The 69445-nt window shown below is 48.2% G+C and overlaps 3 protein-coding genes across 13 annotated transcripts; 2 read left to right on the plus strand and 1 right to left on the minus strand.

Annotated features, from left to right (window-relative positions):
- Positions 1-5721: 5721 nt before the first annotated feature.
- On the minus strand, positions 5722-10105 carry GDF5 (growth differentiation factor 5). Its single transcript, XM_088174954.1, has 2 exons — positions 9054-10105; positions 5722-7487 (listed from the first exon to the last, which is right to left on the minus strand). Exons 1-2 carry the CDS (start codon positions 9685-9687, stop codon positions 6619-6621), a joined length of 1503 nt encoding a protein of 500 aa, XP_088031080.1. The 5' UTR covers positions 9688-10105; the 3' UTR covers positions 5722-6618.
- Positions 10106-11123: 1018 nt separating this feature from the next.
- CEP250 (centrosomal protein 250) lies at positions 11124-48414 on the plus strand. Of its 11 annotated transcripts, none has more exons than XM_088174943.1 (32): positions 11124-14034; positions 14600-14656; positions 15345-15427; positions 16000-16165; positions 16818-16924; positions 18698-18925; positions 19508-19604; positions 20080-20178; positions 20943-21101; positions 21407-21585; positions 22036-22218; positions 22340-22484; positions 22763-22909; positions 23087-23317; positions 24718-24911; positions 25271-25398; positions 25572-25741; positions 26452-26631; positions 27246-27380; positions 27656-27799; positions 28256-28536; positions 31589-31748; positions 32317-32629; positions 33038-33165; positions 33429-33549; positions 34164-34297; positions 35222-37732; positions 39335-39517; positions 39884-39997; positions 40162-40212; positions 41217-41503; positions 46264-46507. In XM_088174943.1, the coding sequence occupies exons 1-32, from the start codon at positions 13915-13917 to the stop codon at positions 46364-46366; spliced, it is 7338 nt and encodes a 2445-aa protein (XP_088031069.1). In that variant the 5' UTR covers positions 11124-13914; the 3' UTR covers positions 46367-46507. The 11 variants fall into 11 exon arrangements, with proteins under 11 accessions (XP_088031069.1, XP_088031070.1, XP_088031072.1 ...); XM_088174944.1 differs by having other exon boundaries at positions 40165-40212; XM_088174946.1 differs by having other exon boundaries at positions 39362-39517.
- Positions 48415-50421: 2007 nt separating this feature from the next.
- On the plus strand, positions 50422-53334 carry LOC148221767 (uncharacterized). The gene is made up of 4 exons (XM_088175180.1): positions 50422-50555; positions 51310-51523; positions 51867-51956; positions 52240-53334. Exons 1-4 carry the CDS (start codon positions 50422-50424, stop codon positions 53332-53334), a joined length of 1533 nt encoding a protein of 510 aa, XP_088031306.1.
- The last annotated feature ends 16111 nt before the right edge of the window (positions 53335-69445 follow it).

A 69445-nucleotide genomic window follows, 5' to 3' on the forward strand; every position in this document is an offset into this window, starting at 1 on the left:
TGGAGCTGGGGGAAGGTCTGGAGCACAGGTGTGATGAGAAGAAGCTGAGAGAGCTGGGCAGTTTCAGCCTGGAGAAAAAGGAGATTGGGAGGGAAGGAAATTGTAGCCAGATAGGGGTTGGTCTCTTCACACAGTTAACAAGTGACAGGACAAGAGTAAATGGCCTCAAGTTATGCCAGGAGAGCTTTAGGTTGGATATTGAGGTCAATTTTTTCATGGAAAGAGTGGTCAGTCATTGAACAGGCTGCCCATGACAGTGGTGGAGCCACCATCCCTGGAGGTGTTCAAAACTATGTGGATGTGGCACCTGGGGACATGGCTTAGTGGTAAACCTGGCAATGTTGGGTTAACGGTTGGACTCCATGATCTTGGAGGTCTTCTCCAGCCTTAACGATTGTGTGATTCCATGATCCAGCAGCCTGCTCTTGCTCTAAGCCTTCAGCAGCTTCTGGGCTAGACTCTTAGGAAAGCCCTGGAAGCCACTAGCATGGGAAGGACAGGCAAGTGCTAAGAAAGAATTACTTGCACCAAGCCCTTGGAATAAGGTGGCTTTTTTTCCTGGTAGGCACATAGAGAGAATCATAGAATCATTTAGGTTGAAAAAGACCTCTGAGTTCATTGAGTCCAATAGTTGACTGATCACTACCTTATCAACTAAACCATAGCACTGAGTGCCACATCCCGTTTTTCCTTCAACATCTCCAGGGATGATGATTCCACCATCTCCCTGGGCAGCCTATGCCAGTGCTTGACAACTCGTTCTGTGAAGAAATTCTTCCTGATGGCCAGCCTGAACTTCCCGTGGTGCACCTTGAGTCTGTGTCCTCTTGTCCTGGTGTTTGTTAGCTGGGATGTGTCTGTTCCCCCAGCAGCACTACCACCCACCCAGCTCATGTACACTTGGAGGTACATCCACTCTACAGTTGCTCCTGCATTTGCTCCACCTTATTATTCAGTCTTTCACTCAGTCTCAGCCCCTGATGTCTTCCCCTGCTGTGAGCACTGCCTGTCTGTGTCCCCCTCAAGAGCCACTTGTCCCCAGGTCCTCTTCCAAGCCACATTCCTTACAGCACCTCCTCCTCCTTCTCCCCTCTCTGCCTTTAGCCCTTTAATCCTCCCTAGCTGGGTTCCTGTAACTTGATCACTAACCCTATAAGTTAATGACTTCTTTGCCATCTGAAGTTTATGAGTCTTGTTTCGCCTTTGCAGAAAAGAGAGCTATGGGGAAGATATCTATCCCCTTCTCTCAGCGAGGGGAGGACCCAAGTTGTGTTTGTCTTCTAAAATTTCTGGAGAACGATTAATGTTTTGAAGGCATTTACATGAGCAAACTGAAATGTCTCTGTTTTTATCAGTTAAAGCCTTATTTCTGATTTTATGCCACAATTAATGGCATTGTGTAAAAACTGGATGTGCAGAAGGAATACTTTCATTTTAATTCAATTTAATTAGTTTAATGGCATTTCTCTGGCAGTATGTTGGGCAGAGACTGCTCAGCCTGGATTCCAAAATGGCAAAGTATGGCTTAAGATATTATATCAAAGAGATTCTAAGAGAAAAAACAGCAAAAAGAACATTTTCTGTCCCCTAGCAGAGAGTCAGACAATTAATTCCTGTTATTGTTGACTAAGTAATTTTTTCTTGACAGTTGTGCCCTTCAAAATGACATCAGGGGAAACTGAATCCATTTGTATTGCTTCAGCTCGCCAAATCACTGCAGAAAGTTGAAACTAGTTCTGAAAAAGAAACAACAAGGAAAACAGGGACATCAGTGATCTCAGAATGACAGAATAAATGGGCTACTCTGAGCACTCAGCAAAGTGCATGTACTGTTTTGTATTTACTGTTTTTCAAAAAATGTTAAGATTATTGTTTATGAAATTTGTTGAAAAGCAATTAAATCTCCTGCAATTTTATTTTTAAATGCCATTTTACTACCCAACAGCAATAGTAAATCCATAAAATAACACGATTGACCAGGACTATGGAGTAAAAAAAATATTGTTTGCTTTGTACATTCTTATTAGTCTTGGCTAAGATGTTATAAAAGCAGTATCTTTTAACACCTTTTATTATACAAGGGTCAAGGGGTTTTTATGTTTCTTAAAGAAAGCTTCAAATAGCCCACATAGCGGGTGCCTGCATCTTTCATATGGCTGCTGTATAAACAAGCCCATTTTACACAGGAAATGACATAACCATGTAAAAGTGTACACGGAGTTTAGGCACATATTCAAACACTAATGGGAATGCATTGTTTTCAATGGCATACTTTTATGTTTACTTATTGAGCTTAGTACCCATATTTTAGCCAAATACAACAAAAATTATCCACACATACCTGTCTTATAGTGTACTGTTTATTTGAAATTTGGACCTTCACAAAGACTCTCTCGGGACAGATAATGACCCTAAAAAGTAAATACAAATGAGGCATTCTCAGAGAGAGAGTGAAACCTGCCATCTTAAAGGTGGAAAGCTAAACTTTTAACCTGTATTGCTTTACAGCTCAGGTTTCTGCCATCCAGTTGCTCACACTAACTCACCCAAGGGAAGAAAACCGTAACAATAATTTAGGGTATCTTTCTTTGCACATTATATAATGACCTGGCTAAAGAAAGCAATGCCAAACTCCTGCAGTCATAGAATCACAGAATCACTCAGATTGGAAAAGACTTCCACTAAACCACATCATCAAATGTCACATCTGCTTGTTTTCTGAGCACTTCCAGGGATGGTGCCTCCACCACTTCCTTGGCCAATGTCAAAGTTCTGTGTTTCTCTCCAGTTTCTGTGCTGAGTCTCAACTCCAGGGTGTGCCTTATTCCTAAACTCCTGTATTTGGAGGGGAATGAAGACTAAGTGAGCCCTGCCTGTGTCTTTCTTTTGTTCTCACCCGTGCCATTTTTCAATGTCTGTTTCTGTTCACATGCCAGGTAAGTGAAACTGCAGATTGCAGGCCTAACAAGATTGACAGCAATTTGTGAGAAGACAGAAGTTTGTGCCAGGGGATTCCCAATGTCTCCAACAATGTACCAATAAAGCACCTGTAGGCAAGTACTCATTTACACCATGGGGAAAGTCAGTAGAGCATTCCAGAATAAAATAATGTTGAACCGCAATTCTCACACTTATCAAACTATTTCACAATGTAAACACAAAAGGACACTCTGGACATCACAATACTGGTTTATAACTAATGATATAAACCATGAATATTCAATTTGAGACCTAAAAGTGAAAAAACACTACCCTATTCCTATGCCCATGATTATAAACTCACTTCCAGCTGAACCAAATTTGAGCAGAGCCAGGGCTGTCCTTTCTGGATGTCATCATATTTGAGAGACCAGCCAAGCAAACTGAATGCCATGCTACCTCCTAACCTGGACACTTGGGATTAAACTGCTTCTGTTTTGGCCAAACCCATTATTGAAGCAAGAATAATCCATTCCAGCATTTTTCTGTCTGTAGTTTCAAATGTGTTTCAAGTGATATTACAGACCTACTGGTGGTTTGGGTTTTTATTTTCCTTTCTAGGTATAACTCCTACCAAGCAGAATGTAGGCTTTTGAATGATTACCAAAGGGTGGTTTTTAAGACTTTAGTTTGACAGTATTTATTTAAATTTTTCCTCACATTATACTGCTTGCAAAACCTTGGCCTATTTTTCCATTTAGATGCTGATACATACTCAATTTAAATACCATTTACCTGAGTCTTTATCTTGCTTTATTCATGCATTGAAAAAGTCATACAAGGACAGCAAGAAAGAACCCCAAAGAGGTTTATATCTACTAGGTTTTAGAAACTTTCTATTGTGACCAGCCTCACCAGAACTCTCAGCTGGTCACCAACTCTGCAGTGTGAACTGAACAGGAATTTTCCTCCTCAGACTTCCAAACTATCATGCCTTGTGTGTAACACCAGTACTTCCATCCACTACAGTTGTTATAGCACCTGATGAATCCAGGTGGTACTGAAGCAAACTGCTCCGTGCAGGCAGTCCAAATCCCAGGAGTTAACTTGTCTTAACTTAGATTTGCTTCAAGTGTATTTAAATAGGCAGTATTTGCTATTTTAAGCTGATCACCCTGAGCCATCAAGGAACGTGCCTGTGTGGTTAATAACTGGCATGGCACAGCTATGTCTCATATGTCAGAGAAGAGATTTCCTTGGGAATGTGCAAACAGCATTCCCAGAGTGGGAGCAGCACTTGCCTAAGGAAGAAAGGAGATGACCCTTTGTCATGGTCCTCTAGCAAACCTCTCCAGGAGATAGCTGGAGGCAGTGCTATAGGAAGCTGCAAACACACCTGAGAACAGCCAGGAGCAGGAAAAGAGCTGCTTGAACAGATTGGGGAAAGACAACCCGAGCTGCCCTCCTGGCTTTGGACTTGGCAGGAGAATGTTTTCCCTCCTACTGTAGCAATGGTAAAAATCATTAGTATCTAAATCAGCTTTTAGTAAAGCTTAGACTTGTAGTTTTTGAAAGAGTGGCTGGCGATAAGCAGTTAATGCTGGGATCAGTAACTGCTGTGCCCGCCCTAAGGCTCCATTAGGATGAGGAAGAGCAGGACCTGGGAAGTGCACATTGAGAGTCTGGAAGGGAGATGGAGAATCCCTGCGGGCAGCCCTGACCCACCAAAAAGACCCACAATATGCCCGAATTTCTCACACACTTGTTACAAAGTAGCTTCAAGTGCTCATTATTCTGTGCCTGCTGTCCTGCACTGTGGGGATTCTCTGTCTGGGCAAGGGCAGCTTTCTGGTGTCCCGATTTGCAGCAGGCAGACAGTCCCTGCAGGAGGAAAACCAGGCAGTGTTAGCCCCTGTAAACCAGGCAGTGTCCGTCTCTGCAGGCAGGAATGACGGCACTGAGCAAATCCCACAGACCAAATTTCCCTGCAGGGCTGTTCTGCACCCCTGAGCTGCAGGAGAGAGCACAGAGCTGGTCACCTGCACCGGGGTTCCCCAGGTGTCTAGCAGCAAGGCTGCTTATCCAGGTTAGGCTGGTTAAAGGTGGAGCTGCCCAGAGAGTGCAGGAGGAAGGGCAGAGCTTTATGTCACTGTTTATGGCCATTGACCAGGAATTGAGGATGGTTTGCTGCTGGTGTGAGCTTGAGCACGTCCAGACTGGGGTACTGAGCAGAAGGACCTTGGGGACTGTACTCGGTTCCGTGTCTCTACCCACATCAGTGACGGTGTGCAGAGCCAGGAAATCTTATGACTCAATGGTTTAAGCAATATCAAACCTTAGCATTTATATTTTGTACTATTGATAAACTCTTTCAGCAATTTCTGATGGTTCATAGGACCTTTCTGATCTACAGTTGAACATTTGGTACCTACTTTTGTGGGTGGAAACACACAGGGGCAATCTCATTTATAATCCATGTCTGTAATAGAAAAAGGGGATATACAAGCACACAGCCCTTGGAGGGTGGAATAAAAGGATACCAAAGCTCTTTTGCAACCATCTGCATAACTCATTTTTACCCCAAACACATCAAGTCATAGTGTCATTCCCCACCAGATCAAGCCAGGTCTTCCTTTCAGATCTTTCTTTCAGTGTTTCCACAGTTTCTCTCTGTGGCAGCAAAATATACAGACATGTTTTGCATACCCCTGGTATTCTGCTGCATGGAAAAGTCCCTTGTATTTATTGTACAAAAACATAAAACAATTTCTTAATTGCGTTATAATTATGCAGAGTTGGACATCTAGGCACAATGCAGCACTGTGTCAATAATTTATTACATCTTATGCCGTAATTGAACACTTTTACTATGAGCATTTGAAAACAACTTGGACCTTATACAGCATAATATATTTTGCTACATAATAATGGAAAGGTGGATACTTAAGAAAGATATGTAGCTTGGAGGAAAATGTACATGGAAGCAAATACCTTCTGCATCAGCTATCTTCATGTAAAATTTAAAACTAAACCAACATATTATATTTAATGACCCCTTTTATATATGCGTAGTTTCAAGAGCTAATCAGAAAGAATTCATATTACAGTGCAACTATTTACACCAAGATGGGGGCACACCAGAACACAACTCTTCTCAACACTGGGACTCTTCTCACATTTATGAATGGACAAAGCACAGGGGAATCAGACAGAAATTCAGTCTCAAGAACAATATTCAAGGAACAAACAGGTCATATCCACAGCTCACTGATACCATCTCTATCCACTGCCTCGAAGCTAAAAGCAGGAGATCTCAAGGTGTAGAGGTATCACAATATTCAAGGAACAAACAGGTCATATCCACAGCTCACTGATATCATCTCTATCCACTGCCTCGAAGCTAAAAGCAGGAGATCTCAAGGTGTAGAGGTATCATCTTCTCTGTCATGGACTTCACTTAAGAGTCAGTCCTGTGTTGCCACAGTGACATGAGGCCTTAAATCCAAGCTGTCTGACAGCATCCAAATGCTACTGAAATATTTCCATGGAGAGACATATAGAAACACTGGATTTATTGCTACATCCTTGTAAACATACTTACCCTAGGGGTAAGAAATCTAGTTAGCCTTGTTTGAGGAGAAGTTATGTCCAATGTGTCATACTACATTTCATAACATATTCACACGAACAACTGTTCTGCTACCTACAACCACATGACTCCACCACCATGTCCTCGTACTGCTTGTAGACCACGTTGTTTGCAGAGTCAATGAATAGGATGCTGATGGGGCTCAGCCGGGTTGGCACGCAGCAAGTTGGGGGGGTGGATTCGGGGTCCATCGAGTTCATTAATGTCTGGATAACTGCATGGTTGGTGGGCTCCAGGTGGGATCGGAGGGGGAATTCACAGAGCCCTTCGCAGTGATACGCCTCATATTCCAGAGGGGCTATTATCCAGTCATCCCAGCCCATATCCTTAAAATTCACATGAAGGGCTTTTCTGCTACACCTCGCCTTCAGATTCTTGGTGGGCCTCTTCCCTTGCCGTGTTGCTAGAGGAGCTCTTCTCTTCCGCCTCTGGTTGAATAAGTACTCATAAACAGTTTTGTCATCTTGGCCGGATCTAGCTTTTATTTCATTGAAGAATAAGTCTCTTTTTTGGGTCCTCCCAAATACCAAGAACAGAGCCTTTTCATTGACCTGTCTTCCTGTTCTATTAAATCCCACACTCCTGAGATCAACAGCTCTCCCCCTGTCAAAAGTTTCCAGTTCAAAACACAAGTTAACCAAGTTTTTAAAGTTTCTGAAAAGTTTCCAAATGTCAAACACTTCCCACTTGGGTGTATCGGTGATACTGACAGTCCGAGAGTCCAAGAGTGTTGAGGCTTGTCTATTTGTAGAGCAACTAAACAATTTTACTTGGGAAGTTTTTCCAGAAGAATGAGACTTCCATGTATCAGAAGGTTTTTTCCTCAATATTCGAAGCTCTGCTCCCAGCAAACCATCTTTTTCTAATGCACTGATGTCAAAAATATATTTTTGTTTTCTTATAGTTGGTGCTCGCTCATCTAAAAAAAGCACACAGATTTTAAAATGTATATCAAGCACAGACCTTATTCACTGTCACTTATTCAGTTCTTAATGGTTTTCCTCAGTTTTGCTCATAAGCCTTGAATTTAGCCCACTGAACAGAAAGAGCAATTTTTGTCGAAGGGATCAGCTCCAGGCAGGAACTCAGAAGAACTCAGGGACTCACCAGAGAAATGAGTTTCTGATTCTGCCCTGTAGAAATCTCATTTCTTTCACCAGTGGGCATTTCCTACCTTCAAAGTTGTGATTACCCAGTTGAAAAAATAATACTTTTTCAGGGCTGAGCATTCACAGGACTTATTCATCACTTATATCCTACTTAAATTACTGAAACAGCTTCAGTGGTGGCCAGGCCTTATGCTGGCTCCAAACATGAGCAAATTTACCCTTAGATGATACAATAGTGAATTAGTCCTTTAAAATCAGCATCTCCAGGAACTGCCAGACACAAGGATAATTGCCTAATTAACTAAACCCCCACGTGAGTCACAATTTTTCAAACTGGGGAGAAGAGCATTCCTCCCTTTATCCTGACTTTACATTTGCTTGCTTCAGCTGGTGAGGAATATGGCTGAGCCAGCCTTCCAGTGACGTGACATTAACAGTGCATTCCAGTAGCAAGCTGGGAACCTGAAGGCAGCACTTGTGAGCAGTGTATCCCCCCTTCCCAGCAGCCAAGTTGTTAATGTAGAGATGGCAAAAAAATCCAGTTCTGGTGAGTCTTTCATCACAATTCCTTCACCAGGTGTGTTGCTTCCTTGAGAATGTGAGAAAACTTGTACAAATGTCACTGGAAGCAACATGGGGTTCCCAAAGCAGGGTGATGAGGTAAACATCATTCATTGGGAGGCTGGTTATTTCTCCTATAAAAGCAGACACTAGCCCAAATTTCAAAAAGTGTTTGGAACAGAAATGCTGAGCTGCAAGTTCTAGAGTCCCGGATGTTATTACCCTTGGTAGCCTGTGCTGAGCTGTGGGCTCCTTGGTGGTACTTGAAAGTTTTAAGCTAGTACAGATACACCCATCCCACAGAGTAATGACTCCTGGGTCTGCAGTGTAGTTCCTCACAATTCTATCTTGAAAAGAACAGACTGGCCCTTTCATACTGAAACTTGTGGGTTTTTTTTCACAGAATAGCTCTGTTCTTAACATATTATATGTTTTTAGGCACACTACAATCTAACGTTAGCTGTTTCCATGAGCTAGTTTCTAGCTAGCTAGAAAGAAAATAAGACAAAAATGCAAAAGGTTTTTAAACACCTAAGCATGTAAAGACCGATTGATTTTCAACAAATATGCATCTAAAATGCTTCCTAAATGTTTTCTTTGGCTGCCACACAACCATCTAGTTCTGCCTGTAAAAGAGTTTTCCAAGATAAAGCAGGAGGACAAAATCTGCAGCAAAGTTATGTGATTTCATTGACATTAAAAAGAGCTATTTTACTTTACAAATGATGATTATTTTCCAATACTCTCTGCATTTATAAGCACAGTCAGACATCTCTCTCTCTCTGTCCACACTCACACACAAGCTCCTTTCTTACCTTGTCCTTTGTCTATAAAACTAGTTATTGTATTGGCAAGTCCAGCCTCCAGTTTTACACTTCCATTAACACCCTTTCTTTCTGCATCTGAGAGAGTCCTGTACAAAGAGAGCATGTATTCATGTGGCGTTATCGGGGGATGTCGGAAAGTTTCCTTAGCTTCCCTCTGGGTTACAGGCTCTTTAGTCTTTTTGGTTTTGAAAGAATCACTGTCAGTACTGCTTGTGCCAGTTTTTTTCAAAGCCACCTTGCTGCTAAGATTTTGAACCTTTGGAGTCACTGTCCTTACTCCAGAAGATCTGCTGGGGAGATGTCCTACCTTGCCCTCTGTGGCTGCTGTTCTTGAGGGAACCTTCTTTGAGTCATCGTTCTTGGGCAGCAGAGCTCCATCCTGAACAGCACTGCTTTTAGTCCTGGCCTTTGAGGTCCCAGCACTGTATCCATGGCTTGCAGTCCTCAGTGTATCTGCCCGTGCAGAGGGATTCCTCTCCTTTCCTTCTGCTTTCAAAAAACCTAGTTTAGATCCTGGATTACCCTGGCCTGCTTCAGAATTACTCAGCGCTCCAGGAACTAGATCCAGAGACAGCCAAGTCAAATGCCAAAGCAGTAAAGTGAGAAAATGCAGGATTTTCATCCTCTGGTCTTCCTCTGAATGCCACTAAAGAAAAAATCAGAAAAGGTTCGTCCAGTTTGGCAGAAGAAAGCATGAAAGAAATTAAAAGCCAAAGTTAGCAAAAATGGTTTTCGTTTGAGATTAAAACATTTCAAATATTGTTGTTCAATACTTGTATCCAGTCCCATAGTGGAAATGCTCATGTACTCAGATACGATCTCCCCTGACTTCAGTTAGCAGCTATAAAGAACTTGTTCTTGAAAAGAGAAAGTTTACCACCTCGTTTTCTTCTGTAAAACTGTCTGAAAACTTGAAGGAGTCTTGTTTAAATCCAAGGGTTTTTTTTTTTTCTTTTCCGAGAAGGAAGAATGGCGTAATGCTGCCTCTGTGTTAAAAGGTTTTTTTAAAGTTTTGAGTTTTGAATCCTTTCCAGTGAAAATATTTCACACACAGAGACCTGCAGGTGCTCAGAAATCTTTTACAAACCTGAACTCTGGAATTGGAAACGGAATTCCAACAAACCTATTTAATTACTCTCTGATGTCATGCTGTCTAAACTAATTTAACTGCGATATATTTCTTTAAAAAAATCTTCTTTACCCTTTTCATTAGCATGAGTCATACTCCGCCTCATGTGAAACAGCTCCACAGGCTCAAAACTCCAGAGGATGCCTTTTCAAGTGGCAGTATGACCTCTGCCTCAGCCCTCGATGAACTTCATGCATAGACAGGACAAACTGCAAGATCAACAACTGAGACCTGTCACACAGTCCACTGGACACATACATAAACTAATTTAGAAATAATTCATGTAGCTCTTTTTCCAGAGAATGTAACAGTGGCTTCACTTCGTCCCCTTGTGACTGAAGGGCTGCGCTGTAACGCAGGCGCTTAATGAGGGTAACATTTAATTTTACACAAACACAATAGAGCTGTGCCTGCATTCAGTGTATTTTGGCTTATTTATTGCTGTGCTTAAAAAAAACAGTGTCAGCCCAGCTGGAGAAGCAGCTCCTGCCGAAGGGGATGCCCCGCGGGGCGGGGGCGGTGCAGCGGGGCAGCAGTGCACCCTGCAGGCAGCCATCCTCCTCCTCCTTCTCCAGAGCCACTCGGGAGCTGGAGACAGGCCGAACCCCGTCTCTCCTCCCGAGACTGCTCAACACCGGCCCTCGTTTTAATTTTAAACGCGAAATGTCCAAGAGCTGCTGACTCCGGGGCCCCAAGAAGGCTGCAGGTCAAAAATAGCACTCTTCATGGTCAGGGCTGTCCTGCAGCTTTCAGCTATCCAGAAGAGAGTGCAGAGCAAGTGTGTCTTTCATAAGCTGCAAAAATTGAACTGTTATTCTAAATGAGCCTTCGGGAAAAGAGGCACTGGGCTGGACTCAGCAGGGATTTCTGGGACCCATTTCTCATCTTGCACTGATGCTAAGCCCAGTCCTTCTCCTGCAGGTTTTTTTTTTTTTTTTTTTTTTTTTAGTTAAGACGAAAGGGAAAAGATACACCACATTTTAGCTTGCTCTATGTGTGCTGTAGCATTCCCCACCCACCCTGACTAGTGTCAGAAACACTGAACTGCTTTCATAAATAATAAGCTGCATGACATGAGGAGCTCTGAATGCTTTGCTTGTTTTGATGGAGGAACTGAAGGATAGAAAAGTTCAGTGATTTTACGAATGTCACAAATAAGGTAGACTAATATCATGATCCTCCTGATTTTGATCTAATGGCCCTTCCTCTGATGTCAGTTGTGCTTTTGATATTTCCCTACCAAAAAAAGCAGCTTTTCCTGGGAGTTACCTCTGGGGAAACCATTCCCCATCAGTCACTCCACACCATCCCATGGCCTTCCCAGCCATGCCATCACTTCATCATTCCCATATTTCCCACCTTTTTGCTGTGTAGTGTGCTATGTTTGGTTCCGCACCGTATTGATCAGCTTGCCAGTAAGCCCCAAAAGTAGCTAAATGTTGAGTTTCCACTTTTAATTTATCCAGCTTCCAGTTTTCACAATGCTTGTAAGAATTTAATATCTTTAAAAGGTCGCTTGCTCTATCAAACTTGGCTGAAGATTTGCAAAGAGATTTATAAATGATTTAAGAGATGCACGTAAAAGAGCAGGAGGTTGGAATATGTGATTACGTGGGCCTTGTCTTAGTAAATCAGATGAAAGCATGATCATTCATATATTCAAAGAATATTTACATGTCTGAGATTAAAATGTCTTAGTGGGCTGGACAGAGCTAGACAGAAAGAAAAAGGAAAAGCAAGCAAAACAAGGTGTGCAAACTAATCTCTCTCTTTAAAAGAGGCTCTCTTGAAGCAAACTCCATCTCAGTGCTCAGAATCACAGGAGCACAGATACTGTAGAGTGCACTGAGCCCAAAGATTCCAGAGTGGAATGCTGACCTTGAACAAAACCCACAGACTGGGGGGTTCCTATGAACCCTACACCAAAGTGGAGTTACTCCAACTGGCTAAACTCAAACTCCACTGGTATCTTCAATATGTAGCTAGAAACCCTCCTGCTGGTGAGGCTTTGGATACAGGACACAGTGGAAGCGGTTCGAGCCTCTCACTGCTCACCACCAGCCCAATCTCCGTGCACTCTCGGGTGGCTGAGCTCCTGTACCCCACCTGTCCTTCTCGGCCTGTTCTGTGACAGCAGCTCCTCCCTCACATGGTGTGTGCAGGGATTTGAAAAGGGAGGGCCTTTACCCTGCTCCCTGGAAATGCATTGCCTCCTGTTCTCCAGATCCTGAGATTATGCCTACATGAGCTGTGATGACTTCTCAGACAATCTCAACGAGCCCTTCTGAATGCCCAGCACGGTCTAGAGGGAGGGATCACTCTGGGGAGCCAGAGGAATATTTCATAGTGCTGAAAACATTGCAGTTCCCTGAGGATGAACGGCTCCGTTGGATATGCGATGCCGAGTTAAAATTTTTGTCTGCTGCAAAGTTGCAGTCAAAGCTGTATGTGCAAGTCTTTATTCTAGTGATCTATCAGGAATTCCATTGTCCTTTCCCAAGTGGATTAATTTCTAGAAAGAATTTACAGGATTGAGTTCACTCCATATATTAGGCCATTTGCTGTCACATTGTTTTGCTTATTGAAACTAATTATCATTCTGTTTCTGTGAGGATATATAGACCTCTGCACCATGGCTGTCGGGTTTTTTAAAAGTATGAAGTTGTAATTTTAGGAAGGAACTTAACAGCTCTGTGTTTTTAAAAGGAAAGAATTACACAAAACTTACAGATGTTATAATTAAAACTTACTTGTCTTGGGCCAGAGCAAAACAAATATAATGATGTTTCCATTTCCAGGTGAAGGTGGCATAATTTTAAAACACTGTGCTACAATGTTGTGAGGTTAAATAAAAGATTGGAAGTCCAAAGAAATAATCATGTCATTGGTTATCAAGAAACTTGGCTACATCTGCAAAGAGTAGTGAAATACAAAGCACAGAATCATAGAAACATGGAATATCCTGAGTGGGAGTGTTGTTTTTGCTTCTTGATTCCATAGATTCCCCCAACCCTGAATTAAGTGGAAATTAATTTTTTTCCTAATTTTTGGTACCTCTGCCTGTTACGAGTTAGAAAAATTCAGGTTTTGTTTCAAGCTTCTTCAAACCTATTCACTAACAGTCCCTCTATTTGGTATACAATGTTAATTGGCCTGAGGTGCAGTTGACACGTATTGTTCATCTTTGCAATAGAAGCACGTTTAGATGATTCAAGATTTGAGAGAGTATCAGAGATCCCAAATAGCTTAACTGACTACAGACAATTTTGGTGGCAATTCATTTATTCTACAACAAAACAAAACAAAACAAAACAAAACAGAATGTCAGTGATGAAGCATTCAGACTCACGGGGAAAAGGGTCAGAAAAGCCAGTGTTATTGAGCAGCCAAATACAAAATGAAACGTATTATTTGCAATGAGGTCAACTAACTCCCAGAACAATTCCCAATGAAATGCAGAGAGTTCACGATCACTGTTCTGATTAGATTCCCTGCAGCCGCGGCGGAGCGGAAGCGCCGACAGCGGCCAGCGCCGGCCCCGCCGCGGGAAGGAAGGCCTCGCCGCGGGAAGGAAGGCCTCGCCGCGGGAAGGAAGGCCCCGCCGCCCCTCACGAAGCCTGCGCTGCCCTCGGGCGGGCCCGGGCGCGCGGGGAAGCCGCTCCGCCCCCGGCCGGCGGGGCGGGACCCTCGGGGCGGGCTGGGCTGGGCTGAGCCCCGGCCATGGCCATGGCCATGGCGGGCAGCGCGGAGCGCAGCCCGCGCTCGCTGCGGCAGCTACTGCGGAGCGCGGAGGAGGCGCAGCAGCGCCAGGCGGGGCTGGTGCGGCAGCTGCAGGACGAGGTGAGGAGCAGGCGGTGCCGCCCACGCTGCCTAGTGGGGCTCGGCGGGAGCCCGTGGGGCCTCCCCGGGCGGGCGGCGCTGAGCTCGGGGCTCGGAGGCCCTGGGAGCGCCTGTCCCGCCGCTCTCTCGCTGCCGAGCCCCTCGTGAGTTCCGTGCCTACAGGATCGCTGCTATTCGGCCCCGTTAGCGGGGTTTGTCCCGCAGCAGTCGGGCCGGTTTGCTTGCAGAGCAAGTTTAAAAACTCATTTCGGTTCCTTCAAAGACCCGCTTGAACAGCCAAACGTTGGCTCGGGGTACTTGGGGGCCGTAGGTCAGGTAGAGCTGCACGCACCTGTCCCATCGTTCTGCTTGCTGCCGCTCTGTCAGGTGAGCAGACACTGCTAAGTGTGAAAGAAGCTCCGCCCCAATCTCTGTCATATTAAAGTGAAGCCTCCCTATGTTGCAGTGACTTCTTAGTTGAGTGTATCACCATCATTGTGCTTGGGCTAGACAGACTCGGAGAAAAGTTAATGTGGGGTGAGCATACAAGCTGCTTCTCTCATCTTCATTCTCTGTATCCATTCAGGTACTGCAGTACCACACCTGGTGTCGAGAGTTGGAGCAGCAAGTGAAAGCTGGAGGGGTGAGTGTGCAGGTTGTGAACTAAAAAGGGTGTATCTAATGTTCCCAATGCAGACCAATAAAACCCCTCCACAAACTAACGGCAGGAAAGCAGATTTTTACTGTCTGAGGGTTTAGAGAAGTGCTGTGAGTTTTCCCATCAATGTTTTGTCCAGTTGCCATTCTTAGAGCAGTCAATAGTTCCAGAAATGCCAGTCCAGAAAACCCAGTTGAGGATTTTAATTTTGTGAAAGAATGCATCATTTGAGTTACATTTGCCCTGAGTGTCAGGAGAGGATTGTGCTGCATGTAACATAATACAGATGTCCTGGAGAAAGAACCAGTTGAAACAGCTTTTTGAAGTCAGGCAGGCTCGTGGTCAACATTCAGAACTGCTCTGTGCTTTTCTTTCTGCTTCATGGCTAAAGTAAACCTAGAAGCCAAAGGGTGGAAGAATAGGAGGGCATTCCCAGGCTTAAAGTCCAAGTCAGCACTTGAGGTCATGAGCTGAGGACACATAGCAGTGGGAGAGTGAGGAGAGCTACTCACACTAGCACCGTTCCCCTCCCTTCCTCCCTGTAGTCACAACACTGTTACACCTGGAAGAAGCTTTGAGCTCCTGAGATACCCAATAAATGGGAAAATGGTGGATGCTGACAGTGGTGAAAGAAACTCCATCATTGGAGTAAACATTTCCTTTCTTCTTAAAGGGATCCCTTCCAGGCAGGTGGGAAGCCACAGCAGACCACAGCCTGGAGAACGCACTGCTTCAAGTGGAAGAAAAGCAACAAAGGTACAAGGAAGAAGCATTTCTTTGTACTTGGTATCCTGGATACTCATGGAAGTGAGGGAAAACCTGTTGGTGCTACCTGGTCTCCCCAAGGGAAGTGGTTGGGCAAGCTGCTTTGACAGGAGAAAGGTCCACAGTCTGCTTTCTGTGATGCAGTAATAGTGCTGTGTGCTGAATGGCTCTGCTTTGACTGGGGAAGTGGTGTGTGTATTATGGGTGAAGACTGAAAGGTCCCTTTCCAGACTGAATTATTCTGTGGTTCAGTAGATTAACAACTCTGGACAGTGCCAGAGAAAGGTGATACATCCCGTGACCATCAGCATGGAGGGGGGAAAGTTGTTACCTGTGGACATTGTCAAGGTTGAAGGGGAAACCAGAATCATGGATGGAAATTGAAGGCTCAAAGCACAGAGAAGCAAATGAGGTTTTCATCACAGAGAGCTCTTAGTTAACCTTGTAAAGTGCTTTTACTGCCTCTCAGACAACAAAGTCAGTGTTGAGGGAGCTGGAAAATCACAGGAATGCTTGAGAGCTGTTGTTCAGTGGCCTCATTATTGTTTCTCTCTCTTTCCAAGATGTGAGAATCTGGCAGAAGTAAACACTTTCCTGCGGGAGCACCTTGATAAAGCCAGTGAGGTTAATTCCGCCCTCAAAGAAGATGTTGGAAAACTGACAGTGGATTGGATGAGGGCCCGGGAGGAGCTGAAGTTGAAGGAGAGTGAATGGCGCAGTGAACGTGAGGTGAGGATATGGAAATGCCAACCATTATGCCAGAGGGGAATGGAAGTGTGTTTTGTTCCTGGCACGGAGAACTTGCTGTGTGGAAGCTGTGGCTCTGCTGACGATGTACTGGTGCTGGACAGGGGTGTGGGAGGGAGGAGTGTCAGCAGAGGGTGCTGGGGGAAGATGCCCACCTTCTTGGGCGTGCTTGGACATGAAGACAGAGGGCACTGTAGGGCAGTTACAGGAACACTTGTCTGTTTAATAGTTCCTAAATCCTTGTTTTGAGCAATGGAGACCCAGAGAGGTCTGTGTGCATTCAGATTCAGATTGGCCAACACAGGAACAAGACAGGCCTCCTGTACTGACTGTCTGTTGTGAGCCAACCTGGCTCTGGGCTTGGAGGGGTTTGTGTTTGTTTTACTCTGCTGAGACTTTGAGGTGATGAGTCCCGATCAGCTTGCTTTTCTGCTACCCACTGCTACAGAAGAAGTGATGTTTCCTTCTTGACAGGTGCTGTGGGCCTCTGTGGTACCTCTTCAGTCCTTGATACCCCTGGTGCAGTAGTTACTAAAGGGCACCTGTTAATGGTGATTTATTCTCTCCTGTCTGAGAGATGTTACAGTGACAGTGAAGGCTGAATTGGCATTTCTTTTTGTCTTTGCCTGTTTAGCTTTATGACAAGTACTTAAGGGGGGAACATAACCGTCTGCTCAGCCTCTGGCGGCAGGTGGTGACCTTCCGCCGCCATTTCCTGGAAATGAAGACTGCCACAGATCGGTGAGTGGAAGATCTCAAAGTGGTGGGGCGAGATCTGCAGAAAAAGTGTGGCTGGCTTTTTGAACGTCAGTGTTCCATTAGTTAACAGCAGAGATAGGATTTCTCTTCCGGCAGTCAGAAGTAATGCCATTCAGCATGCTTTGGGCTGTTCTCAGAAGAGTTGTTTGCTGTTGGTCTTCAGCTAAGGCTTGGGCCATGAGGACTGCAGAGGCTCTGAGCAGGTGATGACTATGGTGATGGGTGGGCATGTGAACACAGGCACAGAAACGCATGGACACCTGGGAGAGACTCACTGAAGCTGTTCATGCAGCATATAGAGTGGTCCCTTTTATGAGATTATAAACCTGTATACTGGTTTGAAAGCAAAACCAGTGAGAGACTTCAAGTCAAAAATACAATTTAATAGGAAAAAAAAAAGAAAAATAAAATACATGCAATAGTAGAAAAGAAAACCACTGACAGAGTCAAAATACAACCTGACACCCCGCTAGTTACGGAGGTGGTAGCAGTCCAGATGAAGTGGTCTTGTTGAAGTAGTGATCCTGTAGAAAGGTTTAGTAGCTCTTGTCCTCTAGAAACCAGGGAATAAGGGCTGTTTGTTCTGTCCCAAACCCCAGATTATATCTAGGTGGGGATGCTTGGCTCCTCCCCCCTGGGCGGAGCATCTCACAACGGGCTGTGTCATTCTGTGAGTCATGTGGTGGGTCCTTGATTGCCCATGAAACAGAAATAACTCCCACAGGGGATTATCTGTGAGTCATGTAGTAAGGTGTTGGTGAGCCCATTAACAGGAGATACCTCTCCCGGAGATGAAGATCACTGCTCCACCTGGTTTCAACAGATGGCGATAGAATACATACTTTTGGGCACATCTTTACGTTGTAACCTAGGACAACCTGCCTTGAAAAAATCTTACCAGGTCTCTTTTTCCACTGCTCTTAAAAGGAAGATGATTAATGCATATTTTTTTCATTTTTAGCATACATTTATTCTGGTCAGTTTGTATTCACTTACTCATCTTTCAGCATTGCTAAGAGAAAGAACAGCATCTCTCCTCTGTTACTACATTTTTCCAATTTATTTTGCTTAGTTTGATACCTATTTTTATGATTGTTTCCTTTTTCTTGGGCTCTCTGAGATTCTTTTCTCTCAACAAAAATAGCGTAGCCATAATAGTGCCTTCTGGTGTCACCATGCACTTTCAAACTCTGGGTTACTGAAAGCCATTTGTGTTATTTGATTATAAGTCTTCGCTATTGTGTAGAGTCTGCCTGACCTGCTATTTAGTCCTTATATTGTCTGTGCTTTTATGTTACCGCATTTCAGGCTAATTCTTACACTACCTTTCTGAAATGTTTTATTATATAGGTATAGTTTTGAGCCTCTTAGTAGTCCAAATGGGCATGATAACAGAGCACTTAAGAGCACAGTGTATAAAAGCTGGGGATCTTGGTAAAATTCCTGATGTCTATTAATAATAATTAGAATATGGTAATAAGAGTAATTAGAGGTGCTCGAGGCCTTCTGGCCTGTGTCATAGCTTACTTCTTATATCTGAGGAGAAAACAGACTCCACACTTGGCTACCTGGTAAAGTCATTGTTCATCTGTTAGGATGTGTCCTGGTCCCCAAGTGTCAGATGAATGACTTGTCCTCAACGAAGATGTCACCTTGCTTGCCAGCTCTTCCTGGTGCATGATTGCATGCTTCAGAAGAGAGTCAGCTGATAAAGATGGTGGAGTGAACATTGGCTCTTTCTTGGTTCCTCTTCAGAGATTTGTCAGAGCTGAAGGCAGAACAAATGAGGCTTTCTGGATCTATTCTTGTGAACTTCTCCCGCCTGAACTCCTGTGTGCAGCTCAGAGAGTCCATACCTCTGGGTAATCTTGTCCTGAAGGATCAGGCAGAGCAGCAAGTGGAACCAAAAATAAACCAGACAACTCAGGAAGTGATAGCCTTACAAGTCAGGTGGGACATGGAGAAGAAAGAGCTTCAGGAGAGGTAAAGGAGTTTTAACTTCGCTATTACCAACATTATCTTTTGTGGCAGCTTCTTGGGTTCAAGGATGGGCTGTGGTCACATTTAGAACAGCGTTGCACAGCCCTTTGTCTGTCCTTAGTCAAACTCTTGCCTTCAACAGAAAGGATGGAAAAAGTATCTGCCTGACAGAAATTCTTCCAAGTAAGACAAGACTGGAAAAGACATGGCCTCTGATAGTGCTTTTACTGTTAACTGATTCTTGGTGAAAAACTGAATTCAGCATAAACAGAGCTGTGTTTCTTCTACAGCCCTTTTACTGCTTAGGACTGTGCTGAAGGAGTTGGGAAGATTTTGCCCAGGGCCATCATAAGCACTGCAGCACCTCTGTGCTGACAATTCTGTCCAAGACTGAGTGCAGAGGCCTTTGGGTCAAGAAGTGCCATTTTGCAACATCAAGCCTATTAACTTGTAGAGATGAATGCTGCCTTTGCTGGGTTTTCTGGGTTGAAGTTTGCTATGCTATGCTTTGGGGAGCTGCTTAGCTCTTTAACAGGTGCTGGTGTGCAAAGCTTTTGGAATAGCACATAGACCTTCTTTTCTCAGGGTGATGGAGCTCTCAGCCTTGCTTGTACAGTCTCAGAAGCAGAATGAGGAGAAGGAGAAGACCATGAAAACACTTAACGACACAGTGGAGATTCTAGTATGTTTTACCTTTACCTGGGAGATAGCCCAGTGTTTGCTCTCCAGCCTGAACACAGAGGTGTAGCTTCCTCGAGAAACAGTGGTAAAGATGCCCAGTGTATGGGAACATCAGGCACCTTGCCAAAATATTCCTTGTGAGTTTGGCAGATTTGGAGTCAGTCCAGATGCAGGCAGTGGCAGAGGAACTGCAGACAGTTCAGGTGTCTTCCCCTGAGGGGTGGCACCAATGCTCTTCTGCCTGTGACTCCAGTCTCTGGGAATCAAAGTTCCACGGAACTGACAGTTTAATAGCAGTCTATAAAAACTAGCTTTTGGTCTTCCTCTTAGATTTAGCAGAGGAGAAATGGAATAGATATGGGCAGGAATATATTGGAATCACTAGAGCTGAGATTTAGCAGTGTGTCTGTTACTGAGGATGGGAACAATGCAGATGGGAGCAGCTCTTCCCTGCCTGCTCTTTATTCTGTTCTCAGGAGTCAAGTTGGATAGAGAAAGAATTTGCAGCTTCATTAACTAACAGTGCCAAGGAAGAGAATCTTTTCCTTCAAAAGCTCATAAGAAATATCACTGAGGTGAGTACAGACCTGGTACAGGGACCATATCCCTGTAAATTTGCTTTTGAAGTACTTGAGGGAGGCAACAAACTGGCCTAGGGACTAGAGATACATTTTGTGTACTATCTGTGTTAACTGCCATTGCCTATTTAATTTTTAGACCACTTTTCTGACACATAACCTGTTCTAGCTTGTGAGTTGCTGTCCTGTGACAATTCAGCTGAGACATTAGAAGTTTAAGTACCTTTGCCTTCACCACCCCACCAAGGTCTCTCTTGGACTGTGTTTTCGGAGTGTGCTACTTGACATTTGTATTCCAGTGTTACTTGGGCAATTCCCTCACCCTCTTTGAGCAATGAGTCTGTTGTTCTTCACATTTTTTTGAAAGGTCACTGACTCAGTCGATGCACTTGCCAGATCTTCTCCTTCCCTCTGTATTCACTGATGGTTGTAATCTCCCCAGAACTGCAACTTTCAGAAGTAACCTTAACTTTGTCCTAAAGTTCTCTTAATAGAGAAAGGTTTAGTTGTCATCTCTTCTACACAGCTGCAAGAAAGTGAGGGTTCAGGCAGCCTCCAGCCACTGCACACTTGTGAAAAGCAGCTGTATTCAGAAATTTCTGGAGTACTTGTAGTCACGGGGACAAACCTTCTTCGTGGACTGAAGAAATGAGGCAATTTAGGTTTTAATGACTCAAGGGTAAAGTGGGAGGAAAAGGAGAACAAGATAAAGAAAACCAAGTAAAATGAGCAAAGACTAACAGCTGGATTTGACCTTCCAGATGGTGTTAGATGACAGTGACAGCCTGGTCAGCATTATTTGCACTGACAGCTCCCAGTGTGCAGACTCTGGGGACATCTCAGCTCCGAGATCTGTTGATACAGGACATGCCTTTGGATTGGTTCTGGAAGCACTGGCAAGGATGCGAGGGGCAACATGGGTGAGAACTTCTGTGTCTTCCCGAGTGGCCGCAGGCTCAGTGCTGAGGCCTTGCACAGCTTGAAACATTTCCATTTGCTTGGCTACTTGAGGCACTTTTTCTCACCTTCATACTCATGCTCCTGCACTGCTTTGCTGGTCTTCCTAGCTCTGTATGCTACTGCTTTTCTCTCCTTTATGCCCACCCCCTCAGCACAGCTTTTGCCTTCAGGGTAGCTGTCTCTTCTAGGTGTCTTCCAGCTCTCTGGAGCCACCTTCCCTGCTCCATGTTGCTCATTTGTACTCCTTCCCTGCCTGTTCCTGCAGGCCCTGAGAGAAGAGCTTTCTGCTAGGCAGGACTCAAACAACTTCCTGCTGCAGCAGCAGAGACATCAGGAAGAGAAGTGCAGGGAGGTACAGCAAAGGCTTGAGCAACTGGAGGAGAAATGCAAGAAGTCCAGCAGCCACCAACAGCACCTTCAGTCTTTAGTAGAAACACTCAGAAGGTGAGTGTTTCCTTCTTCTGCATTCCAGAGGCAATCTGCTTCCAGGCCTGGGAGTTCAGAGGTGTCCTGGGTGAAGAGATCCCCTGCCTTACCATGCATAGGCCTCAGTGTGGCTCTCGAGCATCATCCTGTCTGGGTTTTTCATGCTCTACTGTGACTCCCAAGGCTGTCTGGGAGATGCAGAGCCATGTTGGAAGAGAAGATTCCTTCTTCTCACCATGCTGTTTCCCTGAGTTCCGTTCTTTGCGTGCTCCTGCCCAGCCACTGCTCCTCACTGAGGGAAGGCAAAATCCTGCCTTCCTTTCCCTTTGCCTCTGGAGGATTTCCTTGGGAGGGAAAGAGCAAGCTCTTCCTTAGCCCACTTCTCCTTGCTCCATTCTGGAGTGCTGAAAATGAGATCAGTGAGCCCTCAGGCCTCTTCATTCTTCTGAATGAGCCTTGTCTCTGCAGTGACTGTGCAAACCTTGAGAAAACTAGGGAAGAGCTACAGGAACAGCTTGGATTAATGGAGCGGGAAGCCTCACGTCTGCATCAGAGTAACGCTGAGCTGCGGATGAAGGAAGAGTCAGCCCAGGCAGAAAAGGCAGAGCAGCAGGACAGGATGGAGAGAGCGCGCCATAAGCAGGAGCTCCTGTGAGTGTTAAAGCTTTCTCTGACAGTGCTTGAGGAGGCCCAGTGTGAAGGAGCAAATGGTGCCTGCTCCTCTCTTGTAGCATGGACTGTTTTTCTATAAAAAGTTCTTCTCTCCTCGTAGAGTGAAGGACTTGGCTGCACTTGAGGAAAAACACTCATTATTGCAGAGCGAGTTGGTAGTCAAGAGACAAGCACTGGAGAAATTGCAGCTTCAGAAGGACCTGCTGGAGCAAGAGAGGGATGAGTTTGCCATGGCTCTGAAGAAGGTATGGACACCTTATTCCTAGGCAGCACATGTGGAAGTGGGAGTTGTGCCACCAAAATCACCTGAGATGCTGTTTCTGGCAGTAGAAGAGAGGGACACTGTTTTTCTTCTTGGAAAATGGTGATCCAACCAGACAGGCTCTTTGGGGTCATTCGTCCCCGTGATCTTATTGGAAGCTCTGCCCTAGAAATAAGTTAAGACACCCAGGGGAGGTGGAGTTGCTGCCTGCACTCCAGATTTTGCTGCCTTTGTTGTTCCATTGCTCTTTTGCCTCTCCAGGCAGAGCAGTCGGTGGCAGAGCTGACAGGGACTCAGAACAAGCTGAATGCTGAAAGAGCTGACCTACAGGCTGCAGCAGCGAAGATGAGCAGCATCAATGAAGCTCTTGCATTGGACAAAGCGCAGCTGAACAAATATGTGTGGCAGGTGAGCAGAGTTGCCAGAGATGTTTCCAGGTGTTTGCCTCCAGCTGCTGCTGTTTCTCAGCCTTCTTCCCTTGGCAGAATCTGACCAGCTTTCTCTTGCAGTTCCTTTTGCATCTGAGCCAATCTTTTATAGTAATTCTTTCTGTACTTTATTTCCTCTATACTTCCGTGACTGTAGCTGGAGCAAGAGAAGGAAGTTTTGTCTGCTAAAGTGGATGAGATGGAGAGAGCAAAGATCTGTGAGCAGGAGAAGCTGAACTTCTGTGAAAGCGCAAATGAAGAGCTCTGTGCAGAGAAAGCCCGGCTAGAGCAGCTGCTGAAGGAAGCAGAGGAGCAACAGAAAGAGCTATGGCTGGAGCTTAGGACACTGGGAGAGGAGAAAGCAGAAACCCAGGAGAAATTCCATCAGGTGACCTAAAGTATGATGCATCCATGTGGGCACTGGGCTGCTTGGATGAGGGAAGCTTTACCTGTTGAATTCTGCAATGGTTTTGTCAAGGGGACACGTAGTAGTGCTAGAGATCCCAAGGCTTGGTTTGCTTATTTTTGGAAATATTTGGGTGGCTTGCAGAGCAGTTCTACAGTTCTCCAAGTTGTCCTCTGCTTCTACAGGGTCTTCTAGTCCACCTGTCTTTGTTGGCCTCTCTTTTGGCTCTTGATAAGCTGCAAAGAGATGACTGTGTTGTCCAGGAATCTGAGTGGCAAAAGGATTGAACTGTGTAGCTCTGAATCCTTTTTCAGAAACAAAAAACCAGGTCTGCATGTTCCTGTTGATGCTTTTTGTCACGAAGTCGGAGCATGTCAAGAGAAGGGAACGGAGCTGGGGAATGGTCTGGAGCACAGGTGTGATGAGGAGCGTCTGAGGGAGCTGGGAGGGCTCAGCCTGGAGAACAGGAGGCTCAGAGGGCGCCTTCTTGCTTTCTACAACTCCCAGGAAGGTGCAGCCAGGTGAGGCTCTGTTCCGAGGGAACAAGGGACAGGACAAGAGGAAAAGGTCTCAGGCTGTGCCGGGGAGGCTTGGATTGAGTGTTACAGGATAACTGCAGGATAAGGGTTTGTTTCTGATGGTCTCTATCAGACAGTCTCAGGTCTGGGGTATATGGTAGATTTGGCAAATACACAGCAGAGGTTTTGCTTTTGACGAAAAGAGCTCAAAATCACGGTTTAGTCTTCAGGCTTGAATACCAGCAAAGGCCATTAGACACCTTCATCGTGTAAGACAAGTAAGTGGTATTGTTGGTGTGAACTGCTGCATAAAGAGAGTCTGCTTTGGCCACATCAGCGAGACTTCCATCAGTCACTGAATGACTGCTCACCACCAGAGCCATTTCTCTGCCAAGCATTCCCTCATTGCAAAGAGTTGCTTTGAGCACTGGAGGAGGTGATACTTTGTTGTGAGTTTTGTTCTAGAAGGGGAAATAATCTATATTTTCCCTTGCTTCAGCGAGCAAAATTGTTTTCCCCAGCCTTCCTGAAAATGTCCAGCACTGAAGTAGCTCTTGCCAAGTGGCAGTTGTGGAAGATGCAGTATTTCTGGGTGACAACATGGAGTTTAGAGTAGGGATGTTTGTTGGACAGGTGCTGTCTGGTCGCAGGCAAGCCAGCAGGGCCTGACACAGCCCTTCCAAGGAAAGAGTGCCAGAGGCTCTTGGAGCCCAGGCTATCAGAGCTGCATAGGGCAGATGCTGTGAAACGTTGAGCCCAGAGCACAGGTGCTCCTTGTCCTCTGGCTGCCTGCGAGGTGGCACTGGCTGGCTCTGCACAGGGCTCCCAAGGAAGGGCTGGAGCTGTACCTTGTCCTGCTTCCAGGTTTCTCAGGAGCAAGAGTCATCAAGCAGGGCTCTGGAGCAACTGCGCCGGGAATCCTCTGGCCAAGGGCACGCACTGGCCCAGGTGTGCAGAGAGAAGGAGGTGCTGGGCCAGGAGAAGGCTGCCCTTGAGGGCCGACTGGCAGCCGTGGAGCAGCAGCAACATGACCTTTTCAAGGAGCTGGCAGAGACCAGGTAAAGGCAGGGAGCAGACCCTGGGCAGGACAGGCTGAAGGGCTGTAACGACAAAGGTGGTAAGTACTGTACAGGGGTTTATTGTATCCTCTGTGCTTTTCAGATGTTGATTTGGCTTTTGAGGTCCAGTTAGGCTGGGCTGTCTGTGCTATGCCAGGCCATAAGAAAGGCCTGGGCACTCCCTCAGAGGGCCCTGCTTTGCCATTGAAATGGCACAAATGTGCCTTCTCTGGACGAGTTTCCATGCCACTCCTTTTCCATACTCAGCAGTGGGGATCTTGAGCCACGTCCTCCTGGAATAACCAGCTGTGGGTGTCAGGAGCAAGCAACTCATGTCCCTCTGTATTTGCAACTTATAGGTCAGCAAAGGAGAGCCTGGAGTCCAGCCTGTTTGCTGCTCAGCAGCAGGTATCTCAGCTGGAGATCACCAGGAGCCATCTGGAAGCTCAAGTGCTCACAGTTACACAGGCCAAGGAGGTGATACAAGGTAAGAACCTCGTGTGCTTTCTTTGTGGTGCCGGCCTAGAGAAGCTAAGCACCCTGTAAAGCCACCTCTGTCCACAGGGCTTGTGAGGAGTGGTGGGGCTGGAGGCACTGAAAGGGCCTGAGGTCAGTAAAGTCACTAAAGACTCTGACTCTTGCTGTTGGTCATATTTGCAGGAGAAGTGAAGTGCCTGCAACATGAGCTGGAAGCAGAGAGAGCTCTCAGGATGCAGGAACAGGAAGACAGAGCTCAGCAGCTCTTGCAGGCAGAGCAGGAGCATCACGAAAGCCTCAGGCTTCAGGGAACTGCTCAGCAACTGCAAGTAAACAAGCTCCTGCAAGACCTGGTAGGGGACAGTATGCTTCTGAATTGTCCAAGCTGGCCCTGTGGGTTGGTTTAGCACAAGCAGATCCTGAGGGTGTGTAAGAGCAGCAGTCCTCTGCCAGAGGCCTCCTGCTGCTGGGCCAGGCAGCAGAGCCACCGGCTCAGACTTGGAGGCATGTGAAGGGCCCCAGGATTGTGCAGGGACAGGAAATGCAGCCACAGCTTCAGTGAGGGCATAAGACGAGTTCCGGAGCAGGTTGGGCAGTGCCCACCCAAAGCGTGGCAGCCCAGGGCAGGATTGTCCCCGAGTCCCACTTGCCACGGAGCAGATGCCAGTGTGGAGCAGATGCCAACAGGGCTGCTGGCTACTGTGCTTCCATGGTGGACAGAGAGATCAGCTTTGGGCTGGAAGCAAATGGAACAGGCCTCTTGTGCCTGGTCCTTCAGCCTTTGTGACTGGGGCATCAGAGAGGGAAAGGTGACAGCTCCTGTTCTGAGTGGTTGGACTTAATGCTTGGGAAGGTCCTTCCCAACAGAAATGATTGCACAAGTCTGATTCTTGCACCTGCTGTGCCTCCTTTTAAATTCTCTGACAGGACACAATTTCTGGAGTGCAGAGCCAGTGCTGTTGTCTTTTCAGGTTGGGGGTTGTTGGAGGGATGAAGCTTCACATTTTTCAGTGAGGAGCTTGCCTGGGACTTCATCTTGAAGATTTTTTCCTCCCCTCCTCAGGCAAGTGAGCGTGAAAAGCATAATGCAGAGATGCAGGAGACACTGGAGCAGTGGGAAAAACAGAAGGCAGAGAGAGAGCAGGAGCACCAGAAGGTGCTGTTTGAGATGAGGCAGAAAGTTGCCACCCTGCAGGCCCAACAAGAAGAGGAACGAATTAGATTTGAAAATGCCAAGCAAGAGGTAATGATTGTGAAAGGAGAACTGGTGTGATATTTTGCAAGGCTGGAGCTGTGGGAGATGGCAGGATATGGGGCTGTGTGGAGCATGCCCTCCGTGTCTTCTCCATTGAATTTGGGGTGGTGAAAGGTGAACGGGGCTGTCTTTGGGACCAGGAATGAACCCTCTCATAGGAAGCCAGGCAGAAACATCAGCTTTCAGCTGAGATTTGAGTGCTGCTCTTGTGCTCTGTTTTTCTAAGACGTACCTCAGAGTATCTTCACTGTTCTCTTCCTGCCCCCTTTTGGTGTGTACTGGCAGGTGTTCATAGCCAAAGGGAGTTTATAGGACTTTTCTTTTGTGGGCATGGGGAGGGTGCAGCAGGAATGCTGACATAAAAGAGAAAATTTTTTTTAAGCCTCGTCTGGAGTATTTCTGAACAGTAACCCAGAGATGTCTTCTGGGCAGGGTTTCCAGTCCCTTCCTGGGAAGCTGTGGCTCCCCCGGGGCAGACAGTGGCCCAGGGGAGCAGCAGCCGAGTGCTCTGAGAGCGCTCTGAGAGCCCATCAGTCTCTGCCTCTTGCCACACAGATGGTGCAGGGCAAGTGTGAAGCCCTCTGCTCTTTCCTTCTGTGCAGGTGCTGCTGGAAGAGCAGAGTGAGAGGAAGGTTTTATCAGAAGCACTGCTCCAAACTCGGGGAGAGCTCAGCCGAGCCTGCCAGCAGGTGCAGCAGCTCAGGCAGGAGGTGAAAGAGCAGCAAGAGAAGGGGCAGGTAAGTGTGAGTAGGCAGGGCAGAGAGTGCAGGGCAGTGACAAGGGCACAAAAGGCAGCTTTGGGACTGAGGAGGCAAGGGCTGCTTCAGGCCCTGGGAGCACAGAGCCTGGTAAGCTCCAGAGTTCAGCCCCAGGAAGGAAGGCTTGCAGAGGAAGCAGAGCTGGCTAGAGAGGCCAGAAGAAGTAGCTGAAGGAATGGGGTTTTGAGACAGCAAGTCGAAAAAGCTGAGCCTGAGGGCAGGTCCCAGGAAGTTGCTCTGCATTTTGTTGCCAGATCATCAAGGTAGAGCTGCAGGCTGAGCTGCAGGAAGCTCGCAGTGAAATCCAGGCAGCACAGAGGAGGCACAAGGAAGAGCTACAAGGCATCAAGGAGGAAATGAATCTCCTCCTTGAGCAGAGGGAGGCTCTACAAAAGCAGGTGAGCAAAACAGCAGTGGCACCACAGTCATCCAGGGAGGGATCTGTGGCCTTCTTGCATTTCCGTGGCAGAGCAGCCGCTGATGGGGTGATGCCTGGGGCTGCCTGGTCCTGTGCTTTCCATGGCAGCTGCTTTGAAGGACACTCAGTGCTCTGCTGAATTTCAGCTGTTGCTCTGGACAGCTGGGCTAGTGCTCTGGGCTGTTGGCCAGCAACCATCAGCATGGATTCCTGCTGGCCTCTTCTTGCTAGCCTTGGTTTGGGGGTGCTTTTTCAGGTGCCCTTGGTGGGCCACTTAGAGACTGAAACAAGTTGTCCATATCCACTGTGAATCTGGTACTGTCAGGACAGGAAGAAAAGGAAAGTTGTCCTTTACCTTTCCTCACAGCCTCTGCTGGGGCTGACAGTGACAAGCTGTGGCTGTAGCCTCTGACTGCTTTGTTCTGCTTGACTGGAGGTGGGAGAGTTGACATCTCAGCTTGCAGCCTCCCGAGAGTCCCAGGAGGCCATCATTCGGAGAGCCCAGCAAGATGTAAGTGAGGTCCAGGAACAGTCAAGGCAGAAGCTGTTGGAGTTTGAACACACCAAGAAGAGGCTGGAGGAGGCAGAACATCAGAACAAGGAGCTGCAACTGCACCTGCAGAACCTGGAGAGAGAATGGAGTCATTGGGAAGAAGTGGCACAGCAAAATTCAGAATTGCAGGCTTCTGTGAATGTCCTAGAGAGGGAAAAAGCCAGGTAAAGGAAAGTCTGTGGGACTCTGCATTGTGGTGAATAGATTCCCTCTTTGCCATCTTTGCACATGCCAGGGGCTCTGGCAGCATTTCCTAAGTGAAAGATTCTGAGTTCTCCCCGCTGATACATCTCATTATCTGAATGTTGTGTTCATTTTCTTTTCCTTTAAGCCTTCAGTTAAAGTTTTTCTGAAGACAAAGGCTTTTGGGGTAGCTCTTTCCCTCTAGGGACTGTTGTATTCTTAGGTTAGGTGGGTGTGTTAACACTGCCGAACCTGCAGTGTAAGGAGGTGGATACATCCACCTTGGGTCCTGTAACTTGAAGCCTTTGGGATCTGGATCAGCCTGGCATCTGATGCCTTTTGTTGATGTAAAACATGTTAAACCCATGATTTTTTATCTAAGCCAGATGAAGAGAATCACAGAATGTGTAAGGTTGGAGGGACCACAGCTCGTCTCGTCCCACCTCCCTGCTCAAGTAGGGTCATCCCAGAGCACATGGAACAGGATTGCATCCAGATGGTTCTGGAATGTCTCCAGTGAAGGAGACTCTACTGTTCAGATTGTCCAGATCTGTTCAGATCTTTTCAGTGCTTGGTCTCTGTACAGGAAAGTATTTCTTCCTCATGTCCAGGTGGAACTTCCTGGCCATCAGGTCCTGCCCGTTGCTCTGGTGCCATTGCTGGGCCCCAGGGAGCAGAGCCTGGGCCCTGCTCTGACCCTCCGTGCACACAGGGACACCCAGGGCTGAGGGCCTCTCTCAGATGGGGCTCCTCTCCAGGCTGAACAGCTCCAGATTCCTTGGCCTTTCCTCATCAGGAAGATGCTTCAAGCCCTTCCTTATCTCTGCAGCCTCTGCTGGCCCTACTCTTGGAGCTCTATGTGCCCCTTGTCCAGAGGAGCTCAGAGCTGGACACAGCACTCCAGATGTGCTTCACTCTCTGACCTGCTGGCAATGCCTTTCCCAGTACTTTCCAGGATCCCAGTAGCCACCTTGGCCAGAAGGACACTGCTGGCGTGTTGAGAGTTTCTTGTCCACCAAGACCCCCAGGTCCTACTACACAAAGCTGCTTCCTAGCAGGTTGGCCTCAGCCTGTGCATGTGCCTGGGGCTGTTCCTCCCCAGGTGCAGGACCCTGCACTGGCCCTTGCTGAATTGCAGAAGGTTCCTTTCTGCCCATCTCTCTAGTCTGCTGAGATCCCTCTGAGGGGATGCACAATGACTGATGGGGAGGCATTCACCACCTTATCCAAGGCATTGATGAACAAGTTCAACAGTAGTGGGCCCAGGTGTGAATCCTGAGGGATACCACTAATGACAAGTCTCTTAACGAGACCCTGTGCCACTGATTACAACTCTGGCTTCTGCTATTCAGCCAGTTCTCAGTCCAGCCCATTGTCCACTCCCCCACTGCCTGAGTTTCCCCAGGAGGATGTTGTAAGAGACAGTGTCAAAACCCTTGGTGAAATCAAGGTAAACAATATCCACTGCTTTCCCTTTGTCCACCCAGGTAGTTGTTTCATTGTAAAAGGCAACCAAGTTGGTCAGGCATGATTTGCCATTAGTGATCCATGCTGACCATTCCTTATCACCTTCTTGTCCTTTCATGTGGGTAGAGGGGGCCTCCAGCATGAGGTGCTCCATCACCTTTCTAGGGATTGAGGTGAGCCTGACAGGCCTGTAGTTGCCTGGGTCCTCCTCTGTGCCCTTTCTGAAGACCAGAATGACATTTGCTTTCTTCCAGCCCCCAGGCACCTCTCCTGATTTCCATGACCTTTCAAAGATAGTGGGGAGTGCCCTCGCCCTGGTGTCCACAAGCTCCCTCAGCACTCATGGACACATCCTGTCAGGGCCTGTGGACTTGTGGATATCGAGTTTGCCCAGACATTCACTAACCCAGTCATCCTTGAAAGGAAGGTCTTGCCAAGGGATAGTTTTCCTTCCAACATACTTTTGGCCTGGTCTCCTGGGCCAGAGATCCCTGAGGGCTGGTCTTGTCTAGGACAGACCAATGCAAAGGAAAGGCACTCAGGAACTCTGCCTTCTCTGCATCCTCTGTTACCAGGGTCTCCCCTCCATGTAGGAACAGACAGACACACATCATCCTTGGTTTTCCTTTTGTTATTGATGTATTTTTAAAAGCCCTTCTTGTTGTCCTTGACATCCTTGCCCAAATTTAATTCCAAGGTGGTCCTTGGCCTTATTTGTCTCATTTCTACTTCAACAATTTCTCTATATTCATTCCAAGTGGCCTGAGCCTGCTTCCATCTCCTGTGTACTTCCTGCTTGCACTTGAGGAATGACAGGAGTTCTTTGCTTATCCACTCAGGTCTCTTGCCCCCTTTGCTCAATTTCTTGCACATTGAGATGCATTGTTGTTGAGCCTGGAGGAAGTGATCCTTGAATATCAGCTTGGACCCCTTTACCCTGCAGGACCTGTTCCCATGTGCTTCTTTCAAGAAGATCCCTGGAGAGGCTAAAGCTGGCTCTCATTAGGTCTGTGGTTGTAATCTTGCTTGCTGCCCTGCTTATTCCTTGCCCGAAGCTGACCTCCACAATCTCATTCATAGTCAGTGCAGCCAAGGCTGACCCCAAGCTTTACATCTCCAAGAAGGCCTTCCCTGACTGTTAGGATGAAGTTGAGCAGCATGCTGTTCCTTGTGGGCTCTTCCACTGCCTGTGACAGCAAGTTGTCATCAATGCTTTCCAGGAACATCCTGCACTGTGTTGCTTCTCTAGTTGATGGCAGGGAAGCTAAAGACCCCCACAATAATTGGGGCCTGTGACTTTGAAGTTGCTTTATGCTGTATGTAGAAAGTCTCATCTACTTCTCCTCCTGTTCAGATGGCCTCTAGCAAACACCCACAGCAATGTCACCCTTACTTGTCTGTCCTTTTATTCTAGCCCATAAGCTCTGGGCTCACTTATCATCTACCCCACACAAAGCTTGACACATTCCAAATGTTGCCTCACATAGTGGTCAACTCCACCACCCATTCTGAGGCACCCAAAGGGTATGAATGTCTCTCATGGCCATTTGTTGCCTTGTTCCACAGGCTGACTCTGTCTCTGGAAAAAAAGGATCTGAGCCTCAGAACCCTGGAAGAAAACAACCTGGCCCAGATCAATCAGGCATCTCAGCTTCGTTCTGCCCTTAATCAGGCTGAGGAGCTCCACTCAGAGCATAGAAGAGAACTGGAGGAGCTCAACACCCAGGTAAGCTGTGCACTTGCATCCTCTTCTCCATGGACACACAACACCATCTTTGGCCTCAACCTCTTGTCCCTCCCAGTAGCATCCACTGCTGCCATGTTCTGCCCAGGGCTGCTGCTGCACCCTGAGGCCAAGGCTGGATCTGGTGTGTGCTGCCAATGTTTTCCCCCATTCTCTCCCGGGTCCCAGCAGGAAATCTGGGAGGAGAAGCAGCAGCAGACTCCTTTGGAGCTTCTCTGTCCCTGTGTTAGCAGAGTTGTCCCAGATGGAGCTGGTGCCTGTGCTGGGCACTGAGCAGTGTGGGGACACAGCCGTGGCTATGGCAGGCTGGGCAGGACACTTCCACTGCAGCCACTTCAGGCAGTGTTCAGAGCTGCAGCCTCAAGGGTGTCCATTGCCTCCCTTTCCCTGATTTCTCCACATTTGTCTCCATTGGAATTATTGGTTCTGCACCTTCTGTTTCCTGTGTGTTTTTTGCCTGAAGTCCTTTCTCCTTCATTGCTCTCCCTGCTGCCTGCTCTGCTCCTCAGGAGCAGCCCTGGCCCTGAGGCTCTGTGCATCCATCTTCCAGATCCAGGCCCTGCAGGACACAGTGCTGGAGACTGAGGCTGCTCAGGCAACTCGAGAGAAGCAGCTGCTGCAGGAGCTGGAGGAGTCCCGGGCAGGAGAACGATGCTTGAAGGCCTCTGTGCATGTGCTGGAGACTGAAGTGTCTGAGATGCGTATGAGGCTCCAGCGGTCTGATGGCAGAGCAGAGGCCTTGGCTACACAGTGTCAACAGGCCAGTAGTGCCCACGAGGAAACTCAATCCCAGCTGGACAAACTGCTCTTGGTTCTCCACCACATGATCAAGGATGGCAGAGACTTGGTCACTTGGAGCTCAGGCAAGTGTGGGAGGCTGGGTGAGCAGTTGTGGGAGAGCAGGTGGAGTGAGGGGGTGGTTCCTGGTCATCCTGATATGACACATTGACTCTGTCAGTTTAGGCTGACTCAGGCCTTAGAAAGTCTTGATAACTTCACTTCCCTGCAGACACACAAGTCCATGTTTGTATGTATGTAGGGAAATGGTCAGAGTCAGAAGGGAGAAGGGCCCTGTCAAGCCACAGGGCTCATGCTGTTGTCTTTGGGGCAGTGCTGATGTTAGTGGTCATCAGAATAATGTCAGGCTGTGGCACACATCCTGCTGCAAGGTGAGCTCTAGGGTGATGACAAAGGCATTTCCTCCTAGGTAGAGAAGCCTTGTTTGTTGGCCTCTGGATTAAATCTTGAACCAGAATGTCTTCTCTTTTCAGAAGAGGGTCATGTCGTGGGTCTGACTGCTTCTCAGGCTGGAGATGGCCATGCAGAGCTCACAGTGGACAGAGTAGCAGCAGCTCTGCAAGACCTGCAACAGCACCTGGAGCATTCCCAGAAAGATCTGGTAATTTGTGCCCAGTATGCCCAGAAATCCTGTCTTGCTGCTGGGCTGCTGGATAAGAACAGTGCCAAGGCCAGGATGAGTGTCAGTCCTTGTAGGGGGGTTGACTCACTGGCATGGGGAAGAAGGAGGATCACAATCACATCTACCAGTACAGTCCAGCTGCCCTCCCCAACCTGAGCTATTTCTGCTCTAGTGTTTTTAGCCCTTTGTCTCCTGCCAGCAGTGGCACTGACAGGTGATTCTGCTCCTCTTACGTCTTCCAGAATGATGCAAGGAAGAAGATACAGGCCTTGGAGCTGGAGCTGGGCACGGGGCAGGCTCAGATGGACAATCTCAAAGCCAGCAATCAGGAGCTGCAGATACAGTTGGATGAAAGTCAGGCAGGTACAACTTCTCCTCTCCCATCCACTGCCCCATCCTGTCTCTCCAGTGGGGATTTCTGATCCCATGCAGAGGAAGAGGGCAGTACCCTGAGATGGCAGAGGGGAAAAACATCCAGCAGGACATTTATCCATTGTAGTGCCAGTGAAAGCTTTTTCTCAAGAAAGATGCTGTGGCTGGCAGTGCCACCTGGCTGTGCTATGACTGATGCCATGCACAGCTGGTGCCTTTCAGATGGTGACTGTGCTAAGGAACTGTAGCTGAATGCCTCAGCTCAATCCCCCAAACTCCAGGCCCTGCCAGAGCCTCCAGGGTATTGATCCCTCTGGAGCAGGGCTGCACAGGCATCCCTGCTCCTTTGTCTCTCTTGGATTGCTCACTCTGCACAAGCCCAAGAGCAAACACACTTTCCTATTCCTCTGAACCTTGCCCCATTCATTCCTGCTTTTCTCTCTGTCTGGAAGTTTCTTTCATTTCTGTCAGCTTTGGATCCTTTGTGGGCTTAGGGCCTGGCCAACACAGGCAGGCAGAGAAGACAGTGCTGTTGTGTCTGCAGGATGCACATCAATCTGCCTTCGTTTTGCTTTTCCCTGTTTCCTTGCCCTTCTCTGTTGCAGCGATGTGGAGGGCAGAACAGCAGAAGATCTCTCTAGAAACTGCCCGGAACAAAGAGGCTGAGACTCTTCGTCAAGAGGTGGTGTCTCTGCAGAGGAAACTGGAGAGCCTGGAGAAGGAAAGGAAGGATGTGCTGGTGAGATTGGCAGATGCCACGAAGGGCCATTTTGTGGCTCTGTTTGGACCTTGTGTTAATAGTTCTAAGGAACACCTTTTTCCAGTTTAACTTTTCTAATTTCAATCTTCTGAATAAGGAGAAAAAGATGTTGTAGTCATGTCAAAGCCAGGTAATGCTGAGGCTGCTGATTGTCCTTCATGCCAGAGTTCTGTGCCCTAGAAGCTTTAGTTCTCAATGTCCACACTGTCTCTACTGACATTGCATGGTTTGGGCAATTCCTCATGTGCATGTTCAGATTAATAAATATCTGGACCTGGACGGAGGGGTGAGAAGACCAAGTTTGCTGTTAATAGCAAGGTGTTTGGCCTTGGCCATCTGAGACCAGCCAGTGGGGCGAGAAGAGAGGAGAGCCAAGTGCTGATGCAGCGAAGGACGTGTGCCTGCAAGGGGAGAACTCGTCCTGAGTGTCAGCAGAGAATGACAGCCTGATCTGGCCACTGCTGCTCCAAGAGAGGGCAGTGGGGCTTTCGGGATGGTGCCATGGAAACTCTACACAGGAGAGGTGGAAAACCAGTGCTGTTACCCCAACCCCAGGGAATGAAATGCTGGGGGTGTTTGCTCCTCCCTTTCTCTTGTGTGGAGAGCACATCCTCGTGGCACTGCCTAAATCCTGGTCTGTGTTGCATTGAAATCCTGGCTGCGGTTCTGGCAGCTCCTCCCCAAAGGAACACTGGAGTGGAGCTGCAAGAGGTCGGGGAAGGGCAGGAAGGAAGCTGGGACGGGCTGAGTGAGCTGGGAAAGATGCAGCGTCCAAGGGCCCAACAAAGGTCTGCAGCATCCTGAGAGGCAGAGAGAGAGGGGCAGCCTGTGCCTGCCCCTGTGGCAGGAGTCCAGATCTGGTGTGAGAGGGAATGAGTGACTTTTTTTCTCCCTGTTTTGCAGTATGAACGGGACAGGCTGCAGGCAGATAAAGAAAAACTGGAGTATGAGATAAAACTTCTGGAGGAATCAGTCACAGCCTCTGAAACCCAAGCACATACAGCAATAGATAAGAATCACTCCCTTGAACAAGAACTCCAAACTGCATTGTCCATGTTAAAAATTAAAAATGAGGAAGTGCAAAACCAGGGGAAGAAAATGGAGATTCTTCAGAAAGAGGCAGCAGACACCAAAGGTTTGCAGGAGCATCTTACTCGTGTGACTGCCATCCTGTCAGAGAGGGAGGGAGAAATTAAGTTGTACCAAGAGCAGATGAGAATGTTGGAAAAACAGAAAGAAATGCATAAAACTGCTCTTAATCAGGTTATTAAGGACATAACAGAGAAAGAACAGAAGACAGAATCCCAACAGGAACAGATACAGGAGCTGGAGAAGCAGCAAGAAAAGCAAAGGCTTGTTTTAAGCAAAATGAGCCAAGAGCTGGAAGAGAAGGACCAGGAGATCAGATCTCAGCAAGAACTGATACGGGAACTGGAGAAGCAGTTAGAATTGCAGAATTCTACTGTCAGCAGGGTGAACAAAGAGCTGGAGGACAGACACCTGGAGATCAAATTCCAGGAGGAGAAAATAATGATTCTAGAACAGCATGGTGCAGTACAAGTCAGAAATCTGCTTGTGGATCTTGATGATATGAAAGGAAACCTGAAGGAGAAAAGATTGGAGCTTCTTTCTCTGACTCAGCAGATTCAAGAACTGGAAAAGGAGAGAGAAGACGTGAAATCTCTAAATGCTAGCATTGAACACCTGAGGACTGTTCTTAAGGACAGAGAGAGTGAGTGTGACACTCAAAGGGAAGAGTTAAGGCTCTTGCAGCAACACAAGGAACAGCAAGATTGGCATCTGCAAGAGCTTCTTGATAAAGTAGAAATCATGACACTTTCTTTATCTAAAAAAGATCAAGAGCTTGAGTCACAACAAAAGCAAATGCAGGAAGTTGAAGAAGTCATGGAAATGCAGTTGAAGACTGTCCGTGACCAACTGGAGCAGACCTTAGCAACCTTAAAAGAAAAAGACAGACTTACGGACATCCAAAAGCAACAAACAAAGAGCTATGAGGTAAAAACAGAAGAACAGATAAATGTCTTGCACAGAGAGTTAGAATACTCTAGGACAGTACTGAAAGAAAAGGATTTAATGATTGAATCTCAGAAGGAACTGATTGAGACCTTCCAAAAACAAAAGCAAGACTCTGAACAGCAGAAGCAAATTCTGCAGCGTCTTCAAGTGGAACTAAAGGAGAAAGAGCAGGAAATTTTGTCCCTTAGAAAGCAATGTGAGTCATGCAAGGAAAAGGAGGAAAAGCATGAAGCTGAGCAAAAAAATTTCCATGCAACAACACTGACTCTGAAAGAAAAAGAGGAAAAGATTTGTGTTCTGGAGGATGCCATCACAAAGCTTCAACAGCAGAAGGAAGAGACAGCAGTGCAGACTAAAGCCATACTGCAAAAACTAGAATATGCTGAATCTTCTCTTGAAGCTAGAGATCAAGAGATAGTGTCTTTGCAAGAGCATGTCCAGGAACTTCAAGAGCAGAAGGAGGTAGCAGGCAAGCAGGCCAAAACTGTAGAGCAGGATCTAGACAAAGCAAGACAAATGTTGCAGAAGAACCATTTGGAGTTCCTCAAGCAGGCAGAGCAAGTGAACACATTCCAGCTTCGTGAAGAAAGCATGAAAGTAGCACTAACATCATGCCAGAAGCAAGTGACTCTGCTTGAGGAAGTGGTGAGGAAGAAGGATGAAGACAGTGATGCTCTTAGGCAAAAACTCCAGCATGTAGAAGAAGAACTGAAGACTTTGCAGAATCTCCAGCTTAGGCTAACTGAGAAGAATGAAGAGGTTAGACATGATGGAGCACTAGAGTTCCTGAAAGAAGACTTCCCTGAGAGAGGAGGAGAGATCAAGGCTCAAAGTGAGCGAAAGCAGTTAGAAGAGGAAATAAGAGCTCTTCGGGAAGATCTCCAGCATGTTCAGCAGACTCTGACAAAGAAGAATAAAGAGATCAAATACCAGACAGACAGAGTCAAGTATTTAAAGAAGACTCTTATAGAGAGAGAGCAGGAGCTTAAGAGGCAGAGTGAACTCCTGGAAGAATTAACATTGGCTTTGCGATGGAAAGATGAAGGGGAAACCCTAAAGGAACAAATCAAAAAATGCCAGAAATGGGAGGAAGTAGAGAAGAGGAAAATTTTCCAGGAGAGAGACCATCTCTTGGAAAGGCAGAAGGAAATTACCCAACAATTGGAAGCTGAGAGGGAAGCCAATGGCAAAGAGTTGGAGTGTGTGGCTGCTGCTTTGAAGCAGAGAGAAAGCAGAGAACATGAATGGAGAGAGAACATCCAAGTCCTGAGTACTGCACTGAGCAAGAGTGAAATGGCCAAAGGGAATCTGAAGAAAGAAATAACCACCCTGCCGAGAATGGTTTCAGAGAGAGACACAGACCGATTTCATCAACAAGTAGGCACTGGCATTGATCTTCCGTCCACTCCAATGTCCCTAAATTATTCCAATGATGTTTCCCATAAAGAATTGGGACTCTCTATCCCTGTCAGTCCAGGCCTGCTTGGCCAAAGCAGCCTGAGCTGCAGCAGGCAGCCTTGTCTGGGTGCCTGGCTCCAGCCAGAGACCACTGATTGCCAGATTGTTTCCTGGCACGCCCAGAATGACTGAAACAGCTCTGGAGCTTGCTGTTAAAATCAGCTTCAGGCCAAAATTTGGGCATGGGGAGCTGCTTCCCCCATGCCCTCGCAAGGGGAGAAAACATGGGCTGGTTGGGATTTGGTGAGGGAAGGAATGGAGCAGGTGAGCAGAGTGATGAACTCTGTGAGCAGAGTTTTGTACCAAGAAGGCTGAACAGCAGCTGCACTGCTGGTGCTTCAAGGATGCTTCCTATGATGGAGATTTCTGAGGGACAACTTTTCCAGTGTATTAAAAGAATGGTATTTTTATTATTGCCCAGTCAGGTTAAATGCTTAATTTTGCATTCAGGACATGCTTGTACTGCCACCCAAAAATCACAGAGGCAAACTTGTATGTATTTATCCAAAGTAAAATTATTCAGGTCCTGCTAGTGGAACAGCTGCAGCCTGTGCTGCAGCTTTGCAAGAATTTGCCTATATTCTAGTATCCATTAGTATATTGGCATGTAAAAAGTGCTACTAAGAAAACACTGTGTTTATGCATTATACATTCACTTATGACTTGAGAAATATTACTTGCAGCCTGATCCAGGATGCTGACAAATATTGTGCTCTGTTGATGGGAAGTAAATACGTGACAAGGGCAAGAAATGTGAAAAGAGCATGAGATTTCTTTTCAGTTACATCCATGTAGGTTCGGTATGCAAGAAAATTCAGTCAGGTAATGCAGTTGCATCTACACAGTTTGGTTTAGTGCTGATACCAAGACTGCATTTATAGGTGCTCCAAGGAGCAGTTCATGAAGAAAGGCACAAAGGAAGAGGTGGCTCCAGACTAAGTTCAGAGCAGTGCATATGGCCTGATAACATGATATTGTCAAAGAGCAGTTCTGTATGAGGATGTAGCAGGTAAAGAGAATAGAGAACAAAACTGTGGTGTTTTATCACTTCAGAAATATGTGCTTCACCCACATCTTGCATGTTTGGTTGTCGAAGGACAGAGAGTAGAACTGTAGGTAAGAGAATTTACAGTGATGATCAAAGAGGATGATCAAAGATGGTAAATAACTTCCCTAAGAGGAAGATGTAAATGTTTAAGTATTCACAAATGACAAGAAATAGCTGAGAGAGGGGGAGAGAGAGGTGGAGATGTTACAGAGCTTTGTAAAACCATGAAGTGGCTGGACAGAAACTTAATGCTTCCTGTCTCTCAAAACCAGAATGGGGAACCCTGAACAGAACTAGAAGGAAGCAGATCCAGAACAAACTACTCAGTTTTCCAAGGGGATTTGGAGGACGGCCCCTAGAGAGAGGGTGTGTTGTTTTAGCCTGTGGGCAAGGAGGAGCACCATCCATTCCTGCTGTGGTCACTCTCCCCAGTACATTGGTTCTGACATCCTTCTGATCTTTATTGGCACCAGCTCATGGATTCTCCTCTGAATGCCCAGCAGGCTGTTGCTGAAGGGGAGCAACTGTCATGGCTCTCTGAGAAGAGACTCATGTTGCAGAGCCTGGAATGTCTGCAGAGAGCAGTGGCAAAGCTGGAAGATGAAAAGGTGGAGCTCAAGCAACAGAACACTGAACTCAGGAGGACTCTTGAGCAGGTAAATTGGGCTTTTGCTGCCTCTGCAGAGCCTCAAGCCCCTCTGGAACACTTCGGAGTCCTCTGCTTGTTTGCTTGCCTCTCCCTGTCCCTGGCAGGTACAGCCTTTTGTTTGTTCTCTCTGATGTGGCAGCCCATGACTTTCACAAAGGCACCTTCACTCTACTGCCTCCCTCCATGGCCGCATGTCCCTGGACACACACTGGCCTCTCTTGCACAGCTGCCAGTGAGAGCTTTTTGCCCCCAGTGTTGTCTGGTACAATTCAGGGTGTCTGAGCAGAGATCTCCTTGCCTTCATGTCCAGAGGTCCTTTTGCTCCATGTTTGCTGACAGGTTTCTGTGACCCTCTCTCCCAACCAATATGCAGGTGGAACACGAACGGAGGAGACTGAAGAGATGTTTTAGGGGTCGGTTACACCCAGATGCCTGTGGATTTTCTCTCTCTCAGTCTGAGCAGTGCAAGTTGACCACTTCTAGACAGGTGAGATCAACATTTTCCTCGGTGCGAGGAGGCTTTTGGTCATCAGAGGAATGACGGGAAGTCCCTATGGCAGCAGCCCTCCAGTAGAGACCTAATAGAAGTCGAGTATTGCTTGTGGCTGTGACCAAAGAGACTGAAAGAACATCCTTTAATTTTATTCACAGAAGGAGTCCCATGCCTACTGCAGTCAGCGCTTAGCTGAATTACAGAACCAGGTGAGGAGTAGGAAAACTTCCATCACAGGCTGCTGTGGCTGTTCTCATGCATGCTGCTACAGCCCGAGTTGTGTTTGGCTGTCAGGAAGTGAGTATAGCAGGTATTGTCAGTCATGCACCTGTTGGCAACAACCAAACCATCCTTTGCCTTGGTCGTATCTCTGACTTGTCTAAAGATCAGGTGATGGGGGAAAGAGATGGGATGAAATTCAGAACACTGGAAGTCACTTGAAAATACCAGAATCATAGAATCATAAAATGCTTAAGGTTGGAAAAGCCCTCTGGGATCATCTAATGCAGCTATTAAGCCAGTGTTGTCAATCCCAACACTAAACCATGGCCCAGAGTACCACAGCCAGATGTCTTCTGAACACTTCCAGGGACAGTGATTCCACTACTTCCCTGAGCAGTCTGGACCAGGATGTTCTCCTTTGTTGCCCGTTTCCATTTTCCTTTGACTCCATAACAGATGCCTGGATTTCTGCTAAGATGCAAACTACACTGAGGCAATGCTAGAGGCTTATTATTCCACTGGGCTTAGTTGCTCACGTTGTGCTCAGCTCCTGTGTGGAATACTCTGAAGTTTGGGAGAGGGAGAGTTTTCTCCCTGTCCCTCAGCTCAAGTAGAAGAGTCCTTCAGTAGCTCAGGGGAGCAGCAGCCCTCCTGCTGATGCACAGCCTGTGGAGAAAGGGGTCAGTGGCCCAAATGTATGCTTTTGGAAATCAGAGTTGGGTTCCTAAATGCTGTTGGAACTCTCAATTAGAGCTGTGGTGGCTGAGGGATGTATATGGGAGGGGTTTGCCTGCCATGAACTGGACTTGTTGATCATCTGAGCTGTGTTCAGGGCCAGTCTGGGAACCTGTTCCTTTCCCCTTGCCCAAGGGCAGAGTGTTGGAGAGGGCTGGAGTTGGAGGCTGTGTCTGCCCCGACAGCCGGTACCATGGGGCTGTGGATGCTCCTGCCAGCGTGGGCTTGTCTGAGCCGGGCCTTGTGCCTCTTCCAGGTGTCCCTGCTGCAGTCACAGCTGGTCCGAGACCAACAGCACCGACAGAACTACATTGAGAGCTGTATGAGAACCAGGCAGGAGCTGTCAGACCTTCACCAGGAGCTCTCCTGCTCCTTTGCAGCTGTGCTCAAGGAACCCAGAGCTGCTGTTCTGGAAGCAGAGACTCGGAAGCTGGATCGGTCTCTGAACCTTAACTTGGCAGTGACATCCTTGGGCCTTCAGTCTCTGCAGAGACAGCCCGAGCATCCAAGAGCCAGACCTGCCAGAAGCGATGATGACCTGAGGTAACAGCACCTCTGTTTTCTATTTGAATGGAAGGATTTCTGCCAAGACAAAGAGCTCATGGATGTGAGAAATGGGATCAACTCCTTAGAGCAGGTCTACTCCCTGCCTTTCATAGCTGTTGGTCTCACATTTAGCTGGTGTCAAACCTCACCTTATGTTGAGTATTAGGATCTATGAAGCATTATTTCATATAGTAGATGATTCTGAGGCCAAAATGTGAATATGTGAGAACAGCATAAGTAAGGAGAGCGAGAGATGTATGGAGAAGGAAGCCCACACAAGAAATTAATAATCCCTGAACAGTAAGACTTGTGGGTGACATCTGTCCAAGGGCAGCTACTTAAAATAACAGAGTGTGCTACAAACAATTAAAGTAACGTAACAGTTTGTGATATTTGCATTTGCAAGTATCTCCTACAGACAGACATTATTTTTTTTAATAAAATTTTTTTTCAGGAGAAAATTGTACTCATTTTTACTGGCACAGTGAGGTTATTGCAAGCTCTTACACAATTTCCCTTCTTGAGGCTAGAGGTATTCCCTGGAACAAGTACTGACAATTTGAGATGATCTCAAAAAAAGGGATGAAGAGTGCTGAGCAGGGATCAAAGTTCGGTGAGAAATGGGGCTTCCTTTCCCTTCTTTCTTTTCTTCCCTTTTCCCTTCAAAGCACTGGTGGCTTTGCCCCAACAGCCAGCCCAAGGGACAGCTCGGCTGCTCTCCCCGGGCTCTCAGTGCCCGGCTCCAGCCCTGCCTCCACCGTGGGGAGGGTGTCTTGGTCAGGGGGAGCTGCTCTTCACCAGCAGATGAATTCCCTTGCTCCCGTGCTGCCCACACTGCTGGGGATGCAGCCCAGGCCATGGGTGCTTTCTGGGCCAGTGAAGAGAAGTGTCCTCTTATCCCCACCTGTCAGCCCAGCAACTCTGTATCTATAGGGTCTCTAGGTCATCTATAGGGTCTCGGAGGAGCTGGCCAGGCTCAAACACAGCTGAAGGAAGCTGGAACCCTCTGCTTGGACCCCTCTTAGAGCTGCTTTCCTGCTCTAAATCCTCTTTTCTAGTTCCCCCAAGATGTGACAGATTGCAGGGAGGGAAGGAGACTAGAGTAGGATGTGGCTGGGGGATGTCTTACCTCTCACCACCAAGTCCAGGGTGTTGCTGACAGCAGACCATTCTCTCGAAGCATTCATGGTGTAGCACTGGCAGCTGTGGCAGCCACTGTCACCTTTCTGCACATGGGAGAGGTTGTAGTCACCTTGTTCCCTTGAGAAGAGCTGGGCTCGGATCTGGCCCTCCAGGTACAGGTAACAGCTGGTGGTGGGCTGTGTGGTGGTGCAGTGGAACATCACATCAGCTCCCACACTCACCTCGTGCCCAGGCAGGACAGAGAGGTGGGGCCTGGGGAGACGGAGCTCTGTTGAGACAAGAGAGAGAATGAGAAGGTGCAGAGGGCTTTGGCTTGGTGTGAGGAGCACCCAGATGTCTGTGAAGCCACCAACTGGCTCAGGCAGAGGTGAAGGTGGTCCCCACCTCTCCAAGCCAGGGAAGAAAATGAAGAACCGTGCCCATCATGTGGACATGGAAGCTGTAGCTGTGGAAAGGGATTTTAACCCTTTAAGTGCAGCGGAAATAAGATGCAGAGCTACGTGGTCATCTTTCATGACAGGAAAGAGACAAGTTTATTCAGGAGCACACTTGGTTTTATATCATGGCTTACAATTCCAAGAGTAGAAAAAACATGATTGGTACAGAGAGAAGACACCCCATTCCCAGGGCCTGGTCACGCACCACAACAGGTGTTCTGTTTTTGTTATTGATTGCTTTTTATTTTGACCAAATTATCACCCTGAGAGAAATTCTCCCTAGCCTACAGCTGGACCAGCTTATCAGCTGGGAACAGAGCTGAGAAGCTCTGGCCTGGAATATTTTTCAGGCTGTAATTTTCTTGCTTTCTCAGTATGTCCCCCTGCAGGAAGCCAAGTGGCTGGGTACATCCCAGTGTGTCCCTGGAGCATGTGACCCCATAAGAGGGGAAACAGCACATCCTTCATCTCATCCCCCCACTATGGCCATGCTCCTATTGCCAGGTAGCCTCCAGAGCCACATCCCCATAACTATGGCCTGATGCCCCTGGGCCTGTAACCATATCCCCATGTCCCTGCCCCATAGCCATGGTCCCCTCACCACTCATGTATGTCTTCCTACTCCTCTGCAGCTGCTATTTCTGAGATAAAAAAGTGACATTTCCTGTGTGTACAGCAGGGAATTAAGACCGTTGGGCCAAGAGGAGGTGCCAGGACTTCAGTGCAGTGCTCTCATTGGCACCAGGCACTGGGGGTAGCAGCAGGAGCTCTGAGCAGTTGTCAGGGCTCTCTTTGCAGTGCCCATCATGGCCCTCAAGCAACCAAAGGCATGAGTGGGTCTGGGGCTGTCGCTGGTGTCAGTGGGGTTTGTGCGGGGACACAGCGCATGGCTGCAGCATTCTGGGGGTCACAGGGGGCTGTTGGGGTGGTGGGGAGAACGGAAGGGTGAGTGAGGGAGGTGGAGCCTGTGGTGGTCAGGGCTCACAGAGAGGGGTTTTTGGGGGCTGCTGGATGTCTTGGGTTTGACTGGGAGAGAACATTTTCTCCCCAGAAGCTGCTCCAGCGCTGTGTTTGGGATTCAGAGTGAGAACAACATTGGTAACACACTATTGGAGCCCTGCTGAGCTCACTCTAAGCCAAAGACTTTTCAGTGTCCCATGCTCTGCCAGCAAGGGAGGAGCATGGCCAGGGGACCCGACCTCGACTGGCCACAGGGATATTCTGGACCACAGAACCTCTTGCCCAGTACAGAAACTGGGAGGGCTTGGCCAGGAGCCATTGATTGCTGCTGGGGGATGGGTGGGGCATTGATCAGTGAATGATGAGAGATGATTGGGCATTTCTGGTTTTTCTACGTTTTATTCCATTCTCTCTCCTTTTCACTGATCAAAATAGAAGTAATAATAGCAATAAAATAAATCTATTTAGTTGTGTTTCAATTATTAAACTGTTTTTCTGTTAACCTGTGGGTTTAACCTTTTCCTAATTCTCCCCCCTATCCCACCAGAGCAGCAAATGGCTGCGTGGGACTGTTCCTGTCTGGGGTTATGATGTGGCTCGCCTTTTGCCTACTCTGATTGGGCCCTGGCTAGCTCTGGGCGAGCCCTTGCCAAGAGTGGCTTCTCCTCAGGATTCAGGAGAAAACCCGAGGTAGAAGTATAGCTCCAAGCTATTGCTATAGCGGCCAGTCCGGGGAGAACAAAGAGCGCGGAGGATACCTCTTGTGGACCCAAAGAAAGGGGTTTATTGGAAAGGGTTTGGGTACAGATCAGGAATCGGGGAGGAGGAACCACAAAAGGCCCAGAACAAGGCTGTGCACCAACTTAAATAGGGGACCTTCCCCATGGGAGGGTACAAATCATAGACCAATCAGGTAAAACAAGGGGTGTAACACAAGGCAGGATTACATAAGCACTGAACCAATAAGGGGTAACATAGGCGGGGATACACTTGTAACATCGAATCATATACTGAGAAGGGGATGACTGATACAGAACATACTAGAAATATAGGAGGGGCTAGGAAGGATTGACATGGCCTTTGGAGGGGATGAGGGAGAAGGACAGGGAACAATCTGGAAAGCAGGCTGGGTTTAGGGCTGATTGACCAGGGGAAGGCGGGAAGGGATTGAACCATTTTATGCAGAACTTTGGGGTGTGACCGGAGAACAAACCATTTGACATAAAAGCAAAACCAAACTAAACGGTGCACCGCAACAGCGTTAAACTACGACAGTCCTTACTGGTGCTCAACTGGGGCACAAAGAGTTGAGACAACAATAGATCTGAGCAGATTGTGTTAAAACAGTTGTTGTAAGCATCTCTCATATTTACTTAATAGCTGTGGGTCACAGTTTACTCTCAGAGTTCCTGCCCATGCACTCCCAGTTGCATTTTATAAAACCCTTCTTGGTGTGTGTGGTCCCGTAGGAATGTTCATCCTCGCTGGTTCTGGGCTAAGGTTATCATTCTGTTGTGGTTGGTAACACCGGGCTGTGGTACGAGAGAACAGCTGGAGCTGGATCGAATCTGCCGGCTGTGCTCAGCATTGTGTCCCCACTGGGCTTCAGGAGCCATCCAGTGGGAACTGTCAATAATTACACCTTTAGGCCTTTCTCCTGCGACAGCCAAGTCATGAGACAATTCTTCCAGCCTGCTCATGCCTTTGCCTTGCCTTGCCTTGCCCTCCCTTTCCCAACGCTCTGTACCTACCCAAACCCTGAGGTCAAGTCCAAGAGGATGGGCACACAGACAGAGGGGTCTTACAAAACTGGGATGTCAGTTAAATTGTTCCTTTTCTGCCTGTGGGGAATAAATTCCCAGATGAAAGTTTGTCTCAACCAGGTTGTTGTTGTTTGTTAACTGTTTGTTTGTTATTGCTTTATGCTTTTGTAAACTGTAAATGTTCCTAGTTCACTGTCCGTTCCCTTTCCCAGTTGTTGGGGGTTGAATTGTTCTCTTTTCGTTCTGTGGAATTTCTCCCATTGTTATGCTAAGTATTTGTGGCTACACCTTAGTAGCAATAGTTTTGTCTCGCAGGGGTTGTGTGGATGGGGGGAGACCAGAAAAGGAAAGGGGGGGACAGGGGTCTGGGGAGGGCTGGGACTCTCTCGCTTCACTCGTGGAGTGAGAGGAGGACGGCCCGTGCTCCAATCTAGCATCTTCCCCGCCATCCCAGTGCCGAGGGCCACGTTCCCTGCCGTTGGACATCACTCTGCTGCTTTCCCACCTCATCCTACTACCTCCAGGCACTCTGCCAAGCACCACGACTGACACCGTGAGGGGGGAGTTGCTCCTCCATCCCTCTCACCCCTGGGCTGCTGCCGCCATCACTCCAGCCCTCTTCGACTGCGCGGGACCTGCCCTGCCCACAGCACCGGTATCTGAGCACAGGGAGAGAGGGCCTGTGGCCAAAAAGGGACTGGAACTGAGCTATACTGTTCTGTTTTGTTGTCAATTTTTATAGCTGTTGTTGTTTCTGCTGTTTTGCCTTGTTAGATATCAGTAAGGAACTGTTATTCCTATCCCCATATCTTCTGCCTGACAGCCTCTGATTTGAAACTATAATAATTAGAAGGGAGGGGGTTGCACTCTGAGTCTCAGGAAAGGGGATCTCGCCTTTCCTTAGCAAAATACCTGTCTTTCAAACCAAGACACCGGTACCTACCTTGTATTCATGCCCAGCCATAGTGCTCCTAGCTGTTTGTTCCTTCCCAGTTCCCATACCTATACTTGGTATCCACACTCACCTCCCCTATACCTCCGCTGTTTCCCTTTAAAGATATGCACCTGCAAGTGCTCATGGGACACTATTCAGAGTTAAAAACCCCTAAAACAACGAGCCCAAATAAGAACTGGAATTGAAAATAGTGTTTCCAGGTCAGGAAAACAGTGGAGAGAAAGAAATTACCATCCGGAGCTGCTTTGTCTCGTTGCCATGACCAGCAGTATCTGACCAACATGACCTCCCTTGACTATGAGGCGCAATTGTTCTCCTACAGACCCTGTGAGGATGGAAGGCCCAGCTCTTTCCAACGACAAAGCTGCACTCGTCCTCCTGCGTGTAGTCCAGAGGGAACCGCAGCAGTGTGTGTAGCCCTGTGGGTTCCCCACACAAAGCTGACTTTCTAATAAAGGCCTTTCAAAGGCCCAGGTCTCCTGGCCCATTTATTTCACTGCCTAGCTGCCTTCCCCTGAGCAAGGGACTCTACTGCACCTGGTTTCTTAGAGACACAGCCCAGCAGGTGCATGGCCTGGGCTCTGCTCCAGCTCTCAGGCAGCCCTGTTGTTAAGGAAACTTCCCTCTCTGAGCATCCTGGAGGCACTCTGACAGTCACACTCCCACCACCAGACTGTTCCTGCTGGGACCAAATCCCCTTCACAGTGGATGGCTCAGGTGAGCTGAATGGTGCCCTCATTAACTCCCTGCACTGCCTCCACTCTCATACAGTCAGACCAGGTTTCCCACAGCAGAGACTCACGTGTCTCGTTCCACAAAGCAGTTTATTTGTGGTGCAGGAACACAGAAACAGCCGGTGCCTCCAGGGAGGGACTTTAAACCCCTGGCTTGTTACTGTGATAAATGTGATTTGTGCTAATGTAATTGTAACTATATTAACAAAATTGTATTTAGAAGACAATTGTTACAGAGTGAGGGGGGAGATGGGTGAGACAGGGCAAAGGACATTTTCCAGACCTTGGGAGTCGAAGAAGGAGGTTGGAAGAAAGTCAGACAAGAATAGGTAGGTAGGTCTGACAAGCAGCATCTAGAAATAGAAAGTTTCGACCTTGAAATGGGCCAAAATGGGATGATTCCAAGCATGGGACTCAATTGAAGTCTTCTTATGGAAAACATCTGCTCAGTCACATAGTGCACCTGTGCTACCTGCAGGTCACACCTCGGTCATTGAGGAAGATGAAGAGCCTTCATCGGAAATAAGACCCTCAAAAGGATGAGAGACCCCCTAACCCATTAGTAGAGCATGTGCCGTCACATAGTGACGCACATTTTAGGAATAGAAACTAGGAGGAGTTTTCTAGAAACTTCTGTAGCCTACAGTATATAAGTGGGATTGTTAGCTTTGATGCTTTGGTACGTGAGGAATGGCGAGCCACTCCCTGTACCCCCGGTCAGCGGGGGGCCCCTCCCCGGTCGGTTTTGCTTATGCTTTATACGAACCTCAATTATGCTAAATTACTTACTGCCAAATTTTGTATATTTTTAAATATATGCACTTTGATTGTATTAATCTCCAATACTTTAATTGTCGTCTCCAATACTTTGATTGTATTCATTTTGTTACTATTAAAAATTTACTATTAAATTTAATCACGTTGCTTGATAAATTAGAAAAATAGAACATCATTCATAACATTACCGTCACAGTCTAAGCACAGCAAAGTCTCAGCTCTTCCTCCCAAGGATTGCCATCTGCCCTGCCTCTGAGTGGCCACAGACCTGGCTACGTGCACCAGGTGTATTCCTCAGCACGTGTGCTCTGCAGCTGCCAAGATACTGCACACAAGGCCTCCTACTCGGCCTCCCAGGACCGCTGCTGGAGCTGCCTGAGCACTGCCCCAGGGGCGGGTGTGTGTGAACGCACTGTGGGGCTCACGGCCCTCGTGGCTGAGCAGCACATGTGGCACAGGGGAGCTGGGGTGCAGGCAATGCTCCTCCTCCACTTGCCAAGCTGGAGAAGAGCTGCAGCTGGAGCGTGTGCCAGAAACTGCTCTGGGAGCAGAGGAACACCGTCCCTGGGCTGTGCCCCTCGCTGTTTCCCAGGAGCCCCGTGGTAATCAATCACTGCACCTCCAACAGATTGCTCTGCCTGGCTCTTGTCCTTGTGCAACAAGCGAGGCTGGCAGGGCTCTGCAGCATAAAAGCTGCCCCAAGGAACCAGACGGGCTGGAGGAATGGGCACGGAACACTGTGCCAAATCCAGCCAAGAAGGGGTAGGAACTGTGAGGGTCACCAAACAGGACAAAAGAAACTTACCCAATACCAAAAGACATGTCTTTATTCAGGCACTGGGAACACAGGGGATAACTCCTCCAGAAACGTGTTCCACTTAGAAAACAAAACCCATCCATTTTATATACTTTTTCTGCTGAATCATCATTACCTATATTCTTTTACATACTACACATACTATGCCTGCTCTTAAATTTAACCTTTACATTGATCGGTTCTAATAGTTAATAACTTCATCAGTGTTCTTATTCTAAAACAATCATTGGTCATCTCTCCTGAGGTCTACTGATTGGAATCCTTAATATTAAAATCAAGATGGGAAGGGTAGTGGGTTTCCAAGCAGCATTACTGGTGAGCGTGACTGCAACAGAAGGATCCAGTAACTTCCCGGGGAGGTTTCTATGGTTACACATTCCAAACACAGCACTCCTAATATTTCTATACCTTATATTTCACCTTTTTCTACTTATAATCATAGCTAACACTTTTATATTATTTGATGAAAATATTCCTAACAAGAGCAGACAGGAGCAGTAGAAGCCAGAGCAGGGGAGACTGGGAAGGCAGCAGAGAGGTGTCTGGGCTGAAGGGGAGCCTGAGGAGAGGGGAGGAGAGGGCTTTCCCTCAGCCTGTGCTTCTCTTCTGTTTCTCAAAACAGAGGAATCTCATGTTGCTAGGGATGGGCCAAATATCCAGTTTGCAGCAATTTCCCAGCTGTGGCTGCTTGGCCATGACAGAGAAGAAGGTCTAAAAAGGGAAAGGGGGAAAAGCAGCGCCCAAACTGAGCATCTTTGGAGTGGCAATTCCTCCCGTTCCTTCCTGCTGGTGAGGACACTTTGCCTCACAGAATGACAATACAGGCAGGGGTGAAGGGGCCTGTGGACAGGAGCTCCCTCCCCCTAGATGTGATGGGCAGTTTCTGTGTGACACAATGTCAGTGCGGTGATGTGATAATGCGGTAATGTGACATCACCGTGATGTAACAATGCTCTATCCCTGGGAGACCTCTGGAGCACGAGGAGTCAGTGTGGGATCACAGCACCACGAGAGCTCTGGAGCACTGCTCAGCACCACAGCACCACAAGAGCTCTTGGAAGGAGCCAGGGATCTCCAGCTCACTGCTGGTGTCCTGCCAGAAGGCAGAGGCACTGCTGAGTGCACTGGGAATTAAGGGGAGGAGAGCAGAGGGCTGATAGAGAGAGCTTAGCTGGTGAGCCTGGGGCTCAGGGGTTCTACTCTAGGGCCTAAGGACCTGTGCTCTCCTGCACCTGCTGTGCAGGAGGCTTATGGAGCTACTGCTGAGTGTCTGTGTCTTCCCAGCTCGGCACCAGAACTCCACCCCTGGAAGACTGAGCCACCAGGCTGATGGATTCTGACCTGCTGGACCTCCCACTCGGAGTCAAGATCCATGTGAAGCCCAAGTCCAAGACTGTCTTCTGCAGGGGAAAGCTGGGGGAAACGGTAAAGGAAGTAAAAGAGGGTAGAAAAGCTCTCCTCTTTCATGGGGTCCCCATCAAGCACAGTTCTTGTGGCCACCTCCTCTACAGCAGGAGCTGCAGCCCTACAGTCAGGCAGGGCTAGGCAGCAGAGGGGAGCTCCAGGCTCCCTGGAACACAGAGAAGAAGCACTTGTCAGTCTCTTCACTGGTTTCTGGCACTGTGCATGTGTGTGGCCAGGTCCTGCCTGCAGCAGGCAGCTCTGTTTGTCCAGGTGTCAGGGCAACGAGCCCCTCCAGCTCATCCTGCCATGTCGAGCCACACTCTGGTGCACCTTTGAGAAAAACTCCAACCTTCTCCTTCTTATTCTGTTGGCATATTTGGAAGAATTTGGGTTTCTCTGCTTGAGGAATGCACTCACTGTCCTCCTCCTGCTCCTCCAGCTTGCACTGCACCTTTGCAAGGCAGAGGCTTGCTAGAAGCAAAGGCAGAGGCAGCTGACACAGCCCTTGGGCCTGCCCAACCTGAGGAGACTCATTTCATCCATTCTTCACTGGTTGCATTTCAAACACTGGGCTTGACCTTTTCGATTGGAAAGTTCATTTGTGGATGGGTCAGCAGTTCTTCCTGGTGGCCTAAGGTGTCTGTTTGCTAGTGGGGTTGCTACTGGGGTTTGTCCTTCCTCCCTCAGCCCATCCCATCACAGCCCAGCCTGGCATAGCACAGCCCTATAGTCTTTCTGTGAGGGCCTCTGTGCCCACTCTGAGAAGAGTGTTGGCCTTCGAAGTACCTTGCTCTTTTCACAAGTACCGCATGGCACCTCTCTCCTGCCTCCTTCATATTCTGGGAAATGTCTCTTACAGCTTAACGGGCCATGTCCTTCTTTCAACCTGGATGATCCCTACATCCACAACCCTGCACCACCAGTGCAATACAATCGCCTGCATGACCCCCATCTTCGGGACTACCACAATCGCAAGGACATCCTGCAGTTGCTGAAGAGACGGGGCGTCATCACCCATGACAAAAAGGTAGGTTTGGGTGTTGGCTGATTTAGAACAACCCTCTTCAAGCAGGGCTCCCACAGCCCTTGCTGTAGCCGCCTGCTGCTGTCAGACAGCAGGGCCGTGTGCTGGTGTCCCTGGGAGGAGAAGCAGAGCCAGCATCCCCCTGGCAAGTCCCAGTCCTGCCCTTCTCAGCCTGCCCCACGCTGCCTGTTCAGCCCTGGCTGGGGGGACATCAGTGGCCCCAACACTGGGATATGGGGAGAGGGCTTGGAGGCAGCTCCCTTCCTGCTGGGGTCGGGCTGTTTTGGGGAAGGTGGTCTGTGTGGCTTGACAGGGTTTGGGGGATTCTGCTGTCGTCCTTCCATAGGTGGTTTGCACTCTGAAGGAGTTCAATGAGTACAGGCACTACCTGACCAGGATCAAGCTGCAGTTACAGAAGATCTTGAGGCAGCAAGAGGTAGGCAAAGCGTTGTGTCCAGGGGCACAGGACTGTGCAGGGCTGTGCTGCTGGGCCGGGTGCTGTGGTGGGGAAAGGACTCTGCAGCTGGGAGCTGAGCCAGCGCAGGGCGCTGAGCTGGGCACGGGCAGCAGGGCCATGTGCAGGCACACGCGGTGCTGAGGGAAGCCCTTCTCTCCTGCCCTCGTGGCCTGGCTGAAGCTGAGTGCTGGCCTTGGCCTGCGGGAATCCTCAGCACGCAGGGGCCGAGCAACATGACCCACAGCCTGGTGTCACCTTTCAGGAAGGGCTTCTGCCACTTCTGGCCAAATTAAAGGACAGTCCCAAACTGCCAGGAACCACTGACTCTTCCTGCCGGGGGAAGCAGCAGCCACAGCCTCAGAAACCTTCTTGCCCATGTCCACAGAAGAGCAAAGAGACCCCCCTGAAATCAGGGAGATTAAGAAGAGGGAAAATAGCTTCAGACAAGGGCCAAACCTACTCCAGAGCTGAGCTGGGCACTGCTGCTGGTTCCCAGAGGAAGCCTGACAGCACTGCTGACAGCCTCTTTAAACCTATCCTTGAGCAGCTGACTGCAGCAGAAGCCCAGAAGCTCCAAGAGCTGGTTGAGACTGTTGTGCATGAAGTCTTTGGGAGGCTCAGGGTACCTCGGGATTACTATGTCAACTTTTTAAGGAGCGCTGCCCGGAAGATCAGAGGAATAGTTTTTGGTGGCTGTGTGAAAACAGAGACACCTCTAGACCATCGTCACAAAATGGAAATGTTGGCCAAGGAGCTTGTAGCGACAGTGTTGGAGAGCTTGGGGGACCATCTGGAGTCCAAAGCTTCTGAGCCAAGGAGGGCAGCCAGGCAGAAGGAGCAGCCTGTTGATGGAAGAGCCACTCTAGTGGACAAATCCAAGGAAGCTGAAGCAGCCTCCTCAGACATAGCACGTTTACATGCCTGCCTTGATAAACTCACCAGACAAGTTGTTAAGAATGCTCGCTGCCTCTTGAAATCCATGGTAGCTTCTCAGTTTGAAGGAGACTCCAGCTGTGAGTACACCAAAATCCTGGAGCTCCCCAAGGGTAAGGTTTTCAACAGACAGATGTGGCCAGGAATTTCTGGAGCATCTGAAGGACAGAACCAGGAAGCAAGCTCAGGTGTAAAGCTGCCTGCCTTAGGACCAGAGCTCCAAGCAGAAGGGACTGGCTATGCCAAAACCATGGAGCCTGAGAATCCTGCAATGGTGAAGGGGAGCTTGGTGAGAGAAGCAAATCCAGCAACTTCAGGCAACACTTTGGACATAAGGACCATGGCAAATCAGATTGTTAAGTCTCAAATGGACCAGATTGGTCAGCACGGGCCTGCACTGACCCCCAGACAGAATTTTCAGTGACCTGTCCCAAACCCAGCCACATCCCAAGGCGGAGAGGAGAGCTGTCCTGCTAAGGACACTCTCCCCTCTGTGGACCCACAGTTTTCCTGACTGCCAGTTCCTCCAGAGGGTCCCCAGCCCCCTGCCCAGGCCAGAGCACAGCACAGATCAGTGAACCCAAAGCTGGTCTGAGGCGAGCGAGGTGTGTGGCAGGAGAGCTGAAAGGCCTTTAAATGGCAAACCTCACACCCTTGTTCGGTCAATAAAGAGTTTACTCCTAAGGCCTTGCTTGTGCTTCCTCCAAACCAGGCCAAACTGCATCCATGCATTTTCCCTGCTGTAACCAACCCCATCCTTTTCCCTTCTCCAGCCTCAGCCTTGCTGCAACCCAGTTTTAGAGGGAATCTGAGCTAGGGAGGCAAGGAGTAGCCAGCATTTTTGTCTTGTATAGCAAACTTTGCTGTCAGGCAAGTGGAGGAACACGTCCCATTGGAGGCAGCCTGGCTTTCACCTTGTGTGAAGGACAATGACGTCTTTGCCTTCTGATCCTTTTTGTAGGGCCCTTTCTCCTCAGACCCAGCTGCCTCAGAAGCTCTGCAGGAGCACTCACTGTCACTAGGTGAATATCTAAAGAGGGGGTACCAAGAGGCTGGAGCCAGGCCCTGCTCAGCACTATAAAGAAGATCTCCAGGTGCACCAAGGAAAATGGAGCACAATGGAACAAAGTATCCGATGCATGAGGGAATTGGCTGTTCTGGAGATCATTTTCTCAGAAGATGAGAGATTTCCTAAGAGCCTAGATTGTGTCCGGTGCATCTGACAGATGTGCTTGAGATTCTCACGGCTTGGACCAGAGATGTACTCCTGTTATCCGGCAAAGCTGCAATGGATGGAAGGCGAGGACATGGTAGACATCTTGGTCAATAAACTAAGAATTTACGAGGAGACTGTCACTGCCCCATTTCGTACCCATGTCTTGTCTGTGGAAACAAGACTGATTGAGAAGTTCAGAGGTTGATTGAAGAGGGCCATCAGAAACTAAAAAAGGAACTTAAGGAAGAAAACTTCCACATCTTGCCAGAACCAAGAGTCTCTGCCATTAGGAGCTGGCATTCCCCAGCCAGGAAAGAGGACACACTCCACGAGGTAACCTCTGTTTTTTCCTTCAGGAGCATGGACAAGACATGAGGAAGTGGGATGGAAAACCTATCTTCTCCTTAGCAGCCCAGGTACATGAACTGAAAAAAGGAACACCTAACACAAGAAGCTCATCTTGAGTCAATGCTGCTCCAGTCTCTCGTGCACAGAACTCCAGACAGTATCAGAATGATGATATGACTGATCCTCTTGAAGGGACCACAAGAACCTATTCACAGAAAGAGAGCAATGTGTACCAACACCAGGAATAGAGCGCCCCTCTCTAGACAGGTAGAGGAGAGGGACAATTGGATCTACTGGACTGTGTGGACTGGATGGCCTGGCACGTCTGATCCACAAAAGTATACGGCTTTGGTTGACACTGTTGCCCAATGTACCCTGATGTCATCAAGATATGTAGGAGCTGAATGCATTTCTATTTCTAGGGTAACAGGAGGATCCCAGCAGCTGACTGTATTGGAGGCCGAAGTGGGTTTAACTGGGAACGGGTGGCAGAAACACCCCATTGTGACTGGCCCAGAGGCCCCATGCATCCTTGGCATAGAAATGGATATTTCAAAGACCCAAAAAGATATCATTGGGCTTTTGGGATAGCTGCTGTAGAGACAGGAGACATCAGAAAACTGAATACCTTGCCTGGTCTCTCAGACGACCCTTCTGTTTTGGGACTGCTGAGAGCTAAAGAACAACAGGTACCAATCGCCATACCATCATACCATCAGCAATACTGTACTGACAGAGACCGTGTAATTCCCATCCATGAGATGATTTGTAAACTGGAGAGCCAAGGGGTGGTCAGCAAAACACACTCACCCTTCAACAGCCCCATCTGGCCTGTGTGCAAGTCTGATGGAGAATGGAGATTGACAGTGGACTATCGTGCATTGAATGAGGTGACTCCACTGCTGAGCGCTGCTGTGCCGGACATGCTGGAACTCCAGTACGAGCTGGAGTCCAAGGCAGCAAAGTGGTACGCCACCATTGACATCGCCAATGCATTTTTCTCCATTCCTCTGGCAGCAGAATGCAGGCCTCAGTTTGCTTTCACCTGGAGGGGCGTAAAGTACACCTGGAACTGACTGCCCCAGGGGTGGAAGCACAGTCCCACCATGGACTAATTCAGACTGCACTGAAAAAGCATGAAGCTCTCGAACATCTACAGTATATTGATGACATCATTGTATGGGGGAGCACAGCAGAAGTCTTCAAGAAAGGAGAGAAGAATATCCATATTCTGCTGAAAGCTGGTTTTGCCATTAAGTGAAGTTAAGGGACCTGCTCAAAAAACTTCAGCTTCTAGGAGTCAAGTGGCAAGATGAATGTCATCAGATCCCAACAGAGGTAATTAATAAGATCACCACTACATCTCCACCTACCAACAAGAAGGAAACACAAGCTTCCCTAGGTGCCATAAGCTTTTGGAGAATGCACATTTCTGAGTACAGTCAGATTGTGAACCCTCTCTACCTGGTCACCTGCAAGAAGAACGATTTCCACTGGGGCCCTGAGCAGCAGCAAACCTTTGCCCAGATCAAGCAGGAGATCACTCATGCGGTAGCCCTTGGCCCAGTCAGGAGAGGGTGAGAGGTAAAGAATGTGCTCTACTCTTCAGCCGGGAACCATGGTCTGTCATGGAGTCTTTGGCAGAAGGTGCCTGGTGAGGCTTGGGGTCGACCACTGGGATTCTGGAGCCGAAGCTACAAAGGATCTGAAGCCAACTACACTCCAACAGAGAAGGAAATATTTACTGCCTATGAAGGAGTTCAAGGGGCCTTAGAAGTAATGGCATGGAAATGCAGCTGCTTCTGGCACCCCGACTACCAGTACTGGGATGGATGTTCAAGGGAAGGGTTCCTTCCACACATCATGCCACTGACACCACATGGAGCAAGTGGATTGCTCTCATCACTCAGCGCACCCTTATCGGAAATCCAAATTGCCCTGGGATTCTGGAAATAATTACAAACTGGCCTGAAGGAGAGACTTTTGGATTATCTTCTGAAGAAGAAGAGGAGCAAGTGGCATGTGCTGAGGAAGCCACACCATATAATGAGCTACCGGAGACTGAAAGACGATATGCCCTCTTCACTGATGGTTTCTGCCGAATTGTAGGCACTAACCGGAAATGGAAAGCTGCAGTATGGAGCCCCACACGACAAGTTGCACAAGCCACTGAGGGACAAGGTGGATCGAGTCAGGTGGCAGAGCTAAAAGCCGTCCAGTTGGCTTTGGATATTGCTGAACGAGAGAAGTGGCCAAGGCTCTATCTCTACACTGACTCATGGATGGTAGCTAATGCTCTGTGGGATGGCTGGATCGCTGGATAAAGGCCAATTGGCAGTGCAGAGAAAAACCCATCTGGACTGCTGAGATTTGGCAGGACATTGCCACCCGAGTAGAGAGGCTGACCGTGAAGGTTCGACACATGGATGTGCATGTACCCAAAAGTCAGGCTAATGAAGAACATCACAACGAGCAGGTGGACCGAGCTGCCAAGGTGGAAGTATCACAAGTGGATCTAGACTGGCAGCACAAGGGAGAATCATTCCTAGCTTGTTGGGCCCATGATGCCTCTGGTCATCAGGGGAGAGAGGCAACATACCAATAGGCCCATGACCGAGGGGTGGACCTTACCATGGACAGCATCTCACAGGTCATCCACGACTGCGAGACCTGTGCCGCAATCAAACAGGCCCAGCGGGTGAAGCCTCTGTGGTACGGTGGACGATGGTCGAAGTACAGGTGTGGGGAAGCCTGGAAAATTGACTATACCACCCTTCCCCAAACCCACCAGGGCAAGCGCTACGTACTGACCATGGTGGAAGCTACCACAGGATGGTTGGAGATCTACTCTGTACCTCATGCTGCTGCCTGGAACACCATCTTGAGCCTAGAAAAGCAAGTCCTGTAGAGACGTGGCACCCCTGAGAGAATTGAGTCAGACAACAGAACCCATTTCAAGAACAGCCTTATAAACACCTGGGCCAGAGAACATGGTATTGAATGGATATATCATATCCCTTACCACGTGCCAGCTGCCAGGAAAGTTGAATGGTGCAATGGACTCCTTAAGACTACCCTGAAGGCACTTGGTGGGGGACCTTCAGAAATTGGAAAATGAACTTAGCAAAAGCCAGCTGGATGGTCAATACCCGAGGGTCCACCAATCAAGTCAGTCCTGCCCAATCTGAACCCCTGCACACAGTAGTGGATGGAGACAAAGTCCCTGTGGTACACATGAAAGGTATTTTAGGAAAGACTATTTGGATTAATCCCACCGCAGGCAAAGGCAAACCCATCCGTGGGATTGTTTTTGCTCAAGGACCTGGTTACAATTGGTGGGTAATGCAGAAGGATGGGGAAACCCATTGTGTACCATAAGGAGACTTAATTTTATGTGAGAACTGTGTGTAAGGTTGTATATATTGTATATATCTATATATCTGTAAGAGGGTACTGGTTGGGGAATGATGTAGATGGTAATAGAATAAGGGGTGGATTATGTCCTAGGTTACAATGTAAAGATGTGCCCAAAAGTATGTATTCTATCACCATCTGTTCAAGCCAGATTGTTACGGCCTTTTTCCGGCCTATTACAGAGTCTTTCACCTTCCACCGGTCTAGCTCAGGTGTTGGGATGATATTCCTCTGGTCCTTAGCCACAAAGACATAGATAAGATATCAAAAGAGGCTCTTTCCCCTGATAAAGTTACAGGTTTATTTCTCGTGGGTAGTGAGTGAAAAGGGAAGGGAAAAGAGCGGGGGAAGAGAGAGAAAAGAGGGGGAAGAACAGGGTAAAAGCGTGGGGGGGGGAAAGAGAACGGGGGAAAAGAAAAAAGGGGAAAAAGGGAGAGCGGGATAAGAAATCTGGGGGGAAAAGAGATGCGGGAAAAGAGAGGGGGGAAAAAAGAGAGAACGGGATAAGAGAGAGTGGGGAAAAAAGAGAACGGGGCAAGAGAGGGGAAAAAATGCGGGAAAGAGAGCGAGGTCAGCGGGTCCTGACCTTTTCTAGGGTCTGGAAAGGGGGGGCGGGGAGAAATTGGATCCCAGCCAGCTCTGTGTGGCCAGGAGGGGAGAGGGACCAAGATACAGGGCACAGTAGGGGTCACGGGATGTACCATTTACAATGTATCTAGGGAACGCAACATCTCCCCGTTTTTTGTTTAACAAAGTTGAAAGAAGGATATTGGTATCATTCAAATTACGATTTTGTCCACCACTTGTAGCTGGCGGGAGGGTTAGATTGTTTCAAGTCTTTCATTTCTATGTGATTGACTACTGAGGTAGAGGGAATGAGGCTATGAATAGCCTTGAAAACTAAGTGACGTAGGATCCCGAATGCCATTATTACAAGGAAAAGAATAACAAAAATTAACACAATTGTTTTGACTATAGATGTCCACCACCCTGTGAGTCCCCAGCCTTTGAACAGTCCATTGAACCAATCTTCAGATTCTTGCTTTACTTGTCCGATTAAGTTGTTCATGTTTCGGAGGGCAGCATGGATGTTAGGAGCTCTCGAGGTCAGGTCCATACAGCAAAGTCCTTCAAATTCCTGGCACTCATGTCCGTGTAGTAGCAAGAGAAAATCTATTTTCTTGTTGGAGTGTCTGTGCCAGGGTCACCCAGACGTTCTGACGTGGCTGAGGGACAATCCATGCAGCTGCTAGACTGTTCAGTGTTAGCAGGAAGACAGCTTGGATGGGGTTCATCACGGGACTGAGAGAAGAGAAGGTTTTCTCTAGAAGGAAAAACAAACATTATAAAACCTATTAAAAGTCTCTATTTGCCGGAATGCCACCTTCTATGAGGATTTCTTTTCCCTTTTTTCTGCGGCGTCTTCTTTTTGAAGCCACTGCTACTTGTTCCTCGTTCTCCTCAGTTGGAGCAGGATGTTTGGGAACGAACGGTTTCACCCACTTTTGGGGAATCCACCGAGGGCCTGAGGGAGTGGATACACACGCATAGCCACGCCCCCAGGTAACAAGCTCATAGGGACCTTTGATTTCCCAGGTTTCTGGGTCCCTAATCAAAACTGGAGGATGTTGGGATAACTTGAATTGTTTGCTACTGTTAAAGTGACGTACCACAGGTGGACTCATGTTTTCAAATGAACAATTTAGGAAATTGATAGTAAACATGGCTTTGCAGAGCTTCTGCTGTGGAGACATCCACACAGTTGAACTGCTCTGTTTAGCCAAAACCTGTTTGAGTGTCTGATTGGCTCCCTCCACTATACCTTGGCCTGTGGGGGAGTGGGAGGTGCCAGTTTTATGTTCCACTCCCCACTGCTGGACGAATTCCAGGAACTCCTTGGACTTATACGCTGCGCCCTGATCAGTTTTGATTTCCTTAGGGATCCCCAACACTGAAAAGGCTTGCACTAGGTGTTGTTTGGCATGCATAGCCCTTTCTCCTGCATGGGCAGAGGCATAGACTGCACCTGAATATGTGTCAATGCTTACATGAACATATTTGAGGCGACCAAAACTAGGAATGTGTGTGATGTCTGTTTGCCATACCTCACAACTGCCAAGACCTCGGGGGTTTACCCCCATGCCCATTGAGGGCATGGTGTGCATCTGACAGTTGGGACAGGTGGCCACAATGGCTCGAGCCTGACTCCGTGTTAGCTGGAACTGACGCATTAGACCTGGTGTATTCTGATGATACTGCTGGTGGCTCAGCTTTGCCTGTTGGAAGATGTCAGGAAGGCGTGCTGGTTCTGCTGGGGTGGCTTGTTCTGCTGGGGTTGCAAGGGAGTCTGCCTGACGGTTCCCTTCTGCAATTTCGCCTGGCAAATCTGTGTGTGATCTCACATGCATCACATAGAACGGATGTTCTCTATGAGAAATCAAATAAATTAGTTTGGAAAGCAACCTGAAAAGCTGCTCATTTTCGATGTTTCTGAGCACTGCCTGCTCTGCCCTGGACACTATCCCCGCTACATAGGCTGAGTCTGTCACCAAGTTTATTGGCTCTGAGAACTTTTCAAAGGCTCTCACGACTGCTGCCAGTTCAGCTACCTGGGGTGACCCTTCCACAAACTCAACATCAGCTTCCCAATGCTGAGTCTGAGGATCTCTCCAAGTCATCACCGACTTGTGGGACGCCCCAGATGCATCTGCGAACACTGTGAGAGCTTTGAGTGGTCTCCTACTCCTCTTCTCACGAGGAATGAGGTGGAATTCCTCATTAAACAGCTTGTGAGACGGGGCATGGACTGATATTTGTCCTCTGTAGCTGTCCAGGGCTAATTGGAGACTGGCATTGCTCTGGAGCAAATGCTCAAACATCTCTTTAGTCAATTTTTCAGGAGAGTTCTTTCCCTCCTCAGACAGTTTAACAGGGAGGTGAATACATGTGAAGTCACAGCCAGCTAATTCATGCAGTCTGATCCTTGCTTTCCGAATCAGCTGTGCTATTAACTCTTGTGGCTTAGTGATAGTTTTGGATCTCTGGTGGGAGAGGAAGACCCACTCTATGATTAAGAGTGACTCTCTCTGCTCCTTGATCCATTGGAATATTAACCCGTGTAAGTGTGGCAGTTTTCCTAGGATAATGAATTTGAAGGGCAGCTCGGGCTGGTAACGGTGAGCTTGCCTCTCTCCTAAGGTCTTTTGTACCTTTTCGATTGCAGTCTTTGCCTCTGGGGTCAGTTCCCTGGGAGAAAGCAGCTCTCTCTCCCCTTTCAATAAATCGAAAAGAGGTTCTAGGTCCTCATTAGTGAGGCCTAGCCAGGGCCTAACCCAATTCAATGACCCACACAGGGAATGGAGATCTGCTAAGGTTTTTGGATTACAATTAATTTCCAATTTCTGCGGAACAATGGTCCGTGCAGTGATTTCCAGGCCCAGGTACTTCCAAGGTGGCATCCTTTGGACTTTGTCCTCCTGCAATTCAAATCCAGCAGAGGTTAAAACTTTAACCACTAGGTCAAGTGTGTCCTGGAGTAGAGAGTTATCGGGTGCACACACTAGCACATCATCCATGTAATGAAGGATGATGGCCTCCCCTCTCTGGGCACGCACCTGGGACAGCAATGAAGCCACATACCACTGGCAGATGGAGGGACTACATTTCATCCCCTGTGGAAGAACTCTCCAGTGGTAACGCTTCATTGGGGCCTCTCGATTGATGGTAGGAACCGAGAAGGCAAACCGTGGGGCATCCTCTGGGTGTAGGGGGATATGGAAGAAACAATCCTTGATGTCTAGAACAGCCAATTGCCAATCTCTGGGAAGCATTGTTGGAGAAGGCATTCCAGGTTGGAGAGACCCCATGTCTTCAATTACTTTGTTTATTTCCCGGAGGTCGTGGAGCAGCCTCCACTTGTCTTTCCCTGGTTTCTTTACCACAAAAATCGGGAAATTCCACGCACTTGTGGTCTCTTCTATGTGGCCTTTAGCCAATTGTTCCTCCACAAGCTCCTCAAGCGCCCTGAGCTTTTCCTTACTCATGGGCCACTGTGCTACCCACTTTGGGGTATCATCTAGCCATTTTAACTTTTGGGTAGGGCGCCCCACAGTGGCCGCTTCTAAAAATCCCGAGGAGTTTTAGGGATAATTAATTTTACCCCCCACTGTGACATGGTGTCTCTCCCCCATAGAGGGCATTTATAATCTGTAACAAATGGACGGATGCTAGCCAATTTTCCATCCGGCCCCTCAATTTGTACGATGCTTTTTGATATTTTTGCCAATTTTACTCCTCCTACACCCTGGATTCTGCCTGCCACAGGCTGAAGTTCCCAATGTGACGGCCACATCCTTTCAGGTATGATAGTCACATCAGCACCCGTGTCCAATACCCCTTCCACATGGAGGTGATCTGATCCACAGGTTAGGTTACATGCCAGAGAGGGCTTGTCCTCACCCACCACTTCTGCCCAGTAGACTTCAGGTGATTTTCCATCTACTGGGACCTCCTGTGGAACAGGAATGGCCTGGGCAAGGATTTGTCCCTCAGCCAGGTAATATGGTGGTAGAGGACATCGAGCCAGGAGAATGAGGCTAGTTATGCTTCCCTTGATGGTCATGGGAACCACCTCAATCTCTAGGGGTGTGTGTGCTGTGTCACCGACAACAAAGTACTCACTGTCCAGTTTCATGTGGTTTAACGTCACGTCCTGTGTACTGTTAGGTAAGTCCACTGTTATGACTGTCCAATCAGGTGACCTGAAATGAAAACCTCTGGTAGTCACAAGCCTAAAACGGCCTAGTGGCTTCCAAACCTTGTTAACTGAACATTTGATATTTTCATTGACATACATCCCCACACCCTCTATCCCATCCTCCCCCTTTTTGTTTATGAAGAGAGAGTCTTTTGCCAGTGTGGAGCCCGCAGTATTTATAGCCGAGCGCGCTATGGTGTTAATGGCGGGCACGCGCTGTAAAGTTAGTTTTTTTGTTTGTTGGTTTTCTTCTGTTTCTGGCTGTGTGGACAGTCCCTGGCGAAGTGTCCTGGCTGCTTGCACTGGAAGCAGATGATGTGCTGCAGTTGCTCTGGTGACACTGGTTGCTTCTTGGCTTCTGGTGTTACAGCTGCCATGGTCCTTGGGTGTGCCAGTCCTGGATTTCTTTCGTGTCCACTGAACAGTTCTGCTTTTCTGGCGCAAGCTTCAATCATCTGTGCTAGGCTAGGTGCTGGCTCCAGGGGAAGGCCAAGGATAACCCTACGGCAGGTTTCATTAGCATTCCTCTGAGCCATTTCTTTAATTAATTCAGCTTGTAATACTGGATCAGACACTTGTCTTTCTACTTGCATACGAAGGCGGTCCACAAACTGTAAGAAACTCTCAGAGGTAAACTGTTTAATGTTAATATAACTGCCTTTAGTATCTATTGTTGGTAATTGATTAAAGGCTTTTTCTGCAGCATTGCATATCTTATCTAAGACAGACTTAGATAGTACTCTAGTTTGGTTTTCAGGGCAATGCCAATCTTTCTCCCCACATAGGTGTTCATATGTGATATCATTATTATCAGCATCCTTTGCATTATCTGAGCTTTTTAAAAGCTCTTGTAAAAGCACTTTTAAAGATCTTTTCCATAGGCTTTCCCATAGATCATATTCTGAAGGAGTTAACAGACACCGGAAAAGCTCTTTGATATCATATGGAACCATTTCGTTTGAATTAAAAGTGGCTCTCATTATGCCTTTAAAGATTTCACTATTCCTACCAAATTCTCTTTGCACTTTACAAATTTCTTTTTTATCTTGGTAGGACAAAGGTTGATAACTTCTTTTTCCGTTTTTCTTACCAAGATAAACTACAGGAGCAACTGATGGTACATACTCTTTCTCCTGGTGCTGACTTTCAGGTTTAAGCATCCCCCCCCCACCGGGCCCAGGAGGCTGCCCACCCCCCCCCACTACGGGAGCACCATCTATCCCCCAGGGGCTGTGGGCTGATCCCTCCCCACCCCCACCCCCTCCGGCGCTGAATCCAGCAGGGGCTACATTGACCTCCCCCACCCTGCAGCAGCTTGGAGGGAAGGAATGTGAAACCGGAGAGGGGGAGGGGTGGTGGAATCCAGGGTTGCAACACCTGTGGGCGGGGTCGCCAGGTACCAGGCAGGACAGGGTCTTGGAGGGGGGAGGGGGTGGTGGAGCCGAGGGCAGGGAGGAGTTATGGGAGGGGACAGGCTTAGGGGCAGGGACCGGAGGGGGAAGGGGGTTGCGGGATGAAGGAGGAGACACGTGGCTGTCACCATATCGGCCCTCCCCCACCCCCTGAACCGCATGTCCAGTGCTATCTGGGACCCCAATCCTGACCTGTCCAGATACGGCCACGTGTTCGTGGCCCGCGGGGGAAGGGAACAAGGAAGGAGAACTGATAATTTTAGAAAAATCGTCAGAACCAGGATACTGGGGAGGATTTGGGGTTTCAGCACAGTTACAGCCGTGTTGAGCATGCTGCATTTCCAAGGGAGACCCTGGGGTGCTTTCCAGGTTATGGTTATAGGGATTTTTGGAAAGGGAAGGTGAGCTTGAATCATTTTGCTGCTGCTGTTTGTTGTTTTCTGTCTGAATTAAAACTTTCCGAATTTGTAAGAATATCAGAAGGAATACAGAGGCAGTTTTATCTCCATTTTCTACTTTTAAAGTTAATAAATTCCCTATTTCATCCCAAAATGAAATCGAATTTACATTTTGCAATTCAAGGTCCGATATTTCAACAGACAGCCAGCTGGCAAAACGAGCTAGTTTTTTATTAGATATTAAAACATTTCCTGAACTTAGTATTTCTTTGAGTTGTTTTGTTATACTCTTTTGTAAAGCAGATTGCTGTATCCCCATAGTGTTAGCAATTTGCACTATATCTACCACACTACCGTTAAAACACAGGAAAGGAGTTAGTTGTTAAGACGTACACCACGGTTTTCAGGCTTTACTAGATGCGGAACCGATGTTAATTTCGCCGTTTTTTGTCAGCAAAACCTATGTGTGGCGCCCGCGCCGCTATAGGGACCGCCCCCGCGCCGCAACAACCCGTAAAAACCGCAAAAACGGAAAAAAAACCCCCTGTGTCGCAGCTTTGAAACCGATCAAAGCTGCCTGCCTGCTGCGCCGTGCCTGGGGTGGCCGCGTCCAGCCCCCCCCAGCCCCCGCGCCGCACCACGTGGCCGAGGGCTTCCAAGCCGCGCGCACGCTGCAAACACGCCCGCGCCTTCTGTCCTTCAGAGAACAGCGCCGGGCCGGCAAAATGCCACCGGTGAGACGTCCCCGCGGAGCTCCGGGAACTACCCGCCGGAAAGGGACGCTTAACTCACCTTTTCTCTTGCAGGCAGACACGTCTGTGTACACGGTAGTGGATCTACGTCGTGAACCGACCTGTCTGGGATTGACAGGCTGCCGGTTCGTGCTGAAAAGTCTTCGAACTGCACAAAATGCAGCTTAAAGAAATTTTAGCTAGTTGATCAGCTCCTATGCTGGTCGAATCCCGAAATTAGGGATCACAGCGAAACGTGGGTGCTTTAAAGAAACACGCACGTGGGGTGTCAACTGTTACGGCCTTTTTCCGGCCTATTACAGAGTCTTTCACCTTCCACCGGTCTAGCTCAGGTGTTGGGATGATATTCCTCTGGTCCTTAGCCACAAAGACATAGATAAGATATCAAAAGAGGCTCTTTCCCCTGATAAAGTTACAGGTTTATTTCTCGTGGGTAGTGAGTGAAAAGGGAAGGGAAAAGAGCGGGGGAAGAGAGAGAAAAGAGGGGGAAGAACAGGGTAAAAGCGTGGGGGGGGAAAAGAGAACGGGGGAAAAGAAAAAAGGGGAAAAAGGGAGAGCGGGATAAGAAATCTGGGGGAAAAAGAGATGCGGGAAAAGAGAGGGGGGAAAAAAGAGAGAACGGGATAAGAGAGAGTGGGGAAAAAAGAGAACGGGGCAAGAGAGGGGAAAAAATGCGGGAAAGAGAGCGAGGTCAGCGGGTCCTGACCTTTTCTAGGGTCTGGAAAGTGGGGGCGGGGAGAAATTGGATCCCAGCCAGCTCTGTGTGGCCAGGAGGGGAGAGGGACCAAGATACAGGGCACAGTAGGGGTCACGGGATGTACCATTTACAATGTATCTAGGGAACGCAACACCAGATGAGGCAGTTATCTGTATGGGAGATATCCTCTGCTAATGGGCAATCTATTAAGAACCAGGTGAGGCATCCACGACCCATCCTTCCTCCAGGAAGATATCTTCTGTTGATGGGCCATTGAGTCCCACTACATGACTGATGGAATTACATCATCCCATTGTGAAATGCTCCACCCAGGGGGAGGAGTCAAACATTTCCTACCTAGATAAAAACAGAGATTTGAAACACCAAGGCAGCCCTTACCCACTGGTTTCCAGAGGACAAGAGCTACCAGACCTTTCTACAGGATCACTACTTCAACAAGACCACTTCATCTGGACTGCTACCATCACCCTAACTAACGGGGTGTCAGGTTGTACTCTGACACTGTCAGTAGTTTTCTTTTCTACTATTGCATGTATTTTATTTTTTTTTCTTTTCTATTGTATTGTATTTCTGACTTGAAATCTCTCACTGGTTTTGCTTTCAAACCAGAACAGCTTGATGCAGGCCACACCAAGATGGTGGCAGCTGCAGTGGCAATTGCAGCAGGCTGTGCCACGATGGCCCTGGCAGTGGTGCCTTGCCGCCCCTGGAAAAAAAAACTGCATGTGCCCTGTTTTGATTTTCTTCTTAAATACGTCACAGAGGCATGACCAACCTCTCTAATTGGGACAGCAGCAAAGCCATCAGAGATTGGCTCTGTCAGACATGATGGAAGCTTCTAGTAGTTTCTCATAGAAGCCACTTCTGTGGCCCTTCCCCACTACCAAAAATCAGGCTGCTCCAAATCAACACAGTTTTCCACTCCAAGTGTGCTCGCCTCTGCTCTTCCAGCCCACTGCTCCAAGGCTATTGCTACAGTCCAGTCTGCTACTTGGAGTTTCACAAGGGAATAATTTTCTCTCTCCCATCACCTGAATTGCCATTCCCGTGTGGAGAGAGGCGGCCAAATTCTTGCCACAGCGCCCCCTGCAGGCGCAGGGAATCATGGCAGCCGCCCTGTCCAGACGGGAGCCAGCAGCGCCCCTGCCGGCTGTGCCCGGAACTGCACCGCAGGGGAAGGTGCCCGCAGCCTGGACAAGGCTGGGACTGGGACTCTGCCTCTGCTCGGGGCTGTGCCAGGGCTGCTGTTTGTTTGCCTTGTTATATGCACACACACTGGGAAGTAACTGCTGCTCCTTCTCCCTGAAAGCCCCATCACTTCAAAGTTAGAATAATTTGGAGGGCAGGGGGGGTCTTATTTTCCATCCCAGGAAAGTTTCTGCCTTCCTTGGCAGACACTTGTCTTTTAAACCAGGAGGACACTGTCTCAGGTCACCTCTTTATCTGCATGTGCCTTTACATTGCTTCCATGAGGGTCTGCTCCATGATCTTCCCAGGCATAGAGAATGAGCCTCACTAGTCTGTAGTTCCCTGGGTCTTTCTTGCTCCCCTTTTTAATAACAGGAAAAATATTTCCCCAATTGCAGTCCCCAGGGACTTTGTGTGAGTTTTAAATTAGGGTTGGGAGAGGCTTGACAATGCCATCAGCCAGTTCCCTCAGGATCATGGGGGGCATCTCATTAGGCCCCACAGATTTGTGCCCAGTCAGTTCCCTCAGGTGATCTTGAACTCGGGTAGTGGGAGGGGCTCTGCTCTCCCAATGCCCACCTGGAAGTTCAGGGACTTGAGAGATGCCTTTATACCTTGTTGTGCTCATATCTCAGCCAGTAAAGTTTACCTTTATTTTTCACAATCTCCTGCTCTTCCTCAGGGGAGAAAGGAGGAAGAGGTGGAGGGTGGGCAAGTGGCTGTGTGGTGTTTAGTTACCAGCTGGGGTTGAACCACGGTAGTGGAGACCCAGAAATGTGCACATGAGCTGCTTGAGCAGCCCATGCCAGGGCTCATGCAAAGGGGGGCAGTGGAAGCAACACCTTTCCAACAGGAACTCACTGCCCTGTTATGCCACAAGATTGGTCTTTGGTGGTTCCTCATCCTGGAACTTCCCACTAACAGCCACAGCCATCCCTAGATGCCTTCTGTAGGGCCACAGGAACAATGTACCTAGGCAGTGAGGATGGTGGCAACTGACCACGTGGTGTGGTCAGTGGATGGAGGGCAGTGTTGGTTCCTGCTCAGCTCTTGCCCACCACACTTCCAACTGTACCTGCTATTGTAGCTCCCTCATATCAAGAAATACGGTACTAAACTGAAGCAAGTCCCAGGGACCTTTAAGGTGAGGAGGGTCTGGTGCACACAGCTTGTAACATGGGGCTATGGGAGCTTGGCTTACCCATCCAGGAAACAAGGGGGCTCAGATAGCCCTGTGTCTTGCTTTGAAAGACAGGTATTTTGCTAAGGAAAGGCGAGATCCCCTTTCCTGAGACTCAGAGTGCAACCCCCTCCCTTCTAATTATTATAGTTTCAAATCAGAGGCTGACAGGCAGAAGATATGGGGATAGGAATAACAGTTCCTTACTGATATCTAACAAGGCAAAACAGCAGAAACAACAACAGCTATAAAAATTGACAACAAAACAGAACAGTATAGCTCAGTTCCAGTCCCTTTTTGGCCACAGGCCCTCTCTCCCTGTGCTCAGATACCGGTGCTGTGGGCAGGGCAGGTCCCGCGCAGTCGAAGAGGGTTGGAGTGATGGCGGCCCAGAGGTGAGAGGGATGGAGGAGCAACTCCCCCCTCACGGTGTCAGTCGTGGTGCTTGGCAGAGTGCCTGGAGGTAGTAGGATGAGGTGGGAAAGCAGCAGAGTGATGTCCAACGGCAGGGAACGTGGCCCTCGGCACTGGGATGGCGGGGAAGATGCTAGATTGGAGCACGGGCCGTCCTCCTCTCACTCCACGAGTGAAGCGAGAGAGTCCCAGCCCTCCCCAGACCCCTGTCCCCCCCTTTCCTTTTCTGGTCTCCCCCCATCCCCCCAACCCCCTGTGAGACAAAACTATTGCTACTAAGGTGTAGCCACAAATACTTAGCATAACAATGGGAGAAATTCCACAGAAAGAAAAGGGAACAATTCAACCCCCAACATTATCCACCCCTGAATTTTTCCCATACTAATATGCTATATCAAATTAAACCATTACATTATATACATACATGCAGTTACAGATATAGGCACTGTACCATAGGTATTTCACCCTAAAACAAGGTCTCCTTGGGGCATGTATTGGGTCTCTCCATCCTTTTGCATCACCCACCAGGTGCAACCTGGTCCCTGAGTGAATACAACTCCCCGGATGGGATTGTCTTTGCTGGAGGCAGGATTCACCCAAACAGTTTTTCCTAGCATACCTCTCATGTGTACCACTGGAACCTTATCTCCATCTGATATTCTCAAGGGCTCAGATTGGGCAGGGCCTGCTCGGTTAGTGGAACCCCGGGTGTTCACTAATCATGTGGCCTTTGGTAGAT

This window comes from Sturnus vulgaris, chromosome 17, assembly GCF_052056855.1.
Source record: "Sturnus vulgaris isolate bStuVul1 chromosome 17, bStuVul1.hap1, whole genome shotgun sequence".
Taxonomy (NCBI): Eukaryota; Metazoa; Chordata; class Aves; order Passeriformes; family Sturnidae; genus Sturnus; species Sturnus vulgaris.

Coding starts and splice junctions, on each gene's coding strand:
- GDF5 (XM_088174954.1), bottom strand. CDS start 9,687: ATGAAAATCCTGCATTTTCTCACTTTACTGCTTTGGCATTTGACTTGG. Junction 7,488..9,053: donor TTTTATAGACAAAGGACAAG/GTAAGAAAGGAG, acceptor TGCTTTTTTTAG/ATGAGCGAGCACCAACTATA.
- CEP250 (XM_088174943.1), top strand. CDS start 13,915: ATGGCCATGGCCATGGCGGGCAGCGCGGAGCGCAGCCCGCGCTCGCTG. Junction 37,733..39,334: donor CAGACCGATTTCATCAACAA/GTAGGCACTGGC, acceptor TATTGGCACCAG/CTCATGGATTCTCCTCTGAA. Junction 39,998..40,161: donor AGTTGACCACTTCTAGACAG/GTGAGATCAACA, acceptor TTTTATTCACAG/AAGGAGTCCCATGCCTACTG.
- LOC148221767 (XM_088175180.1), top strand. CDS start 50,422: ATGGATTCTGACCTGCTGGACCTCCCACTCGGAGTCAAGATCCATGTG. Junction 50,556..51,309: donor GGTAGAAAAGCTCTCCTCTT/TCATGGGGTCCC, acceptor AGTACCGCATGG/CACCTCTCTCCTGCCTCCTT. Junction 51,957..52,239: donor AGATCTTGAGGCAGCAAGAG/GTAGGCAAAGCG, acceptor GTCACCTTTCAG/GAAGGGCTTCTGCCACTTCT.